The sequence below is a fragment of the Cherax quadricarinatus genome, chromosome 32, assembly GCF_038502225.1.
Source record: "Cherax quadricarinatus isolate ZL_2023a chromosome 32, ASM3850222v1, whole genome shotgun sequence".
NCBI classification, from domain to species: Eukaryota; Metazoa; Arthropoda; class Malacostraca; order Decapoda; family Parastacidae; genus Cherax; species Cherax quadricarinatus.
Genome location: NC_091323.1, coordinates 22,960,401 through 23,032,489, shown reverse-complemented (window position 1 = coordinate 23,032,489; position 72,089 = coordinate 22,960,401).

Genomic DNA, 72,089 nt, shown 5'->3' with positions numbered 1-72,089 from the left:
CTAGTCGAGAAGCTTGATGAAAAGACGAGTAAGAAGACGAGGAAAAGGAGGGAGGAGGAGAAATTAAGTGGGAGACATGATGGAAAATGTAATGAGAAATAGAATAAAACACAGGTGAGAAGAAAAATATAGATGAGCCCATTAGGAGCAAAAGAAAATTAGAGAGAATAGGAAATCAAAGAGGAAGAGAGAGTGGGAAAACTGAAATAAAGGAGGAAGAAACCGGAAAGGGAAGCTGGAAAGTATTATGTTCCCGGTGGTCGAGGAAGGAGGGGGAAGGTGGAAGTAAGGAGGAGGAAGAGGAAGGAGGTGGGAGAAAATAAGCTGAGAGAAGAAGAGAAAAATAGAGATGATACAAACTTTTATTATCCTTGTAATGTGTACTCTCACTGTAACACTGTAATGTGTACTCACTATAACTAATGTGTACTCTCATTATAATGTGTACTCTATAACTGTAATGTGTACTCCACTATAACTAATGTATACTCTCACTATAACTGTAATGTGTACTCCACTATAACTAATGTATACTCTCACTATAACTGTAATGTGTACTCCACTATAATGTGTACTCTAACTGTAATGTGTACTCCACTATAACTAATGTATACTCTCACTATAACTGTAATGTGTACTCCACTATAATGTGTACTCTCACTACAACTGTAATGTGTACTCTACAACTGTAAAGTGTACTCTCACTATAACTGTAATGTGTACTCTACAACTGTAATGTGTACTCTCACTATAACTGTAATGTGTACTCTCACTACAACTGTAATGTGTACTCTACAACTGTAATGTGTACTCTAACTGTAATGTGTACTCCACTATAACTAATGTATACTCTCACTATAACTGTAATGTGTACTCCACTATAACTAATGTAAGCTCTCACTATAACTGTAATGTGTACTCCACTATAATGTGTACTCTCACTATAACTGTAATGTGTACTCTCACTATAACTGTAATGTATACTCTCACTATAACTGTAATGTGTACTCTCACTATAACTGTAATGTGTACTCTCACTATAACTGTAATGTGTACTCTCACTATAACTGTAATGTGTACTCTCACTATAACTGTAATGTGTACTCTACAACTGTAATGTGTACTCTCACTATAACTGTAATGTGTACTCTCACTACAACTGTAATGTGTACTCTCACTACAACTGTAATGTGTACTCTACAACTGTAATGTGTACTCTCACTATAACTAATGTGTACTCTCACTATAACTAATGTGTACTCTCACTATAACTGTAATGTGTACTCTCACTATAACTGTAATGTGTACTCTCACTATAATGTGTACTCTCACTACAACTGTAATGTGTACTCTACAACTGTAATGTGTACTCTCACTATAACTGTAATGTGTACTCTACAACTGTAATGTGTACTCTCACTATAACTGTAATGTGTACTCTCACTACAACTGTAATGTGTACTCTCACTACAACTGTAATGTGTACTCTACAACTGTAATGTGTACTCTCACTATAACTAATGTGTACTCTCACTATAACTGTAATGTGTACTCTCACTACAACTGTAATGTGTACTCTCACTATAATGTGTACTCTCACTACAACTGTAATGTGTACTCTACAACTGTAATGTGTACTCTCACTATAACTGTAATGTGTACTCTACAACTGTAATGTGTACTCTCACTATAACTGTAATGTGTACTCTCACTATAACTGTAATGTGTACTCTCACTATAACTGTAATGTGTACTCTCACTATAACTGTAATGTATACTCCACTATAACTAATGTGTACTCTCACTGTAACTGTAATGTGTACTCTCACTATAACTGTAATGTGTACTCTCACTATTATCGTAAGAGTTCTTAAATGGAGATATCGTAGGTTGAAGGTAGACACATCTGTTGGATGGTAACTATATTGTCAGACTGAGATGATGAGGGATGGAGCCCAGCCTTGCCGTGTTCTAGTCTGGATGGTCTGCCGCCGAGTGAGAGCAGGGCAGAGGTATGAGCCTACACATGTGCATCCCGTGACATCACACAAGCCACAGGCCTACAAGGGATCTCCTATCTAAAGCACATGGATGATACTAATATGCTATGCTATAACACAGGGATCAGCAACTATGCTGACAGCTCGGTCATGTTACGTATGTCGTCTCGACATACACTACTATCTACAGGTTGAACAGGCAGGCGGTTCTGGGCTGATTCTATACAATAACAAATTCATATATAACTTAGAACTAATGGATGGTATCATAATGGATGTTACAACATGAGTTTTACGTAATGGGTGTTAACGTAATGAGTTTTAACGTAATGCATTACAAACTATAAGAACAAATCATTATACAATATGGGTGGAATTGATCGATTGATCTGTATTCATGCACTCTACGGATTCTGAGGAAATAAATATATATATATATACAAGGTGAAATTAACAGCAAAGGCATCTGGTGTGCAGTCAGATCATTACTGTCAAATTCTCAGAATACGGAGGGAACGTGAACACGAAAATTTCTGACAACTGATCAACTAATGACAAAACACACAGTTGATAATTTCATTCATCTCGGACATCTAATTATACAGGCTGTTTACACTTAAACCCAATTCTGCGAGGGTAAGGCTTACGTATGCAGAATGGTTATCATCTCTGGGAGGATCGAATTCCTCTGCAATGGCTAACACATGCCTTGACTGAGGACAGTCTGAACGAGTATCTACAAAAGATACAGCTACAATCACTAGTGACTGTGGAATTACTAACTCGTCTGCTAGGAGTACTCAACTCGACTATTCGATACAGTAATTCTTGGCTCACTACAAAGTCACTAATGGATGCTGGTGGCTTCACAGTAAGAATAAGATCTTCCTGGAGCAGGAATCAAATCACCAGAACACAAGGGATCGGTTCTTTGGGCATTTTTGACATCCTCGACAGTAAATGGAGGATCTGCAGTAACTACACTAATGTGTCGCGATAAAGCATCTGCGACTACATTCGACTTGCCAGGTAAATGTTCAAAAGTGGGACTGAACTCTTGGATAGTCAAGGTCCATCTGGCTAACCTTCCAGTAGGCTGTTTGTTCTCGAATAAAGGTATTAGTTCTTTCTTACTGGAGGAATGAACAAACTCGGTGGAGTGGATGACTCCCCCCGCACCTCAGAAATTCCTATATCCAAGAGGGTATGTATCCCCTAGTGTAACTATGCAGACTCAGACACTAGCTTCAGACGGCTCTGAGACACTGGTACTTACTGGGCATGCTCTCTCTGTTGCACACCGGGCCCACAGTTAAAACTCACTCACGATCTCCCAAGACACTGGCCTATGACATGACTTAAGAAATCGTAATGACACGATTGCAAATAAACCATACCCCCGGCCGGGATTGAACCCGCGGTCATAGAGTCTCAAAACTCCAGCCCGTCGCGGCCACGCTAGCTGGAGATTCGTCTGTAAAAACTTGCATTTGTGGTCACAGAGGTGCCTGTGCTAACTTTCCTATGGTGTAGAAATATACCTAGTTGGATGAATCTTATTGTGGCTAGCTGGTCTAGTGGCTAGCGCGACGGGCTGGAGTTTTGAGACTCTATGACCGCGGGTTCAATCCCGGCCGGGGGTATGGTTTACACTGGCCTATCTAAAGCACATGAATGATACTAATATGCTATGCTATAACACAGGGATCAGCAACTATGCTGACACTATAACTGTAATGTGTACTCTCACTATAACTGTAATGTGTACTCTCACTATAATGTGTACTCTCACTACAACTGTAATGTGTACTCTACAACTGTAATGTGTACTCTCACTATAACTGTAATGTGTACTCTACAACTGTAATGTGTACTCACTATGACTGTAATGTGTACTCTCACTGTAATCTGTACTCTCACTGTAACTGTAATGTGTACTTTCACTGTAATTTGTACTCTCACTGTAACACTAATGTGTACTCTCACCATAACACTAATCTGTACTCTCAGTGTAATGTGTGCTCTCACTGTAACACTAATTTGAACTCTCACTGTAATGTGTACTCTCACTGTAATGTGTACTCTCACTGTAACACTAATGTGTACTCTCACTGTAACACTGTAATCTGTACTCTCAGTGTAATGTGTACTCTCACTGTAATACTGCAATATGTTCTCTCACTGTAATGTGTACTCTCACTGTAACACTGTAATCTGTACTCTCAGTGTAACGTGTACTCTCACTCTCCTACCTCAGTTCTCTCATTCCTACAATTGTAAGTGAGATTTTTTAAGCTTTTGCCGCCGGTGCTGCAAAAGACGCAGGAACTAGACCATAAAAGGTTTAACAGATATACAAAAGACCTGGTATATTTACACGCACACAATATATATATATATATATATATATATATATATATATATATATATATATATATATATATATATATATATATATATATATATATTTATTTATTATTTTTTTTTATTCACACTGGCCGATTCCCACCAAGGCAGGGTGGCCCGAAAAAGAAAAACTTTCACCATCATTCACTCCATCACTGTCTTGCCAGAAGGGTGTTTTACACTACAGTTTTTAAACTGCAACATTAACACCCCTCCTTCAGAGTGCAGGCACTGTACTTCCCATCTCCAGGACTCAAGTCCGGCCTGCCGGTTTCCCTGAACCCCTTCATAAATGTTACTTTGCTCACACTCCAACAGCACGTCAAGTATTAAAAACCATTTGTCTCCATTCACTCCTATCAAACACGCTCATGCATACCTGCTGGAAGTCCAAGCCCCTCGCACACAAAACCTCCTTTACCCCCTCTCTCCAACCTTTCCTAGGCCGACCCCTACCCTGCCTTCCTTCCACTACAGACTGATACACTCTTGAAGTCATTCTGTTTCGCTCCATTCTCTCTACATGTCCGAACCACCTCAACAACCCTTCCTCAGCCCTCTGGACAACAGTTTTGGTAATCCCGCACCTCCTCCTAACTTCCAAACTACGAATTCTCTGCATTATATTCACACCACACATTGCCCTCAGACATGACATCTCCACTGCCTCCAGCCTTCTCCTCGCTGCAACATTCATCACCCATGCTTCACACCCATATAAGAGCGTTGGTAAAACTATACTCTCATACATTCTCCTCTTTGCCTCCAAGGACAAAGTTCTTTGTCTCCACAGACTCCTAAGTGCACCACTCACTCTTTTTCCCTCATCAATTCTATGATTCACCTCATCTTTCATAGACCCATCCGCTGACACGTCCACTCCCAAATATCTGAATACATTCACCTCCTCCATACTCTCTCCCTCCAATCTGATATTCAATCTTTCATCACCTAATCTTTTTGTTATCCTCATAACCTTACTCTTTCCTGTATTCACCTTTAATTTTCTTCTTCTGCACACCCTACCAAATTCATCCACCAATCTCTGCAGCTTCTCTTCAGAATCTCCCAAGAGCACAGTGTCATCAGCAAAGAGCAGCTGTGACAACTCCCACTTTGTGTGTGATTCTTTATCTTTTAACTCCACGCCTCTTGCCAAGACCCTCGCATTTAGATATAGATATATATATAGATGGTCAGTTTTTAGGAAAATATTCAGAATTTACTTTTTTTTACAAGAATGAGGGCAATTTTGGGTGACCCTATCACAGTGGAAGACGACTCGCGGGAGACGACCCACGGGAGACGACCCACGGGAGACGACCCACTGGTGAAAAAACCGTAAAGGCAGCGATTGATGGATTTAATATCCTCGGTAACGTGTCATCTATTAGAGCGGGTATTAATCCGACCCAGGAGCTGGATTACGAAAATCAAGAGTAGACTCTATTCCCCCAAGTCAGTTCCTGACCAACCCAGCTGTGGTTCGTACGCTGGACAACCTGCGGTCAGCAATAACAACTTGGATGACCAGACTGATGCACCAGGAGACCTGGTCTAGGACCTGTCAGTATCCCTCAGGTATCCTTCAGGTACACCCGTAAAGGGATAATCAAGTCTTATCCGAGGAAGAGAAGGATTACCTCCTATTCCAAGGATCAAAAACCCACCAGCACCATCAAGAGACGGGGATTACACAAAGTAATCCAGCTTTGCGGGATCAAAATTACTTTTTGGGGGGGTTTACCGGATTTATCTGTACTAACATGCAAATTACTTTCACGTGTAATCAGACAACGAATTATCTTATATAATCATTTCACATTTGAATTACTTTTCAGTATATTAAAAATATATATTACATTAAAATTAGACTAAAATATTTGACTAAATGCTTTATGTAGTTTAATTTTATGTTAACCAAAGATAGCAATTAAGGCGGTCCACTGGTCCACCAGTGTGGTCCACTGGTCCACCAGTGTGGTCCACTGGTCCACCAGTGTGGTCCACTGGTCCACCAGGGTGGTCCACTGGTCCACCAGTGTGGTTCACTGGTCCCATCAGTGTGGTCCACTGGTCCACCAGTGTGGTCCACTGGTCCCATCAGTGTGGTCCACTGGTCCCACCAGTGTGGTCCACTGGTCCCATCAGTGTGGTCCACTGGTCCCATCAGTGTGGTCCACTGGTCCCATCAGTGTGGTCCACTGGTCCACCAGGGTGGTCTTAATTACTCTCTAGTTCTCTTGTGAATTAAAAAAAAAAACTCTTGCAGATACGACATTTCTCCTCCTGTATAAATATATTTTACCCTCCTGTAAACGCAACGTTTCTTCCTCCTGTTTACAACACGTTATAGCACCTCTCTTCCCCTATCCCTTCCTTATCCTATGTTTTCTCCCTTCTTTTGCTTCGTTTTTTACATCTTTATTCTGTTTACACGTCCTTCCACCTCTTCTCCCACTCCTGTAATACATGCTATTATCTTAACAGTATTGAATTAGCACTTTAACAGCTATTATCCTCACTCGTTGTACATGTATGGTCAACAATACCGACAAGATGAAATTAAGACACATGTGCAACATCTGGGTATCTTTATTGTAGACGTTTCGCCATCCAGTGGCTTTATCAATATAAATTTAAGGACATACAAGAGAAAGCACTCACCTGTGTGCCTATTTACTGGTTTAGAAAGACACGTAAGCAAACACTATAACATATTTATTAGAAAACGTTATTAGAAAACGTTTCGGTCCTGGGACCTTGATCAAGGTCCCAGGACCGAAACGGTTTCTAATAAATATGTTATAGTGTTTGCTTAAGTGTCTTTCTAAACCAACTTGTCGGTATTTATTACCAAGGTTTATACCACCTATTTACTGCTAGGTGAACAGAGGCGGCATGCGTAAGGAAATCATGCAAGCTAGGCGAGTGTAACTAATGATAATAATCTTTATTTCTGCAAGTTGCATTTGTGTCCTTTTACTTAGCATATTGTCGTTAATATTAATACAAACGTTTTCTAGTCACCTGCTTGCAGGTATTGTGCATCATCAGTGACACTCGAGTGACCTTCGATCTGGCCGTGTGTGTGTGTGTGTGTGTGTGTGTGTGTGTGTGTGTGTGTGTGTGTGTGTGTGTGTGTGTGTGTGTGTGTGTGTGTATGTGTTACTAGTTGTCAAAGGCACTTGTCGATAGATACTTGCCCTGTTTGGTGTGTGTGTGTGTGAGAGAGAGAGAGAGGGAGATCTTATGCCACCCTCTAGAGCAGCAGCAACAGCTGTTGCTATGTCCACCTCAGGCAGAGCAAACTCGGGGGCCAAAAAATGGTATGAGAATATCTCGGAAAGCCCACAGGCCGGCCCCTATATAAACACCAAAATAAAACTTAGGAGGCCCACATCAAGAGTAGTGTGTGGGGCCCCTAAATTGACACCAAGAAAAATTTCAGGAGGCACCGAGGCAGAGCAAACTCGGGGATAAATAAAAAATCAGGATGAGAAAATTTCGCAAAGGTAAAAGGACAGCCCCTACATAAATTCCAAGAAAAAACTGGGGATGCCCACACCAAGAGGAGATTGTGGGGCCCCTAAAATGACACAAAGAAAACTTTTGGGAGGCCCTCAGGCAGAGCAAACTCGGTGGCAAAAAAACACCAAGAACTAGAAAAACTCAGAAAGCCCATAGAGCGGTCCCTATATAAACAAGAGTAAACTTAGGAGGCCTACAGCAAGAGCAGATTGTTAGGTCCTTAAATAGACACAAAAAAAAAAATTTAGGATGCTCTCACGCAGAGCAAACTCGGGGGCAAATAAATGGCCAGGATGAGAAAAACTTAGAAAGCCCATAAAGTAGAGCCTATGTAAATACCAAGAGAAAAATGGGGAGACCCACAGCTAGAGAAAATTGTGGGGTCTCCTAAATAGACACCAAGAAAAATTTCGAGTGGCCCCCAGGCAAAGCAAACTCGGGGGCAAATAACTAGCTAGGATGAGAAAAATTCGAATGGTAAGAGGGCGACCCCTGTACAAACTCCAAGAGAAAATTGAATAGGCCCATACTAAAAGCAGATTGTGAGGCTTCTAAATAAGCACAAAGAAAAATTTTGGGAGGCCCCCAGGCAGAACAAATTTGAGGAGGAAAAAATAGCAAGGACGAAAAAAACTCGTAAAGCCCACAGTGTGGCACTTATATAATTACCAAGAGAAACCTTAGGAGGCCTATAGCAACAGCAGATTGTGAGGTCCCTAAATATACACCAAGAAAAATTTTGGGAGGCACTCAGGCAGAGCAAACTCAGGGGCCAAAAAAAAAAAAATGACAAGGATGAGAAAAATTCAGAAAGCCCACAGAGCAACCCCTATATAAATAACAAAAAAAAAAAAACATTGGAGGCCCACAGGAATAGATAATTGTGGGGCCCCTAAATAGACAAGAAAAATTTCGGGAGGCAAACTCGGAGGCAAATAGCCAGGATTAGAAAAATTTGGGAAGGTCAAAGGGCAGCCCATATATAAGCAAAAAAAAAAAAGAAAACTAGGGAGGTCCACATCAAGAGGTGATTGTGTGGCCCTTAAATAGACACCAAGAGAAATTTGGGGAGGCTATAGGGCAGAGGAAACTTGGGGGCCAAAAAGTGGCAAGGATGTGAAAAACTTGGAAAGCCCATAGGGCAGCCCCTATATAAACCCCAGGAAGAACTTAGTAGGCCCACAGGAATAGTAGATTGTGGAGCCCCTAAACAGAGAAAAAAAAAATTGGAAGGCAAACAGGCAGACCAAAGTCGGGGTAAATAAATTACCAGGATGAGAGAAACTCGGAAAGTTCACAGCTCAGTCCCTATATAAACACCAAGAGAAAATTAGGGAGGCCCACACCAAGAAGAGATTGTGGGTCCTCTAAATAGAAACTAAGAAAAAATTTTGGGGGCCATCAGGCAGAGCAAACTCATAATAAAAAAAAATGGCAAGCACGAAAAAAACACAGAAAGCCCATGGGACACCCCTGTATAAACACCATGAGAAAACTGGGGAGGCCCACACCAAAAGGAGATTGTGAGGCCCCTAAATCGATACCAACAAAAATTTTGGGAGGCCTTCAGGCAAACTTGAGCAAATAAATAACCAGGATGAGAAAAATTCGGAAAACCCACAGGGCAGCCCCTATATAAATAACAAGAGAAAACTGGGTAGGACCACATCAAGAGAAAGTTGTAGGGCCCATAAACAGATGCGAAGAAAGTTTTCAGGAGGCCCCCAAGCAGATCAGACTGGGTAAAGTAAATAGATTAAGAAAAATTTGGAAATGCCAAGGGCCACCCCTATATAAAATCCAAGAGAAAAGTGGGGAGGTCCACAGCAAGAGCAGGTTATGAGGCCCCTCAATAGACACCAAGAAAAATTTTTGGAGGCCCTTAGGCAGAGCAAACACGGGGAAAAAAAATTGCAGGAACAAGAAAAACATGGAAAACCCGCAGAGCAGCCCTATACAAATGCCCAGGGAAAAGTTAGGAGGCCCATAGCAAGAGCACATTGTGGGGACCCTAAATAGGTACCAAGAAAAATTTTGGGAGGCCCTCAGGCAGAGGAAACTTGGAGTCAAAAAAATGGCAAGTAAGACAAGAACACAGAAAGCCCGCGAGGCAGCCCCTATATAAACACCAAGAGAAAACTGGGGAGGCCCATAGCAAGAGAAAACTGTGGGGGTCCCTAAATTGGCACCAACAAAAATTTCAGGTGGCCTCCAAGCAGAATAAGCATAGGGGCAAATGAATAGCCAGGATAAGAAAAATTTGGAAAGGTCAAATTGTGTCTCCTATATAAACACCAAGAGAAAACTGGGGAGACCCACACCAAAAGCACATTGTGGGGCCTTTAAATAGACACTAAGAAAATTTTTTGGAGGCCCTATGACAGCAAACTCGGAGTCAAAAAAATGGTAAGGACGAGAAAAACACAGAAAGCCCACGGGGCGGCCCCCATATAAACACCATGAGAAAACTGGGGAGGCCCACACCAAGAAGAGATTATGAGGTCCATAAAAATTTTGGGAGGCCCCCAATCAGCACTAACTCGGGGGCAAAAAAATTTCAAGGAGAGAAACTTGGAAAACCCACAGGTCGGCCTTTATATAAATATCTAGAGGAAAGTTATAAGGCTAACAGCAAGAGCAGATTGTTAGGCCCCTAAGTAGACAACAAGAAAAATTTCAGGAGTCCCTCAGGCAGAGCAAACTCAGGAGCAAAACAATGGAGAGGATGAGAAAAACTCGGAGAGCCCACAGGGCAGCCCCTATGTAAATACTAAGAGAAAACTGGGGAGGCCCACAGCACAAAAAAAAAAAAAAAAAAAAAAAATTGGGGGGGCCTCTGAATTGACACCAAGAAAAATTTTGGGAGGCCTCCAGGCAGAGGAAACTCGGGGGCCAATAAATAGCCATGATGAGAAAAATTTGGAAAGGTCAAATCAGGGCCCCTATATAAACACCAAGAGAAAACTAGGGAGACCCACAACAAAAGGAGATTGTGGGACCCCTAAATAGACACTATGAAAAATTTTGATAGGCCATCAGGCAGAGCAAACTCGGGGACAAAAGAAATAGCTAGGATAAGAAAAACTCCGAAAGCCTGCAGGGCAGACCCTATATAATTACCAAAAGAAAACTTAGGGGGCCCACCACAAGAGCAGATTGTGTGGTCCCTAAATAGACACCAAGAAAAATTTGGGGAGGCCCTCAGGCAGAGCAAACTCGGGGGCAAAAAATATGGCATGGACAAGAAAAACTCGGAAAGCCCACTGGGCAGCCCCTATATAAACACCAAGAGAAAACTTAGGGGGCCCACCACAAGAGAAAATTGTGGGGCCCTTAAACAGACACCAAGAAAAAGTTTGGGTGGCCCTCAGGCAGAGCAAACTCAGGGGCAACAAATGGCACAAACGAGTAAAACTCAGAAAGCCCATATGGCAGTCCCTTTATAAATATCCAGAGAAAACTGGGGAGACCCAGAGGAAGTGAAAATTCTGAGGCCCCTAAACAGACATGATAAAAATAGCCAGGATGGGAAAAATTCGGGAAGGTCAAATGGTGGCCCCTATATGAACACAAAGAGAAAACTGGGGAAGCCCACACCAAGAGGAGATTGTGGGACCCATAAATAAACACCAAGAAAAATTTTTGGAGGCTCTCATGCAGAGCAAACTTGGGGGCAAAAAGATGGCAAGGACAATAAAAACTTGGAAAGCCCACAGGGCGACTCCTATATAAACACCAAAAGAAAATTTAGGAGGCCCACAGCAAGAGCAGATTGTGGGGCCCCTAAATAGACACCAAGGAAAATATCAAGAGGTCCTCAGGAAGAGCAGACTAGAGCAAAAAAATGGCAAGGGTGAGAAAAACCTGGAAAGCTTAAAGAGCAGCCCCTATAGATAAAGCTTAGGAAGCCCACAGAGACAGCAGATTGTGGAGCTCCTAAATAGACACCCAGAAAAATTTTGGGAGGACCTCAGGCACTTCGGCGAAAAAATGGCAAGGATGAGAAGAACTCGGAAAGCCCACATGGCAGTCCCTATGCAAATACCGAGAGAAAACTGCTGAGGCCCACAGCAAGAAAAAATTGAGGCGGCCCCTAAATAGACAAAGAAAAATTTCGCAAGGCCTCCTGGCAGAGCAAACTCTGGGGCAAATGAATAACGACGATGAGAAAAAATTTGGAAAAGTCAAACGGTGACCCTATATAAACACCAAGAGAAAATTGGATTGGATTGTGGGACCCCTAAATAAATGCCAACAAAAAATTTTTGGAGGCCCTGAGGCAGAGCAAACTCGGAAGCAAAAAAATTGCAAGGACGAGAAAATCGCGGAAAGCCCACAGGGCAGCCCCTATATAAACACCCAGAGAAAACCAATTAGGCCCATAGCAAGAGTGAATTGTAGGTTCCCTCAATAGAGAAAAAGAAAAATTTTGGGAGGCCCCCAGGTAGACCAAACTTGGAGACAAATAAATGGCCAGGTTGAGAAAAACTTGGAAAGCCCACAGGGCAGCTCCTATATAAACACCAAGAGAAAATTAGGGTGGCCGACACCAAGAGAAGACTGTGGGGCCCCTAAATAAACACCAACAAAAATTTTGGGAGGCCCTCAAGCAGAGGGAACTTGGGGTCAAATAATGGCACGGACGAGAAAAACTCGAAAAAGCTCAGAGGGTGGCCCCTTTATAAATACCAATTGAAAACTTAGGAGGCCCACAGCAAGAGGAGATTGTGGGACCCCTAAACAGATACCAAGAAAAATTAGGGAGGTTCTCAGGCAAGGCACACTTGGGGGCAAATAAATACCTAGGATGAGAAATATTCAGAAAGGTGAAAGGGCAGCCCCTATATCAAAACCAAAAGAAAACTGGGGAGGCCCACAACAAAAGGAGATTGTGGGACCCCTAAATAAACATGAAGAAAAGTTTTTGGAAGCCCTTTGGCAGATCAAACTCTGAGGCAAAAAATTGCAAGGACGAGAAAAACTCGGAAGCCCACAGGGCACCCCCTATATAAATAACAAGAGAAAACTAGGGAGGCCCACAGGAAGGGAAAATTGTGGGGCCCCTAAACTGACACCAAAAAAATTTTGTGAGGCCCCCAGGCAGAGCATACTCGGGGGCAAATATATGGTCAGGATGAGAAAATCTCGGAACGCCCACAGGGTGGCCACTATATAAATAGGAAGAGAAAACTGAAAATTCCCAAAAGGGGATATTGTGGAGCTTTTAAACTCGCACCAAGAAGAATTTCAGGAGGCACCCAGGCTAAGCAAACTCGGGCAAAAACATTGCAAGGACGAGAAAAACGGAAAGCCCACAGGGCGGCCACTATGTAAACACTTAAAAGAAAACTAGGAAGGTCCACACCAAGAGCAGATTGTGGGACCCCTTATTAGACACCAAAAAATTTTTGGGAGGCCCTCATGCAGAGCAAATTCAGGGGCAAAAAAACTGGCAAAGATGAGAAAAACTCGCAAAGCCCACTGGGCTGTCCCCATGTAAATACCAAGAGAAAACTTGGAAGGCCCAGAGCAAGAGAAAGTTGTGAGGCTCTTCAACTGGCAAAATAAAAAATTTCATGAGGCCTACAGATAGAGCAAACTTGGGGACAATTAAAGAGTCAGGATGAGAGAAATTCGTTAAGGTCAAAATGCTGCCCCTATATAGATACCAAAAGAAAACTTAGGAGGCCCACAGTAAGAATAGATTGTGGAGCTCCTAAATAGACAAAAAGAAAAATTTCGGAAGGCCCCCAGGCAGAGCAAACTCAAATGGCAAATAAATGACCATGACAAGAAAATTTCGTAAAGGTCAAAAGGCGGCCCCTCTATAAATACCAAGAGAAAACAGATGAGGACCACAGCAAGAGCAGATTGTGGGGCCCCTAAACAGGTACTTAGAAAAATTTCAGGTGGCCCTCAGGCATGGCAAACACATTTTAATGAAAATGATGCATATGCAAAACAAGTTTTTATGGTGGCAACGTTTTGCTCTGTGGGGAGATTTGTTGGATCATTAGCAATGATGGTTGAATTACCAACAAAATGTTAGGTAAAAGGACAAGTGCAACAAATGTGACATGTTATTGTGGCAACATTTCGCTTTCCAGGAGCCTTGGTAACGGCTTGACAAAACTCCGGGAGAGCGAAACGTTGCCACTATAAAACGCCACATTAGTTGCATCTGAGTCCGTTTACCTTATATTGTAAGATCATGACTCGATAACGCTTTACAAACTAAAGTTAAATACGAACCATACCACGGGCGGGGATAGAACCCGCGATCAGAGAGTCTCAAAACACCAGACCAGCGGGTTTTGAGACTCTCTGAGCGCGGTTTATATCCCCGCCCGTGATATAGTTTGTTTACAATCGTGTCATTACGATTTCGTGAGTCAGTTCAAGTTAAATACATTCAGATTTAAAATTCGAAGAGGAAAGTATAGGCTTGACCATAGAGTTGTAGACAAGTGGAACAAATTGTCAAGAAGTATCCTTAGAACAAATGCTTCAGGGTTTTCGTAATGTGCAAATTAGATGTGTAGTAAGGACCTTCCTAGCATGTTCCTATGTTATCACGTTGTAATGTTTATCTTTTACTCTCCACCACCACCACCTCCTCTTCATTTTCTCTTCCCTGTCTTCTTCTCTCTTGTCTCGACCTTGACCCGCGGGTAGCTACTCCTACAGAGTATTCAAGACAGCCTCTTGACTACATGAGAGGAGGTCTTGTTACTAACTTGACTCACACAGGGTGTTAGAGCTTAGACCAACATGGCTATGCGATGAACTAGCATAATAACACATACAAGCCGATGCTGTGGTAACTAAGCCTCCGATATTGTGACTTATTTTACGACTAGATGCAACTAATGTGACAGTTTAGTTTCGGTAATTCTATCACTATTACTAGGCTGGTTTTCGATCCACACACTACTTTTCCTCTCTTAGTGTAACTCTTAACGCTATACAATCCTACAGGTTTAAGGACAACCCCACATACACATCACACACACACACACACACACACACACACACACACACACACACACACACACACACACACACACACACACACACAAAACATGTAAATGTTGACTGTGATGCAAGGAACGAGGTGGATGAAACACCAGTGATGGGCCACACACTGCCACAATGACCAGCCGCTCACAATAACGACCAGCCGCTCACAATAACGACCACCCGCTTATAACAGCCAAGCTGCGGCAGCTGTTGTAAGATTATATTATCTCACCTAAGTTCACTTCAGTTTATGATTATGTTCACGGGGAAGCGTCAAGATCGCAGGGTTCTAGAAAGGGAAGGGAGGCTCCACTTCCTAGAACAAGTAGTCATTCACCAGGCACTTTCTTGGAAAGTAGTTCACGTCAAACTCTGACCATACCTCAGATTCAAAGTTATATTATGGGTGTTATTTTTTTTTAATATTTAGCAACGTTTAGTGCTTAAAGTGAAGCTCAGACAGCCCTCGAGTCTCAGTACTTGTAGCTGCTCATGTGACTTGATTTCTATTTTTTTTTTATAATCTATAAATGCGAGGGATGAGTGATCACTGCTGGGATATAATCCTTGAGAAAGATACAGCGGAAACGAATTCACTGATGACTGCCCGTCTTATACTGTAATATCTGTCCTCTTTTACTTAGAGAATAACCCATCATAAAAGGAACTTTCTGATTTCTGAAATTTAAAATCGTGAGTAAGGTGACGCTGACACTATGCCAAAACGTTGATTTTTTTTTGTTGTTAATATGATCTTTAACTGTCTTTTCCCCGTGGTTCCGTTTTCTGTTGCATCAACAGAATGCACTCCATAAATCCATTTATTAAAAAAACCTTTCCCTTTGGACAGGCGCGAGTCAAGCCGCTAAAGACCATCATGGAAATACAGTAGCAGAGTGTATGTAAATAAGACACTCAATGCTGTTGTAACATTTTATTGTCAAGATGGTTCCTTCACCAAGACTTTATCAGTTCACACAGAGAACATAAGTATTTACAGAGGTTGGAGATAGATAATGACTGACGTGAAAGAATGAGGACATGAAGTCACATCGTTTTAATTTTAAGCAAGGATGAGGTGTGCTCTAATGCTTGGGGTCTCTGGTCTGTCCTGCTTGCAACACTCAGCCTCTCACTGTTCGTGAGGATCAAATTAACCCTATATGATAAACATTTGGTAATTATCATGCTAACTCTAGCAGCTGCATCATGCTGTCTGGTAATGCATCATTCACATTGCAAACTCCAGTAGCTGCATCGTGTGTTTTAGGAGACCTTGTCATCGTCAGTATCAACCCAAGTATTACAGACACAGTAACCTACCATCATCTACCACAGACACAGTAACCTACCATCATCTACCACAGACGCAGTAACCTACCATCATCTACCACAGACGCAGTAACCTACCATCATCTACCACAGACGCAGTAACCTACCATCATCTACCACAGACACAGTAACCTACCATCATCTACCACAGACGCAGTAACCTATCATCACCTACCACAGACACAGTAACCTACCATCACTTACCACAGACACAGTAACCTACCATCATCTACCACAGACGCAGTAACCTATGATCACCTACCACAGACACAGTAACCTACCATCACCTACCACAGACACAGTAACCTACCTTCACCTACCACAGACGCAGTAACGTACCATCACCTACCACAGACACAGTAACCTACCATCACCTACCACATCACCTACCACAGACACAGTAACAGTAACCTACCATCACCTACCACAGACACAGTAACCTGCCATCACCTACCACAGACACAGTAACACCTACCACAGACACAGTAACCTATCACCTACCACAGACACAGTAACCTGCCATCACTACCACAGACACAGTAACCTACCATCACCTACCACAGACACAGTAACTTACCTTCACCTACCACAGCCATCACCTACCACAGACACAGTAACCTACCATCACCTACCACAGACACAGTAACCTTCCATCACCTACCACAGACACAGTAACCTACCATCACCTACCTCAGACACAGTAACCTACCATCACCTACCACAGACACAGTAACCTTCCATCACCTACCACAGACACAGTAACCTACCATCACCTACCACAGACACAGTAACCTACCATCACCTACCACAGACACAGTAACACCATCACCTACCACAGACACAGTAACCTACCATCACCTACCACAGACACAGTAACCTACCATCACCTACCACAGACACAGTAACCTACCATCACCTACCACAGACACAGTAACCTACCATCACCTACCACAGACACAGTAACCTACCATCACCTACCACAGACACAGTAACCTACCATCACCTACCACAGACACAGTAACCTACCATCACCTACCACAGACACAGTAACCTACCATCACCTACCACAGACACAGTAACCTGCCATCACCTACCACAGACACAGTAACCTGCCATCACCTACCACAGACACAGTAACCTACCATCACCTACCACAGACACAGTAACCTACCATCACCTACCACAGACACAGTAACCTGCCATCACCTACCACAGACACAGTAACCTGCCATCACCTACCACAGACACAGTAACCTGCCATCACCTACCACAGACACAGTAACCTGCCATCACCTACCACAGACACAGTAACCTGCCATCACCTACCACAGACACAGTAACCTGCCATCACCTACCACAGACACAGTAACCTGCCATCACCTACCACAGACACAGTAACCTGCCATCACCTACCACAGACACAGTAACCTGCCATCACCTACCACAGACACAGTAACCTGCCATCACCTACCACAGACACAGTAACCTGCCATCACCTACCACAGACACAGTAACCTGCCATCACCTACCACAGACACAGTAACCTGCCATCACCTACCACAGACACAGTAACCTGCCATCACCTACCACAGACACAGTAACCTGCCATCACCTACCACAGACACAGTAACCTGCCATCACCTACCACAGACACAGTAACCTGCCATCACCTACCACAGACACAGTAACCTGCCATCACCTACCACAGACACAGTAACCTGCCATCACCTACCACACAGACACAGTAACCTGCCATCACCTACCAGAGACACAGTAACCTGCCATCACCTACCACAGACACAGTAACCTACCATCACCTACCACAGACACAGTAACCTACCATCACCTACCACAGACACAGTAACCTACCATCACCTACCACAGACACAGTAACCTGCCATCACCTACCACAGACACAGTAACCTACCATCACCTACCACAGACACAGTAACCTGCCATCACCTACCACAGACACAGTAACCTACCATCACCTACCACAGACACAGTAACCTGCCATCACCTACCACAGACACAGTAACCTACCATCACCTACCACAGACACAGTAACCTGCCATCACCTACCACAGACACAGTAACCTGCCATCACCTACCACAGACACAGTAACTTGCCATCACCTACCACAGACACAGTAACCTACCATCACCTACCACAGAGACAGTAACCTACCATCACCTACCACAGACACAGTAACCTACCATCACCTACCACAGAGACAGTAACCTACCATCACCTACCACAGACACAGTAACCTGTCATCACCTACCACAGACACAGTAACCTGTCATCACCTACCACAGACACAGTAACCTGTCATCACCTACCACAGACACAGTAACCTACCATCACCTACCACAGACACAGTAGCCTACCATCACCTACCACAGACACAGTAACCTACCATCACCTACCACAGACACAGTAACCTGCCATCACCTACCACAGACACAGTAACCTGTCATCACCTACCACAGACACAGTAACCTACCATCACCTACCACAGACACAGTAACCTACCATCACCTACCACAGACACAGTAACCTGTCATCACCTACCACAGACACAGTAACCTACCATCACCTACCACAGACACAGTAACCTACCATCACCTACCACAGACACAGTAACCTACCATCACCTACCACAGACACAGTAACCTGTCATCACCTACCACAGACACAGTAACCTGTCATCACCTACCACAGACACAGTAACCTGTCATCACCTACCACAGACACAGTAACCTACCATCACCTACCACAGACACAGTAACCTACCATCACCTACCACAGACACAGTAACCTACCATCACCTACCACAGACACAGTAACCTACCATCACCTACCACAGACACAGTAACCTGCCATCACCTACCACAGACACAGTAACCTACCATCACCTACCACAGACACAGTAACCTACCATCACCTACCACAGACACAGTAACCTACCATCACCTACCACAGACACAGTAACCTACCATCACCTACCACAGACACAGTAACCTACCATCACCTACCACAGACACAGTAACCTACCATCACCTACCACAGACACAGTAACCTACCATCACCTACCACAGACACAGTAACCTACCATCACCTACCACAGACACAGTAACCTACCATCACCTACCACAGACACAGTAACCTACCATCACCTACCACAGACACAGTAACCTACCATCACCTACCACAGACACAGTAACCTACCATCACCTACCACAGACACAGTAACCTACCATCACCTACCACAGACACAGTAACCTACCATCACCTACCACAGACACAGTAACCTACCATCACCTACCACAGACACAGTAACCTACCATCACCTACCACAGACACAGTAACCTACCATCACCTACCACAGACACAGTAACCTACCATCACCTACCACAGACACAGTAACCTACCATCACCTACCACAGACACAGTAACCTACCATCACCTACCACAGACACAGTAACCTACCATCACCTACCACAGACACAGTAACCTACCATCACCTACCACAGACACAGTAACCTACCATCACCTACCACAGACACAGTAACCTACCATCACCTACCACAGACACAGTAACCTACCATCACCTACCACAGACACAGTAACCTACCATCACCTACCACAGACACAGTAACCTACCATCACCTACCACAGACACAGTAACCTACCATCACCTACCACAGACACAGTAACCTACCATCACCTACCACAGACACAGTAACCTACCATCACCTACCACAGACACAGTAACCTACCATCACCTACCACAGACACAGTAACCTGCCATCACCTACCACAGACACAGTAACCTACCATCACCTACCACAGACACAGTAACCTGCCATCACCTACAACAGACACAGTAACCTACCCATCATCACCATCTACCACAGACACAGTAACCTACCATCACCTACCACAGACACAGTAACCTACCATCACCTACCACAGACACAGTAACCTGCCATCACCTACCACAGACACAGTAACCTACCATCACCTACCACAGACACAGTAATCTATCTATTCTGTACTTTCTTCAAGCTCGGTTGCTAGTTCCTTTCTGACAATGTTTCGTAAACTTCTGTTTGAAAAAAAATTAAACACGACATTTTATTTAATGCTTGTTTAGCTAATTCATCAATTTTGTCATGCTCTTGGAGGCCTATGTGAGAGGCAATCCATTTCTTAATAGTTTGTGTATATCTGTGCCTTGTTTCATACAAAAGCACGTTACATTCAGGTCTCAGCTTACCTGTGAATAACTGACTGACTGACTGGCTCCATGTATGGAGTGAAGGTCCCAAGTCCCGGGCCTTTAACCACAGCTTGTGTGTACTGATATTACATGCCAGAGTCTCACAGTGTTCGTGGAGTCTTGTGTGTTTAAGAGAGTAGGTGTAGCTAAATGGTTCAGAGAACCGACAAGTTGATAAGTTAGACGCATGTGCAACACCTGGTTATCGTCACTGGAGAAACGTTTCGCCACCCAATTGCTTCATCAGTCCAATACAAAGAAGAATGGGGAAGATCAGAAGGTTAGGTTAGGTTTAGGTTTCCAGGCTACCTGGAGGACATTCCGGGGATCAACGCCCCCGCGGCCCGGTCCACGACCAGGCCTCCCGGTGGATCAGGGCCTGATCAACGAGGCTGAGAGACTGATTACCTCAAATTCCTTCTGATCTTCGCCATTCTTTTTTGTAATGGACTGATGAAGTCACTGTGTGTTGAAACGTTTCCTTAGTAGATACCCAAGTGATGCACTTGTGTTTATCAAGAGGGTAGGTACCGGTTGTGTGAGCAAGCTTGATGGGTGGAAATGTAAATCCAGCTCGAAGGATACTTAAGAAGGTGACGTATTAGCAGTGAGCAAAGGAATCTGCAGTAATATGCGGGACCCAGAGGCGTGTTTGTGCAGTTGGCAGCTCGGCATGTGCCCCTGAGTTATGGCACCCGACACCACCCACACCATCCGCCAGCCAACCCAACCCCCACCACCCGTATGCCAACCCCCACCACCGCTTCCACCATCACCAGTCTACCATCCTTCACAACAACCCCACCACCTCTACAAGCCGTTCCAACCCCCTATCACGTCTATCACATACCTCTGGCCGGTTTCCCCCAGTTCTCTCAAGTAAGAACAGGCTTCCCTGATGACCGCCTAATCAAGAAAGCTGTTGCTATCAGCAGGATTACATAGCTATCATAATCTTACTGATTTGGTACTTGTCTGTTGTCACTGTTGGTTACTTGGTGGAATCACTTAATTCTCTCTTGCTTCTACTGAGAGTTGGGATATATTATTATGCTGTTCGTGTGTTCAGATATTGCCCCTGTTTTCGGCAAGCACCGGGTTAGTGCTTTAACTATATTGTGCTTTGTATGCAGAAGGGAAGTCATAAATCCCACAATGTTATCAGTCGTGTAGAGGGGATTTTCATTTATATCTGTTCTGTACCTGTAGCTGTGGGCTGCTAGCTTCAGGAGTCCTGACCTGGACTGCTCATTACAGAGTCTTGTTATTCTAGTATTACGCTTTGTGTATTTCTACAGCTCCCAGCTCTCTTTTTTTTTGTAGCTCAGCGTTTTGATGAGCATGACATTTTCCATTTATCAATGCCAGTGTTTGTGGTGATAGTTTTCAAAGATCTCTATATGCAAGTTGTGTAGTTAGTGGTGTATTATGCACACTCTTGACTACTTCCTCAACTTCTTCACTATGTATAATTCTCCAGTGTACGAGTACCTAGTGAATGACTGTATCATGCTTTGGAATTTTCTTAATGAAGTAGTATGAGACATGGACATACAAATTTCTTGCAAGTGTTGTAGCAGTATTTGATAACCTGGATTGCTCTTCAGGGTCACTACAACTTGTATACTCTACTTGCCAATTGGCAGTGTATTATTTAATATAGGAGCCTGATAAATCCCTAACAGCTGAGCTATGAAGACAAAATTCTTTAAGTAGTTTACATCCCACTTTGAAATGAAAATGAAGAATCCACAATACAGATGTTACAAAGGATGTATTGATGCAGAGGACTGGTGATCCAACTGTATAGATTTCTGCAGAATCGGGGTGAACACTGCGCATTGTGGGTGTAAATATTAATCTTTTGCTTCATCTGCTGCTGTTTTAGGAATATCATTGTCGAGGTATACATCATTACGTTCAAGATAACTGCCCCAATAGGGAACTAGCGGAACTGATGATTGGTTTCCGCAGTTCTGAAAGATAAACAGGTGAAATATAAGATTCATTGAGACCCTTTATATAGTGTGGTGATTGAGAGGAAGATCTGGTATAGTAATGGCATTGGTTACTGAAGCCGAATATATGTGTTGGGTTTGCAGAAATCCCGATAGGTAGTTAGCATTTATCATGTTTCTCCGTGCGGCTAGGCTTGCAGACACTGTCTTCTTGGAGGCCTTTTCTAATGAACACGAGACCTCGCAAATAATGCGCATGACGGTGTTTTTGTAATGTGTTCAGTTTCTGGATGTTCGTGTGGCGCCGCTGATGCGTGTGCCTGGCAGCATTAGTTAGTTTGACTACGAATATACGTAGTGTAGAATTGCAGACGGATTTTGTGAAGCGCTCCCTATACCATGTAGGCTTGAGTGTGACAGGCCTCGATTGGGTGGCGAATTGGTGCTGAGTCAAGAGACATTTCTAGGTAGTTGTGCACCCTCTTGTGTTTGATGGAATAGTTTCCGATGGTTAAGGTAGGCAGCTTTTATACTCATTTTTTTTTGTGTGTGTGTGCAAATTTCAAGAGGATTTAATCTACACTGATTACAGGCCCTATTTTTGTATCTAGTTAGACAGTTTACTGCTTGTGTTGCCATTAAAGTGAACAGTAAAGCATTGTTGTAATAATGTGTTTCGTATGTCGGCAAGAAAAGTTGTGAAATGAGTTGGACTAAGATTTGAGATTTGTGGTACACCACAGAGAGAGAGAGAGAGAGAGAGAGAGAGAGAGAGAGAGAGAGAGAGAGAGAGAGAGATCCTTGAGACAATCTCAAGACAAATGACAGTTTTTTGACTACCACTCACTACTTTGTGACCGTCAATATGGTTTCAGGAAAGGTTACTCTGCTGCTGATCTGTTGTTAAACCTCTCCACTAAGTGGCACCAGTCACTGAATGACTCCAAAGTTAGCTGTGTGGTAGCACAGGACATTGCTGGTGCTTTCGACCGGGTGTGGCACCAGGGTCTCAGAGCAAAATTGCAAGCGCTGGGAATTGCAGGTTCTACGCTATGTCTCCTCAGTGATTACCTTCATGGCAGATCTCTAAGGGTAGTTCTCAATGGAACGGAATCAGCAAGACATCCTATTCTGGCAAGTGTTCCACAAGGAAAAGTGCTGGGACCATTGTTATGGAATGTCTACTTCAACGACCCTCTACATCTCATCCCAGAATCCCATGCATATGCAGACGACTGTACACTGACATTCACTTATCCAAGAGAAGAAATGCCAGCTGCTCTAAGCTACATCAATCACCAGCTAAGAGCTATATCAGCTTGGGGAAATAGATGGCAAGTAACATTTGCACCTGAGAAAACACAAATGATGATGGCCTCTAGGCACCATGATGGTAATGCCGGTGCAGTAGTAAGGATGAATGGGAGTGTTGGCACCTGGGGAAGAAGTTGATATCCTTGGGGTGAAATTTGACTCCAAACTAACCATGAAGAACCACGTTGTAAATTTTGCAAACAAGGCAGCCAGGAAGCTTACAGCACTTCGCCGTATCTCGCATCTGCTTGACAGTAGGGCTTGCAAGATTCTGTACGAGGCACAAGTACGCTCACACCTTGAGTATGCTCCACTTTCTTGGTTTGCCTGCCCCCCCCCTCTCATCTGCGACTGCTTGACAGAGTAGAGAACAGAGCAAGACGTCTCATCTCTCGCCTGGACCAATCCTGGATAGATCTGTCATTTCTATAGAGCCTTCAACACAGGAGGGATGTGGGTGGCCTTACTGTTATGTACAAGGCCAACGTTGTCAAAGTACCACACTTGAATCCACTTCGAGGACATCGAGAAGCAAGCTTCTATACCACAAAACGATCAGAAAGCAGCAACTTCACTCTGGCTGTAACCTTCTCCAGAACATCACTTCATCTGAGATCATTTATCCCCATGATGACTCGAGTCTGGAACACATTCGTACAGCATTATGATGTCACCGAGATAAAGTCAGTTGATCAAATGAAAATGCTGGCCCACAGATGGTTCCCACTTCATCCTGTTCCCTACTTGTATGTCTCATAACAATAAAAATGCTTTCAAATGAGCTGATGTAGGTAACAGCTCCTAGCTTGTCGATTAAGTTAGGAATCCTTAACTTGTAAATAGCTTGTCAATAAAGCTAGGGATCTTAACCTAACTTTGTCAGACCCTGTTTAGAGAGAGCGGAAACAACTCAGGGCAGCAGTCGTCCAGAGAGGGACGAGTATTAAGAGAGGCTACACACACACACACACACATACACACACACACACACAGACACACAGACACACAGACACACACTGCTAATTGGTGGGCCACACGGGATAGTCTCCAGCGCCTGCCTCACTTTATACAACACAGCAACTTAAGTGATATTTATCCCTCCCCGAGTCATCTTAGCACTACTTGATTTTCAAGGTGTTAAATCCACGCCATTGTGAATAAACAAAATACTCGTGCGCGCTGAAACATTTGAAGACGAACATGCAATTTACAAATATTGCAGCTGAAATTGTAAGTGATCTACCAGGAGACGATTTCACGTGAACTGTTATCACTGTGCAGAGCTGGAGCCAATACCTGCAGAATTTTCCCGTTGTAGATTATGATGCCTCTTTATCGCCTACCTTCCAAGGAGTACCGTTCAAGGGTTCCTTCCCTGTAGTTCAGATGCTGAAAACCATACATTATCCCAGGAGGGTCGAAATCATAAGCAGTATTCCTGTCGTGACTACGTCTCACATCACAGTAGTACTGTCGTGACTACGTCTCACATCACAGTAGTACTGTCGTGACTACGTCTCACATCACAGTAGTACTGTCGTGACTAAGTCTCACATCACAGTAGTACTGTCGTGACTACGTCTTACATCACAGTAGTACTGTCGTGACTAAGTCTCACATCACAGTAGTACTGTCGTGACTACGTCTTACATCACAGTAGTACTGTCGTGACTACGTCTTACATCACAGTAGTACTGTCGTGACTACGTCTTACATCACAGTAGTACTGTCGTGACTACGTCTTACATCACAGTAGTACTGCCGTGACTACGTCTTACATCACAGTAGTACTGTCGTGACTACGTCTTACATCACAGTAGTACTGCCGTGACTACGTCTTACATCACAGTAGTACTGTCGTGACTACGTCTTACATCACAGTAGTACTGCCGTGACTACGTCTTACATCACAGTAGTACTGTCGTGACTACGTCTTACATCACAGTAGTACTGCCGTGACTACGTCTTACATCACAGTAGTACTGTCGTGACTACGTCTTACATCACAGTAGTACTGTCGTGACTACGTCTTACATCACAGTAGTACTGCCGTGACTACGTCTTACATCACAGTAGTACTGTCGTGACTACGTCTCACATCACAGTAGTACTGTCGTGACTACGTCTTACATCACAGTAGTACTGTCGTGACTACGTCTTACATCACAGTAGTACTGTCGTGACTACGTCTTACATCACAGTAGTACTGTCGTGACTACGTCTTACATCACAGTAGTACTGCCGTGACTACGTCTTACATCACAGTAGTACTGTCGTGACTACGTCTTACATCACAGTAGTACTGTCGTGACTATGGCTCACATGACAGTCCAGGAAGAAGGTCATTTTATCAGTTTAATCATTCAAGGTGGTGGCGATATAAGACCCAAAAGTGTTGACGGTAGCAGCCACTGCGTAACGCGGTTTTAATGAAGAAAGATAATGAGTGGCGGTGTTTACCCTGGGCTGATCTTGTGGTGTTTAATTACGGGTCAGGCACGGGTGGTCGAGGGAAAGGAGAGACGGGACTGACGGGGGAAGAGGGAGGAAAGAATAATGGAAAAGGGACAGTGGAACGAATGGAAGAGGTTGTGGAAAATAGTGTAATATACAGGAAAGGAATGGTAATGCAGATGTCCTTCAATTTAGGAAATGATGCGTTTCTGGCCAGCAGCGCATAAAGCGAACTTGCATAAATTGAATTCGAATAAATCGGATTCCCATTAATTTGAATTCGCATAAATTGAATTAGAAAAAAAATAAATATGAATTCGCTTTAATCGAATTTCCAAAAATAAAAAAAAATATGAATTCGCTTCAATCGAATTTCCAAAAATTTATGAATTTCCATAAATCCAATTTAAAAAAAAAATTAATTTGCAAAATCCAGTTAGCATGAATCTGAATTAGCATAGATCGAATTCGCAAAGGTTGAATTTACGTAAATCAAACATAAATTGAATTCCTATGAATCGAATTTACCTGGAGTCGAGCTGGAGTCTACCTGAAGAGTATTCTAGGGGGTCAACGCCCCCTCGGCCCAGTCCTGCTCCCTGTGGATGAGGGACTGATCAACCAGGCTGTTACTTCTGGCCTCTCGTACTCCAACGTATGAACCACAGCGTGCAAAAACAGAGATAAAGTGAGAAAGATGAGTTGAGAGGATGATGTGATGAAGATGAAAGATGAGTTGAGAGGATGATGTGACGAAGATGAAAGATGAGTTGAGGGGATGATGTGATGAAGATGAAAGATGAGTTGAGAGGATGATGTGATGAAGATGAAAGATGAGTTGAGGGGATGATGTGAAGATGAAAGATGAGTTGAGAGGATGATGTGACGAAGATGAAAGATGAGTTGAGGGGATGATGTGATGAAGATGAAAGATGGGATTATGTTATGAAGATGAAAGATGAGTTGAGGGGATGATGTGACGAAGATGAAAGATGAGTTGAGGGGATGATGTGATGAAGATGAAAGATGAGTTGAGAGGATGATGTGACGAAGATGAAAGATGAGTTGAATGATGAAGATGAAATATGAGTTGAGAGGATGATGTGACGAAGATGAAAGATGAGTTGAGGGGATGATGTGATGAAGATGAAAGATGAGTTGAGAGGATGATGTGATGAAGATGAAAGATGAGTTGAGGGGATGATGTGATGAAGATGAAAGATGAGTTGAGAGGATGATGTGACGAAGATGAAAGATGAGTTGAGGGGATGATGTGACGAAGATGAAATGATGAGTTGAGATGAGTTGAGGGGATGATGTGACGAAGATGAAAGATGAGTTGAGGGGATGATGTGAAGAAGATGAAAGATGAGTTGAGGGGATGATGTGACGAAGATGAAAGATGAGTTGAGGGGATGATGTGAGGGGATGATGTGACGAAGATGAAAGATGAGTTGAGGGGATGATGTGATGAAGATGAAAGATGAGTTGAGGGGATGATGTGACGAAGATGAAGATGAAAGATGAGTTGAGGGGATGATGTGATGAAGATGAAAGATGAGTTGAGGGGATGATGTGATGAAGATGAAAGATGAGTTGAGGGGATGATGTGAAGAAGATGAAAGATGAGTTGAGGGGATGATGTGATGAAGATGAAAGATGAGTTGAGGGGATGATGTGATGAAGATGAAAGATGAGTTGAGGGGATGATGTGATGAAGATGAAAGATGAGTTGAGGGGATGATGTGACGAAGATGAAAGATGAGTTGAGGGGATGATGTGATGTGACGAAGATGAAAGATGAGTTGAGGGGATGATGTGATGAAGATGAAAGATGAGTTGAGGGGATGATGTGATGAAGATGAAAGATGAGTTGAGGGGATGATGTGATGAAGATGAAAGATGAGTTGAGGGGATGATGTGATGAAGATGAAAGATGAGTTGAGGGGATGATGTGATGAAGATGAAAGATGAGTGAAAGATGAGTCGAGGGGATGATGTGATGAAGATGAAAGATGAGTTGAGGGGATGATGTGATGAAGATGAAAGATGAGTTGAGGGGATGATGTGATGAAGATGAAAGATGAGTTGAGGGGATGATGTGATGAAGATGAAAGATGAGTTGAGGGGATGATGTGAAGATGAAAGATGATTTTAGATGATGATGTGACGAAGATGAAAGATGAGTTGAGGGGATGATGTGATGAAGATGAAAGATGAGTCGAGGGGATGATGTGACGAAGATGAAAGATGAGTTGAGGGGATGATGTGACGAAGATGAAAGATGAGTTGAGGGGATGATGTGATGAAGATGAAAGATGAGTTGAGAGGATGATGTGACGAAGATGAAAGATGAGTTGAGGGGATGATGTGATGAAGATGAAAGATGAGTTGAGGGGATGATGTGATGAAGATGAAAGATGAGTTGAGAGGATGATGTGACGAAGATGAAAGATGAGTTGAGGGGATGATGTGACGAAGATGAAAGATGAGTTGAGGGGATGATGTGATGAAGATGAAAGATGAGTTGAGGGGATGATGTGATGAAGATGAAAGATGAGTTGAGGGGATGATGTGATGAAGATGAAAGATGAGTTGAGGGGATGATGTGATGAAGATGAAAGATGAGTTGAGGGGATGATGTGACGAAGATGAAAGATGAGTTGAGGGGATGATGTGATGAAGATGAAAGATGAGTTGAGGGGATGATGTGATGAAGATGAAAGATGAGTTGAGAGGATGATGTGACGAAGATGAAAGATGAGTTGAGGGGATGATGTGACGAAGATGAAAGATGAGTTGAGGGGATGATGTGACGAAGATGAAAGATGAGTTGAGGGGATGATGTGACGAAGATGAAAGATGAGTTGAGGGGATGATGTGACGAAGATGAAAGGGACGTCTTGTGAATAAACGAAAAAAAAAAATTTTAAGAGCATTTTCAGAAGACTTGGAACCTTATAAGACAACAGTGTTATTGTTAGGTGCTGCAGTGAGTCAGTGCTGTTGTTGTTAGGTGCTGCAGTGAGTCAGTGCTGTTGTTGTTAGGTGCTGCAGTGAGTCAGTGCTGTTGTTAGGTGCTGCAGTGAGTCAGTGCTGTTGTTGTTAGGTGCTGCAGTGAGTCAGTGCTGTTGTTAGGTGCTGTAGTGAGTCAGTGCTGTTGTTAGGTGCTGCAGTGAGTCAGTGCTGTAGTGAGTCAGTGCTGTTAGGTGCTGTAGTGAGTCAGTGCTGTTGTTAGGTGCTGCAGTGAGCAGTGCTGTTGTTAGGTGCTGCAGTGAGTCAGTGCTGTTGTTAGGTGCTGCAGTGAGTCAGTGCTGTAGTGAGTCAGTGCTGTTGTTAGGTGCTGCAGTGAGTCAGTGCTGTTAGGTGCTGCAGTGAGCAGTGCTGTTGTTAGGTGCTGCAGTGAGTCAGTGCTGTAGTGAGTCAGTGCTGTTGTTAGGTGCTGCAGTGAGTCAGTGCTGTTGTTAGGTGCTGTAGTGAGTCAGTGCTGTTGTTAGGTGCTGCAGTGAGTCAGTGCTGTAGTGAGTCAGTGCTGTTAGGTGCTGTAGTGAGTCAGTGCTGTTGTTAGGTGCTGCAGTGAGCAGTGCTGTTGTTAGGTGCTGCAGTGAGCAGTGCTGTTGTTAGGTGCTGCAGTGAGTCAGTGCTGTTGTTAGGTGCTGCAGTGAGTCAGTGCTGTAGTGAGTCAGTGCTGTTGTTAGGTGCTGCAGTGAGTCAGTGCTGTTGTTAGGTGCTGTAGTGAGTCAGTGCTGTTGTTAGGTGCTGCAGTGAGTCAGTGCTGTAGTGAGTCAGTGCTGTTAGGTGCTGTAGTGAGTCAGTGCTGTTGTTAGGTGCTGCAGTGAGTCAGTGCTGTAGTGAGTCAGTGCTGTTGTTAGGTGCTGTAGTGAGTCAGTGCTGTTGTTAGGTGCTGCAGTGAGTCAGTGCTGTAGTGAGTCAGTGCTGTTGTTAGGTGCTGCAGTGAATCAGTGCTGTTGTTAGGTGCTGCAGTGAGTCTGTGCTGTAGTGAGTCAGTGCTGTTGTTAGGCGCTGCAGTGAGTCAGTGCTGTAGTGAGTCAGTGCTGTTGTTAGGTGCTGTAGTGAGTCAGTGCTGTTGTTAGGTGCTGTAGTGAGTCAGTGCTGTTGTTAGGTGCTGTAGTGAGCAGTGCTGCTGTTGTTAGGTGCTGTAGTGAGCAGTGCTGCTGTTGTTAGGTGCTGTAGTGAGTCAGGGCTGTTGTTAGGTGCTGTAGTGAGTCAGTGCTGTTGTTAGGTGCTGTAGTGAGCAGTGCTGTTGTTAGGTGCTGTAGTGAGCAGTGCTGCTGTTAGGTGCTGTAGTGAGTCAGTGCTGTTGTTAGGTGCTGTAGTCAGTGCTGTTGTTAGGTGCTGTAGTGAGTCAGTGCTGTTGTTAGGTGCTGAAGTGAGTCAGTGCTGTTGTTAGGAGCTGAAGTGAGTCAGTGCTGTTGCTAGGTGCTGTAGTGAGTCAGTGCTGTTGTTAGGTGCTGTAATGAGTCAGTGCTGTTGTTAGGTGCTGTAGTGAGCAGTGTTGTTAAGTGCTGTAGTGAGTCAGTGCTGCTGTTAGGTGCTGTAATGAGTCAGTGCTGTTGTTAGGTACTGTAGTGAGTCAGTGCTGCTGTTAGGTGCTCTAGTGAGTCAGTGCTGCTGTTAGGTGCTCTAGTGAGTCAGTGCTATTGTTAGGTGCTGTAGTGAGTCAGTGCTGTTGTTAGGTGCTGTAGTGAGCAGTGTTGTTAAGTGCTGTAGTGAGTCAGGGCTGCTGTTAGGTGCTGTAATGAGTCAGTGCTGTTGTTAGGTACTGTAGTGAGTCAGTGCTGCTGTTAGGTGCTCTAGTGAGTCAGTGCTATTGTTAGGTGCTGTAGTGAGTCAGTGCTGTTGTTAGGTGCTGTAGTGAGTCAGTGCTGTTGTTAGGTGCTGTAGTGAGTCAGTGCTGTTAGGTGCTGCAGTGAGTCGGTGCTGTTGTTAGGTGCTGCAGTGAGTCAGTGCTGTTGTTAGGTGCTGTAGTGAGTCAGTGCTGTTGTTAGGTGCTGCAGTGAGTCAGTGCTGTTGTTAGGTGCTGCAGTGAGTCAGTGCTGCTGTTGTCAGGCGCTGTAGTGAGTCAGTGCTGTTGTTAGGTGCTGTAGTGAGTCAGTGCTGTTGTTAGGTGCTGCAGTGAGTCAGTGCTGTTAGGTGCTGCAGTGAGCAGTGCTGTTGTTAGGTGCTGTAGTGAGTCAGTGCTGTTGTTAGGTGCTGTAGTGAGTCAGTGCTGTTGTTAGGTGCTGTATTGAGTCAGTGCTGTTGTTAGGTGCTGCAGTGAGTCAGTGCTGTTAGGTGCTGCAGTGAGCAGTGCTGTTGTTAGGTGCTGTAGTGAGTCAGTGCTGTTGTTAGGTGCTGTAGTGAGTCAGTGCTGTTGTTAGGTGCTGCAGTCAGTGCTGTTGTTAGGTGCTGCAGTGAGTCAGTGCTGTTGTTAGGTGCTGCAGTGAGTCAGTGCTGTTGTTAGGTGCTGCAGTGAGTCAGTGCTGTTGTTAGGTGCTGCAGTGAGTCAGTGCTGTTGTTAGGTGCTGCAGTGAGTCAGTGCTGTTGTTAGGTGCTGCAGTGAGCAGTGCTGTTAGGTGCTGTAGTCAGTGCTGTTGTTAGGTGCTGTAGTGAGGAGTGCTGTAGTGAGTCAGTGCTGTTGTTAGGTGCTGTAGTGAGAAGTGCTGTTGTTAGGTGCTGTAGTGAGTCAGTGCTGTTGTTAGGTGCTGTAGTGGGCAGTGCTGTTGTTAGGTGCTGTAGTGAGCAGTGTTGTTGTTAGGTGCTGTAGTGAGTCAGTGCTGTTAGGTGCTGTAGTGAGTCAGTGCTGTTGTTAGGTGCTGTAGTGAGTCAGTGCTGTTGTTAGGTGCTGTTGAAGCAGTGCTGTTGTTAGGTGCTGTAGTGAGTCACTGCTGTTGTTAGGTGCTGTAGTGAGTCAGTGCTGTTAGGTGCTGTAGTGAGCAGTGCTGCTGTTGTTAGGTGCTGCAGTGAGTCAGTGCTGCTGTTGTTAGGTGCTGCAGTGAGTCAGTGCTGCTGTTGTTAGGTGCTGCAGTGAGTCAGTGCTGCTGTTGTTAGGTGCTGCAGTGAGTCAGTGCTGCTGTTGTTAGGTGCTGCAGTGAGTCAGTGCTGCTGTTGTTAGGTGCTGCAGTGAGTCAGTGCTGCTGTTAGGTGCTGCAGTGAGTCAGTGCTGCTGTTGTTAGGTGCTGCAGTGAGTCAGTGCTGCTGTAGGTAGGTGCTGTAGTGAGCAGTGTTGTTAGGTGCTGCAGTGAGTCAGTGCTGCTGTTGTTAGGTGCTGCAGTGAATCAGTGCTGCTGTTGTTAGGCGCTGCAGTGAGTCAGTGCTGTTGTTAGGTGCTGTAGTGAGTCAGTGTTATTGTTAGGTGCTGTAGTCAGTGCTGTTGTTAGGTGCTGCAGTGAGTCAGTGCTGCTGTTAGGTGCTGCAGTGAGCAGTGCTGTTGTTAGGTGCTGCAGTGAGTCAGTGCTGCTGCTGTTAGGTGCTGCAGTGAGTCAGTGCTGCTGTTGTTAGGTGCTGCAGTGAGCAGTGCTGTTGTTCGGTGCTGCAGTGAGTCAGTGCTGCTGCTGTTAGGTGCTGTAGTGAGTCAGTGCTGCTGTTAGGTGCTGTAGTGAGCAGTGCTGTTAGATGCTGCAGTGAGTCAGTGCTGCTGCTGTTAGGTGCTGTAGTGAGCAGTGCTCTTGTTAGGTGCTGCAGTGAGTCAGTGCTGCTGTTAGGTGCTGCAGTGAGCAGTGCTGTTGTTAGGTGCTGCAGTGAGTCAGTGCTGCTGTTAGGTGCTGTAGTGAGCAGTGCTGTTAGGTGCTGCAGTGAGTCAGTGCTGCAGTTGTTAGGTGCTGTAGTGAGCAGTGCTGTTGTTAGGTGCTGCAGTGAGTCAGTGCTGCTGTAGTGAGCAGTGCTGTTAGGTGCTGCAGTGAGTCAGTGCTGCTGTTAGGTGCTCTAGTGAGCAGTGCTGTTAGGTGCTGCAGTGAGTCAGTGCTGCTGTTAGGTGCTCTAGTGAGCAGTGCTGTTAGGTGCTGCAGTGAGTCAGTGCTGCAGTTGTTAGGTGCTGTAGTGAGCAGTGATGTTGTTAGGTGCTGCAGTGAGTCAGTGCTGCTGTAGTGAGCAGTGCTGTTAGGTGCTGCAGTGAGTCAGTGCTGTTGTTAGGTTCCGCAGTGAACAGTGCTGTTAGGTGCTGCAGTGAGTCAGTGCTTCTGTAGTGAGCAGTGCTGTTGTTAGGTGCTGCAGTGAGTCAGTGCTGCTGTTGTTAGGTGCTGTAGTGAGTCAGTGCTGCTGTTAGGTGCTGTAGTGAGCAGTGCTGTTGTTAGGTGCTGCAGTGAGTCAGTGCTGCTGTTGTTAGGTGCTGCAGTGAGCAGTGCTGTTGTTAGGTGCTGCAGTGAGTCAGTGCTGCTGTTGTTAGGTGCTGTAGTGAGCAGTGCTGTTGTTAGGTGCTGCAGTGAGTCAGTGCTGTTGTTAGGTGCTGTAGTGAGTCAGTGCTGTTGTTAGGTGCTGCAGTGAGTCAGTGCTGTTGTTAGGTGCTGTAGTGGGTCAGTGCTGCTGTTAGGTGCTGTAGTGGGTCAGTGCTGCTGTTGTTAGGTGCTGTAGTGAGTCAGTGCTGTTAGGTGCTGCAGTGAGTCAGTGCTGTGTTAGTTAGGGGTGCTGTAGTGCTGTAGTGGGTCAGTGCTGCTGTTGTTAGGTGCTGTAGTGAGTCAGTGCTGTTGTTAGGTGCTGCAGTGAGTCAGTGCTGTTAAGTGCTGTATTGAGCAGTGCTGTTGTTAGGTGCTGCAGTGAGTCAGTGCTGCTGTTGTTAGGTGCTGTAGTGAGCAGTGCTGTTAGGTGCTGCAGTGAGTCAGTGCTGCTGTTGTTAGGTGCTGTAGTGAGCAGTGCTGTTGTTAGGTGCTGCAGTGAGTCAGTGCTGCTGTTGTTAGGTGCTGTAGTGAGCAGTGCTGTTGTTAGGTGCTGCAGTGAGTCAGTGCTGCTGTTGTTAGGTGCTGCAGTGAGCAGTGCTGTTGTTAGGTGCTGTAGTGAGTCAGTGCTGTTGTTAGGTGCTGCAGTGAGTCAGTGCTGTTGTTAGGTGCTGTAGTGGGTCAGTGCTGCTGTTAGGTGCTGTAGTGGGTCAGTGCTGCTGTTAGGTGCTGTAGTGAGCAGTGCTGTTATTAGGTGCTGCAGTGAGTGCTGCTGTTGTTAGGTGCTGTAGTGAGCAGTGCTGTTGTTAGGTGCTGCAGTGAGTCAGTGCTGCTGTTGTTAGGTGCTGCAGTGAGTCAGTGCTGCTGTAGTGAGCAGTGCTGTTGTTAGGTGCTGCAGTGAGTCAGTGCTGCTGTTGTTAGGTGCTGTAGTGAGTCAGTGCTGCTGTTAGGTGCTGTAGTGAGCAGTGCTGTTGTTAGGTGCTGCAGTGAGTCAGTGCTGCTGTTGTTAGGTGCTGTAGTGAGCAGTGCTGTTGTTAGGTGCTGCAGTGAGTCAGTGCTGCTGCTGTTAGGTGCTGTAGTGAGCAGTGCTGTTGTTAGGTGCTGTAGTGAGTCAGTGCTGTTGTTAGGTGCTGCAGTGAGTCAGTGCTGCTGTTAGGTGCTGTAGTGGGTCAGTGCTGGTGTTAGGTGCTGTAGTGGGTCAGTGCTGCTGTTGTTAGGTGCTGTAGTGAGTCAGTGCTGCTGTTACGTGCTGTAGTGAGTCAGTGCTGCTGTTGTTAGGTGCTGCAGTGAGTCAGTGCTGTTGTTAGGTGCTGCAGTGAGTCAGTGGTGCTGTTAGGTGCTGCAGTGAGTCAGTGCTGCTGTTAGGTGCGCTAGTGAGCAGTGCTGTTGTTAGGTGCTGCAGTGAGTCAGTGCTGCTGTTATTAGGTGCTGCAGTGAGTCAGTGCTGTTGTTAGGTGCTGCAGTGAGTCAGTGCTGCTGTTAGGTGCTGCAGTGAGTCAGTGCTGTTGTTGTTAGGTGCAGCAGTGAGTCAGTGCTGCTCTTAGGTGCTATAGTGAGTCAGTGCTGCTGTTAGGTGCAGCAGTGAGTCAGTGGTGCTGTTGTTAGGTGCTGCAGTGAGTCAGTGCTGCTTTTGTTAGGTGCTGTAGTGAGTCAGTGCTGCTGTTGTTAGGTGCTGCAGTGAGTCAGTGCTGCTGTTAGGTGCTGCAGTGAGTCAGTGCTGTTGTTGTTAGGTGCTGCAGTGAGTCAGTGCTGTTGTTGTTAGGTGCAGCAGTGAGTCAGTGCTGCTCTTAGGTGCTATAGTGAGTCAGTGCTGCAGTTAGGTGCTGCAGTGAGTCAGTGCTGTTGTTGTTAGGTGCAGCAGTCAGTGCTGCTGTTAGGTGCTGTAGTGAGTCAGTGCTGCTGTTGTTAGGTGCAGCAGTGAGTCAGTGCTGTTAGGTGCTGTAGTGAGCAGTGCTGTTGTTAGGTGCTGCAGTGAGTCAGTGCTGTTGTTAGGTGCTGCAGTCAGTGCTGCTGTTGTTAGGTGCTGTAGTGACCAGTGCTGTTGTTGGGTGCTGCAGTGAGGGAGTGCTGTTGTTGTTAGGTGCTGTAATGAGCCAGTGCTGCTGTTAGGTGCTGCAGTGAGTCAGTGCTGCTGGTAGGTGCTGCAGTGAGTCAGTGCTGTTGTTAGGTGCTGCAGTGAGTCAGTGCTGCTGTTGTTAGTTGCTGCAATGAGTCAGTGCTGCTGTTGTTAGGTGCTGCAATGAGTCAGTGCTGTTGTTAGGTGCAGCAGTGAGTCAGTGCTATGTGCTGCAGTGAGCCAGTGCTCTTGTTAGGTGCTGCAGTGAGTCAGTGCTGCTGCTGTTAGGTGCTGCAGTGAGTCAGTGCTGTTGTTAGGTGCTGCATTGAGTCAGTGCTGCTGTAGTGAGTCAGTGCTGTTGTTAGGTGCTGCAGTCAGTGCTGCTGCTGTTAGGTGCTGCAGTGAGTCAGTGCTGTTATGTGCTGCAGTGAGTCTGTGCTGTTGTTAGGTGTTGCAGTGAGTCAGCGCTGTTGTTAGGTGCTGTAGTGATTCAGTTCTGCTGTTAGATGCTGCAGTGAGTCAGTGCTATGTGCTGCAGTGAGTGTGCTGTTAGGTGCTGCAGTGAGTCAGCGTTGTTGTTGTTATCTGCTGCAGTCAGTGCTTCTGTTAGGTGCTGCAGTGAGTCAGTGTTGCTGTTAGGTGCTGCAGTGAGTCAGTGCTTCTGTTAGGTGCTGCAGTGAGTCAGTGTTGCTGTTAGGTGCTGCAGTATGTCAGTGCTTCTGTTAGGTGCTGCAGTGAGTCAGTGCTGCTGTTAGGTGCTGCAGTGAGTCATTGCTGCTATGTACTGCATTGAGCCAATGCTGCTGTTAGGTGCTGCAGTGAGTCAGTGCTGTTGTTAGGTGCTGCAGTGAGTCAGTGCTGCTGTTGTTAGGTGCTGCAGTCAGTGCTGTTAGGTGCTGCAGTGAGTCAGCGCTGTTAAGTGCTGCAGTGAGTCATTGCTGTTGTTAGGTGCTGCAGTGAGTCAGTGCTGTTGTTAGGTGTTGAAGTGAGCCAGTGCTGTTAGGTGCTGCAGTGAGTCAGTGCTGTTCTTGTTAGGTGCTGCAGTGAGTCGGTGCTGCTGCTGTTAGGTGCTGCATTGAGTCAGTGCTGTTAGGTGCTGCAGTGAGTCAGTGCTGTGGATGTGAGGAGAGACATTGTGGATACCTGGAGGAGGTTACCTGGAGGTTATTCCGGGGATCAACGCCCCCGCGGCCCGGTCCATGACCAGGCCTCCCGATGGATCAGGGCCTGATCAACTAGGCTGTTACTGCTGGCCGCACGCAGTCCGACGTACGAGCCACAGCCCGGCTGATCCGGCACTGACTTTAGGTATCTGTCCAGCTCTCTCTTGAAGGCAGCCAGGGGTTTATTGGCAATTCCCCTAATGCTTGATGGGAGGCTGTTGAACAGTTTTGGGCCCCGGAGACTTATGGTGTTTTCCCTTAGTGTACCAATGGCGCCCCTACTTTTTATTGGGGGCATTTTGCATCGCCTGCCCAGTCTTTTACTTTCGTAGGGAGTGATTTCTGTGTGGAGATTTGGGACCATTCCTTCCAAGATTTTCCAAGTGTAGATTATGATATATCTCTCCCTCCTGCGTTCCAACGAGTACAAGTCAAGTGCTTCCAAGCGTTCCCAGTAGTTAAGGTGCTTGACAGAACTTATACGTGCAGTAAAGGATCTCTGTACACTCTCTAGATCTGCGATTTCACCTGCTTTGTATGGAGATGTTAATGTACAGCAGTATTCCAGCCTAGAGAAAACAAGTGACTTGAAAAGGATCATCATGGGCTTGGCATCTCTCGTTTTGAAAGTTCTCATTATCCATCCTATCATTTTCTTTGCACGTGCGATCGTGGCACTGTTGTGATCCTTGAAAGTGAGATCCTCAGACATTACTACTCCCAGGTCCCTTACATTATTTTTCCGCTCTATTGTATGGCCGGAGTCAGTAGTATACTCTGTTCTAGTTATTATCTCCTCCAGTTTTCCATAACGGAGTAGTTGGAATTTGTCCTCATTGAACATCATATTGTTTACCGTTGCCCACTGGAAAACTTTGTTTATATCTTCTTGGAGGTTAACCCCGTCCTCAGCAGATGACAGCCTCATGCAGATCCTAGTATCATCCGCAAAGGATGATACGGTGCTGTGGTGTATATCTCTGTTTATGTCTGATATGAGGATAAGGAATAAGATGGGGGCGAGTACTGTGCCTTGTGGAACAGAGCTCTTCACTATGGCAGCCTCCGATTTAACTCTGTTGACCACTACTCTTTGTGTTCGATTTGTTAGGAAGTTGAAGATCCATCTCCCCACTTTCCCAGTTATTCCTTTAGCACGTATTTTATGGGCTATTACGCCATGATCGCATTTGTCAAATGCTTTTGCAAAGTCTGTGTATATTACATCTGCATTCTGATTTTCTTCCAGTGCATCCAAGGCCATGTCATAGTGATCCAGTAGTTGTGAGAGGCAGGAGCGACCTGCCCTGAACCCATGTTGCCCTGGATTGTGCAGATTTTGGGAATCCAGGTGATTTGCAATCCTGCTTCTTAGCACTCTTTCAAAGATTTTTATGATGTGGGATGTCAGAGCTATTGGTCTATAGTTCTTAGCTAATGCTTTGCTGCCACCTTTATGGAGTGGGGCTATATCCGTTGTTTTAAGTGACTGTGGAATTTCACCCATGTCCAAGCTCCTCCTCCATAGTGTACTTAGGGCACGCGAGAGGGGTTTCTTGCAGTTCTTAATGAAAACAGAGTTCCACGAGTCTGGGCCCGGGGCTGAGTGCATAGGCATGTTGTCAATGGCTTTTTCGAAATCTATCGGAGTTAGGGTAATGTCGGAAATCTGGCATACATTTATGGAGTTTTGAGGCTCATTCATGAAGAAATCATTTGGGTCGTCGATCCTCAGACCGTTAGTGGTTCACTAAACACAGAGTCGTACTTTTCAATATTTCACTCATTTCCTTGTTGTCATCTGTGTAAGTCCCATCCTGTCTGAGTAAGGGCCCGATACTACATGTGGTATTTGCCTTGTTTTTGGCATATGAAAAGATATATTTTGAATTTCTTTCAATTTCACTAATAGCTTTAAGCTCCTCCTGCCTCTCCTGGTTCCTGTAAGAGTCATTTAGCTTATGTTCGATAGTTTCCACTTCCCTGGTCAGCGCCTCCCTTCGTGTATCAGATATTCTAGCACTCCTGAGGAGCTCAGTGACTCTTCGTCGTCTTCTGTAGAGGGAGCGTCTTTTTCTCTCCAATTTACTCCTGCTCTTCTTCTTTCTTAGGGGAATATGCCTAGAACATGCTTCGGCTACCAGGAAGTTGATCCTTTCAAGGCACTGGTTTGGATCCTTGTCATTTAAGACATCTTCCCAACATGTTTCGTTTAGGACATGGTTTACCTGGTCCCAGTTGATGTTCTTGTTGTTGAAATTGTATTTTGTGAAGACACCTTCACAGGTACATGCATTCTGCTGATCAGGACCCCTATGCATGTACGTCTGGACTTCGATTAGATTGTGATCAGAATTAGTTGTTTTTGATATTCTTATGTCTCTTATCAGGTCCTCATTATTTGTGAAGATAAGGTCAAGTGTGTTTTCTAGTCTTGTTGGCTCCACTATCTGCTGGCTTAAGGTGTGTTTTTCGCAGAGACTTAGTAGCTCATGTATGTGTGACCTTTCATCTGCGCTACCTCCGGGGATTGTTTCAGCTATAACATTATTTGCTACATTCTTCCATTTTGTATGCCTTAGGTTGAAATCACCAAGCAGTAAGATGTTTGGGGATGGAGCTGGAAGGTTTTCCAAACAGTAATCGATTTTCAGTAGCTGTTCCTTGAACTGTTGGGAGGTTGCATCTGGTGGCTTGTATACAACCACAATGACTAGGTTTTGGTTCTCGATCTTTATTGATAGAACTTCAACTACCTCATTTGTGGTGTTCAGCAACTCCGTGCAGATAAGGGACTCTTTGACATGTGAGGAGAAACATTATGGATGTGAGGAGAGACACTGTGGATGTGAGGAGAGACATTGTGGATGTGAGGAGAGACATTGTGGATGTGAGGAGAGACATTGTGGATGTGAGGAGAAACAGAAGAGTTAGGGGAGAAATTAAATACGAGTGGGGAAAATTAGGAGTTAGAGGCAGGGAAAGTTAAACACCTGTCAGGGGAAATTAGGGGTTTGACGGGAGAGCTAACAGTGTGCCATGAAGGTTGAGGCGGGTGGGGAATAGTGATGGAGGCGGGTGGGGAATAGTGGTGGAAGCGGGTGGGGAATAGTGGTGGAGGCGGGTGGGGAATAGTGATGGAGGCGGGTGGGGAATAGTGGTGGAGGCGGGTGGGGAATAGTTGTGGAGGCGGGTGGGGAATAGTGATGGAGGCGGGTGGGGAATTGGGGTGGAGGCGGGTGGGGAATAGTGGGGGAGGCGGGTGGGGAATAGTGGTGGAGGCGGGTGGGGAATGGGGAGGGTGGATAATAGATTAGAGTGGAGAAGTGAAAAAATGTGGGGCAAGTGGGGAATGGGAGAGATGTGGGGAAGGGGAGAGGTATGGGGAGGGTGGGGACGGAGAGAGGTGTGGGGAGGGTAGGGAAGGGGAGAGGTGTGGGGAGGGTGGGGAAGATGGGGAAGGGGAGAGGTGCGGGGAAGAGGAGGGGTGGGGAAGGGGCAGATGACCTTTGCTAGTGATCCAGACTGATGGCTGTGAAATTAAAGATACACAAGACTTCAGGTTAGTTAATTTTAATGACTGGTGCGGCAGTAACTAGATCTCTCTCTCTCTCTCTCTCTCTCTCTCTCTCTCTCTCTCTCTCTCTAGGAAGACAGAAAACCAAGATAAATATGAGCTGTGGAGACGGCTGCAAGGCGTCTCCATTAACATGAATGGACGGCTCGTACTTACTCTACGATGGCAACTGCAGTGTTAATAACAGCTGGGAATATTCTCACAGGTGGGTTGTTTACAACTGTGTCGTTACGATTTCACCAGTCAACTAAATCGCTGTAATAACTCACGAAACCGTAACAACAGGATTGCAAACAATCCACGGAAAAAAACCATACCCCCGGCCGGGATTGAACCCGCGGTCATAGAGTCTCAAAACTCCAGCCCGTCGCGCTAGCCACTAGACCAGCTAGCCACAATAAGATTCATCCAACTAGGTATATTTCTACACCATAGGAAAGTTAGCACAGGCACCTCTGTGACCACAAATGCAAGTTTTTACAGACGAATCTCCACGCTAGCTGGAGATTCGTCTGTAAAAACTTGCATTTGTGGTCACAGAGGTGCCTGTGCTAACTTTCCTATGGTGTAGAAATATACCTAGTTGGATGAATCTTATTGTGGCTAGCTGGTCTAGTGGCTAGCGCGACGGGCTGGAGTTTTGAGACTCTATGACCGCGGGTTCAATCCCGGCCGGGGGTATGGTTTATTTGCAATCGTGTCATTACGATTTCTTAAGTCAATCCACGGAACTTGACACGGTACGGGTGGGGGCTGAACTCGCGGAAATCGAGTCGTAAAACACTTTGCCAGCGCGTAAGCCACTTGCCGCGAGTTCAGTCCCCACTCGTGCCGTGGTTTGTTTGCAATCGTGTCATTACGATTTCGTGAGTCACGGAACTTGCCATGGGTTCATCCCCGCCCATTCAGTGGTTTGTTTTATCTCTGTAATAATAACAAAGGGCGACACACAAACACAAATATATACTAGGTGAAATTGCAGATCTACAGTGTACAGAGAACTTTTACAGCACGTATAAATTCTATCAAGCACCTTAACTATTGGGAACGCTTGGAAACACTTGACTTGTGCTCGCTGGAGCGCAGGAGAGATATATCATAATCTACACTTGGAAAATCCTGGAAGGAATGATCCCGAATCTTCACACAAAAATCACTCCCTACGAAAGTAAAAGACTGGGCAGGCGATGCAAAATACCCCCAATTAAAAGTAGGGGCGCCACTGGTACATTAAGAGAAAACATAAGTGTCCGGGGCAAAAAGACTGTTCAACAGCCTCCCACCAAGCATAAGGGGAATTACCAGTAGGCCCCTGGCTGCCTTCAAGAGGGAGTTGGACAGATACGTAAAGTCGGTGCCGGATCAGCCGGGCTGTGATTCGTACGTTGGACTACGTGCGGCTAGCAGTAACAGCCTGGTTGATCAGGCCCTGATCCACCGGGAGGCCTGGCCGTGGACCGGGCCGCGGGGGCGTTGATCCCCGGAATAACCTCCAGGTAGACCATAAAACAGCTAAAATAATCTACACCTGTTAAAAACTCTCACTTAATTGTCCCAGAGACCATGAGAGTCACGTAGTGTGGCTGGTAGCAAGTATTTTTTTCTCTCAGGATGTCTAGAAAGTTTAATGGGTGAGATAAGGTGGAAAAAACTCCCCGCACAGTTTCAAGAGCAGGTATGATGAGGAACAAGAAGCTATAAAAAGAGATTAGGCAAATATCTGAGGTATTTAGCGGTATTATTGTGTGGCTTTGGGAAAAGTATGGACAAGTTGGTAGGTGGGAATGGTTGGTTTACAGAAGGACCTGCCTTGTATGGGCCAATAGGCCTGTTGCAGTGTTCCTCCGTTCTAATATTCTTATATAAATTATTAAGAGCGACTACAGGAGGCAGGATCAAGAGCTGAGCATTGATCTCCAAAAAGAAAAAAGAAATCGCGAGTTACCTTGATTCTGCTTAAGAGTCGATTTCTGGGGCCACCGCCCCCGCGGCTCGGTCCCAGACCTGGCCTCCTGGCTACTAGCATCATCAGCCAAGTTGTTGGTGCCAGGTGCTAGCAGTCCAACGCATGCACCACAGCCTGGGTGATCAGGAGCTGACATAAGGAACTTATCAAATTCTCTCATTATATTAGCGAGAAAAAACGCGTCAATGAAATGTTAATGAAGCAGACACCAAGAGCTGGAGCTCAACCCCCGGAAACTCAAACATGTACAGTACGTAGAGGAAGCGTGTTCACCACCCCTGCAGTATGTTTCCTGAAAGACTAGACACACTTGCAACACCTGGTAATATTTTTTTAAAACTTTCATTAACGAGGCCTGGTCGTGGACCGGTCCATGGGGGCGTTGTTCCCCGGATTACCCTCCAAGCAGACTACAGAAAAATTGGAGGAAATGATAACTAGGACTGAGTGTACTATAAACTTTAATCACACAATAGAGCGGAAAAGTAATGTGAAAAACCTGGGTGTGGTAATGTCCGAAGATCTCACCTTCAAGGACCACAACAATGCCACCATTACATCTGCTAGGAAACTGATAGGATGGATAATGAGAACATTCAAGACAAGAGATGCTAAGCCAATGATGATCCTTTTTAAATCACTTATTCTCTTTAGGCTGGAATACTGCTGTACATTAACATCCCCATTCAAGGCAGGTGAAATTGCAGATCTAGAGAATGTACAGAGATCCTTTACTGCACGCATAAGTTCTATCAAACACCTTAACTACTGGGAGCGCCTGGAAGCACTTGACTTGTACTCACTAGAGCGCAGGCGAGAGAGATACATCATAATCTACACTTGGAAGATTCTGGAGGGACTGGTCCCTAATATGCACACAGAAATCACTCCATACGAAAGCAAAAGACTTGGCAGGCGATGCAACATACCCCCAGTGAAAAGTAGGGGCGTCACTGGTACACTAAGAGAAAACACAATAAGTGTCCGGGGCCCAAGACTGTTGAACAGCCTCCTACCAGCAATAAGGGGCATTATCAGTAGGCCCCTGGTTGTCTTCAAGAGGGAGCTGGACAGATACCTAAAGACGGTGCCGGATCAGCAGGGCTGTGGTTCGTACGTTGGATTGCGTGCGGCCAGCAGTAACAGCCTCGTTGATCAGGCCCTGATTCACCGGGAGGCCTGGTCATGGACCGGGCCGCGGGGGCGTTGATCCCCGGAATACCCTCCAGGTAGACTACAGGAATACCCTCCAGGTAGAACCAATGGCAATGCATCATCCCTATATTGACCTGAAAATTGCACTGGTGTTGTACACGTGTGTAAGTCCTCATCTTGTTGGTATTGTATATCAATATTGTGATACGTTACCTGACAGTGTTTCCCTTCATCCCCAGTTCTCTTCCTCCCCGTCATCACTCTGCCTTTCATCCCCGGTTCTCTCCCTGTCATCACTCTGCCCTTCATCCCCGGTTCTCTCCCTGTCATCACTCTGCCCTTCATCCCCGGTTCTCTCCCTCCCCGCTCATCACTTCTCTGCCCCTCCATCCCCGTCAGTGAACTGAAGTCGGTTTACATTTTAGCAGATCTCCTGGCAGTAGTCGTCCCCAAATCTCGCCAAGGCTGGGTAATTAGGCCACAGAGGCCTGCCTGGTGCCAAACCATCCCATCAATCCCGTTAGTGTCAGCAGGTAAGCCAGCTACACACGGGAAAGAAGCCGCTGCGACCACCTTCTAAAGAGACGCAGAAAAAAATACTGCTTTTTACCCCAGTGATGAAACTGATACTGGCTTTTTTTTTTATAAGCGAGGTTACTATATATATATATATATATATATATATATATATATATATATATATATATATATATATATATATATATATATATATATATATATATATATATATATATATATATATATATATATATATTCACGTTACTTGATTTGTAAAATTAATCTTCTTCTAACTTGTTTTTTCACGTAATAATATCATTTACAGCTGAACTAGAGAGCTCTAGTGGACATTCCTCTCACAACTTAGTTAATAATCTTATACTAGGAAAAATCGCCCGAATGCAAACACAAATCACAAGTTTCAGCCAATAATAAACGAAAGAAAAACAGGCAGAAAAATGCTTAGTTGGACCTTCTCGCTGGGTATCTAATCCTGGGTATGTGAGAGTCACCTCAAGCCGAGAGTGTCGCGGTGATGCTCACTTGTTGCTGGGATTAAGATTGGGATTCATGAGCTGATTGTTGTGAGTGTGGAGGGACTTGGTGCGTAAGCTGTGGCGGCGATGTTGATTGTGTGTGGCAGAGGATGCAGTGTTTATACCAGGCTCAGAGAGGGCACATGGAGAGCCTGCCTTCACTGGGACTATTGGCCAGAACATTTTTACGTCATATCAAACCATCAATATTTGATTGAGGGGGAAAAAACAAGACATACTATCTATTCTTCTAGAATAACTAGAAAACAAAAGTATCAGAGAAAACATCTTCATTCCACGGAATATGTGTACAACGAAGAAGCAGAAAAACATCGTAGTCTTTCTTGTTTAAAATTAACACTAACAACGCATTAGCGGAGAGAGACTGCGTTTCCAGTATTGTGTTAGTTTATGTAGAGTTCAATAGCATATTGTATCTCCTCGGGGTAAGACATTAGGTCATTTGAGAGTCATTAGAGTTCCTCACATTAGGTATCTGACCATTTGGGCTCTGGTGGCCTGGTGGTTAACGCTCTCGCTTCACACGGTGAGGGCCTGGGTTCGATTCCCAGCCAGAGTAGAAACATTGGACGTGTTTCTTTCCACCTGTTGTCTATGTTCCCCATCAGTAAAATGGGTACCTGGGTGTTAGTCGACTGGTGTGGGTCGCATCCTGGGACACTGACCTAAGGAGGCCTGGTCACAGACCGGGCCGCGGGGGCGTTGACCCCCGGAACTCTCTCCAGATAAACTCCAGATCCCCTAGGATGCGACCCACATCAATCGACTAACACCCAGGTACCTTTTTACTGTAGATGAACAGAGGCAACAGGTGTAAGGAGACTTGCCCACGTGTCTCGACCTGGTATTTATTAAAACCAGTGTAAATCATTGTCCATCTGGAGACTCAGTTTCTGACTGAGTAGGAGTGGTTTATGTATACCTTTCGGCAGGGATACCCATTTCCAGACATATATTTTAATTTTATTTTTTTAATATTCGTGATAACATCCTCATAAATTCATCCTTCTCCACGTATGGGTAGAGCCACCCTGAGAGATGGAATTTCTCAAGAAACCAACTCCAGCTGGACTGGAAGAAAACCCATAACGCTTCCGTAGCTGTTGAACCCATAGTATAATGCTTGACGATATCCTCTTCGCCTTACTGGAGACTCCCACTCCAGGTAGTATAATGCTTGACGATATCCTCTTCGCCTTACTGGAGACTCTCACTCCAGGCTGATAGATCTCAGTATTTCTTGCATGAAACCCATCCTGTGTGACGGAATACGAAAGGACAACATATCTACCTTTTGTTCCCACCATGTGATTAATACAGAGTAGAGTAGCGCAGCACACTGCTGTATTCAGCGTTGTTAAATATAATAGTCTCTCGCTTTGCCGTCTTCCCCTCATCTAGTGTGTGATTCACACTGTGATAAACCACTTCCCTCTCGCACTTGCTCTCAGCTGCACAACATTAAGCTTCGTCTCTACAAAAACACTTACTGTTCTTGTCATGAGAGAGGGATACACCTCCCCAATAACTGCCCATTAAAGAAGGGGCGGGTGGGGGTGGGTCAGATTTGGGTGGGGAAGGTCAACGCCGGGAAGGAAAGGATGAACGGGGGATGGAAAGTGGGTAAGAAAGGATGGTTGGTAGAGGAGTGGTGTGTAGTGGGACAGGAGGAGGGGGTCAGCGGTGGGGGTGTGGGTGGTACGGTGGGGAATGTGGTGATATGTGGAGGAGGAGGGAGTGGGGAAGGGGTCGTGAAGTAGGGGGAGGGAGGGGGTGAGGGAGGATTGGTTATCACGAGGAAAACGAACCATTGACGACCTAACAAGGGAGGGTTGTTTACTCAGCGATTTTATAGGCGTCTTATCCACACACTCCTGAACACATAATTAATGTACTTGTTTCCTCAACTACCAAAAACTAATATAGACGAGATTTGTGCAGCAACTACTACTATTACTACTACTACCACCACTATTACTACTACTACTACTACTACTACTACTACTACTACTAATAATAATAATAATAATAATAATGTATAAAGGAAATATTATTATTATTATTATAATCAAGGGGGAAGCGCTAAACCCGGAGGATTATACAGCGCCTGGGGGGGGGATGTGGAAGGCAGTCAGGCTTAATTCGGGGAACTGGAGCACAGATCCAATTCCCTAAATCAAGAGCCCCTCACCAACATCAAGGAACCTTCCTTGAGGGGTATAAAGGAAATAAATTAATTAGAATAACTCAAATAACAAATGCTATTAATATGCTTTATTATAAAAAAAAAAAAATTGCGACTGGTAAATCTGCATCAAGAAGCAATTATGCCCCAACAAGATCACAGAACCGGATATCATCATCGTCAGAATTTTAGCTGAAAGCAATTTATACGAGTAATCAGGTGTGTGCAGCAGGCAGGTGCTGCATACTCCAGGATTGTGCTAGTATATGTCATGTAAAAAGTCCAGAATTGAATGTCATCAATAACACAGTAGGCTATCAGTCTGTCTTGCCATCTCTTCAGTACTACGCAAGAGGAGCTCAAGTCAGTCCGTCAAAAGCAGCGTCTGAAAGAAAGCAGTTCAGATGACAACAGTCACAAGAAGCGTCTAAGAGAGAGTAGTTCAGTTGACGACAGTCACAAGCAGCGTCTAAGAGAGAGTAGTTCAGTTGACGACAGTCACAAGCAGCGTCTAAGAGAGAGTAGTTCAGTTGACGACAGTCACAAGCAGCGTCTAAGAGAGAGTAGTTCAGATGACAGGAGTCACAAGCAGCATCTAAGAGAAAGTTCAGATGACAGGAGTCACAAGCAGCATCTAAGAGAAATTTCAGATGAGAGCAATTGTTGGTCATTACATAAGTCGTCACTGCTTAAGTACCAGGTACTTTAGGGGATTGAAATACAGCTGTAAAATAATGCTACACACAGTACCGGATTTAGATGAAGAGAGGCCGTAGGCCTGGGTGGGCAACCCTTAGCACGCGTGCCAAACCTGGCACGCCAGCGTCTTCTTTCCGACACGCTTACCTCTGATCTCATCTCAAAAAAAAAAAAAAATAATTGCGACATTTATCACATATCCGTTCCAAGAAAATCGAGGAAATAGTCCCCATATGTTTCCAGATATTTTGTATCAAAGATATGGCCGACTTTGGCACGCACACTTTAAAAGGTTGCCCACCCCTGCCCTAGGGTATTCCACTTGTAAGGCCCCTACCAACCCCCCAGCCTCACCACTAGAGGAGTCTACCTGGAGGGTATTCCGGGGATCAACGTCCCCGCGGCCCGGTCCACGACCAGGCCTCCCGGTGGATCAGGGCCTGTTCAACGAGGCTGTTACTGCTGGCCGCACGCAATCCAACGTACGAACCACAGCCCGGCTGATCCGGCACCGTCTTTAGGTATCTCAAATAACCCGCACATAAAAGAGAGACGCTTACGACGACGTTTCGGTCCGACTTGGACCATTTACAAAGTCACACTAGCCAGAAGTGGAGCAGGACGGCTATACATAGGCAGGAAGAGGTGGTGGTGGTAGTACAAGAATGGTATATAATACCGACAAGATGAAATTAAGACATGCGCAACACCCGGGCATCTCTATCGTAGACGTTTCGCCATCCAGCCAGCCACTGGATGGCGAAACGTCTACGATAGAGATGCCCGGTTGTTGCACATGTGTCTTAATTTCATCTTGTCGGTATTATATACCATTCTTGTACTACTACTACTACTACCACCACCTCTTCCTACCTATATATAGCCGTCCTGCTCCACTTCTGGTTAGTGTGACTTTGTAAATGGTCCAAGTCGGACCGAAACGTCGTCGTAAGCTTCTCTCTTTTATGTGCGGGTTATTTGTGTATCGTTCCAGTCACAGTATTGTGTCTTTTTTTGTTATTTAGGTATCTGTCCAGCTCCCTCTTGAAGACAACCAGGGGTCTTCCCGTAATGCCCCTTATTGCTGGTAGGAGGCTGTTGAACAGTCTTGGGCCCCAGACACTTATTGTGTTTTCTCTTAGTGTACCAGTGACGCCCCTACTTTTCATTGGGGGTATGTTGCATCGCCTGCCAAGTCTTTTGCTTTCGTATGGAGCGAGTGCTGTGTGCATATTAGAGACCAGTCCCTCCAGAATCTTCCAGGTGTAGATTATGATATATCTCTCTCGCCTGCGCTCTAGTGAGTACAAGTCAAGTGCTTCCAGGCGCTCCCAGTAGTTAAGGTGTTTGAAGGAACTTATACGTGCAGTAAAGGTTCTCTGTACATTCTCTAGTTCTGCAATTTCACCTGCTTTGAATGGGGATGTTAATGTACAGCAGTATTCCAGCCTAGAAAGAATAAGTGATTTAAAAAGGATCATCATTGGCTTAGCATCTCTTTGTCTTGAATGTTCTCATTATCCATTGAAGAATGTTTTAAACAAAATTCAATGAAGCCGAGGATGATGACGGGTGTTTAAAATTCCGCAATTCACAAATCCTCGTCTAAAAGATATAAAATGTTATTGTTAAATTCTGTGGTGACTGAAAAAACAGCATAAATGTTAAAATTAGCACTGAAAAACTTTTGCAATAACAGAACTTTGTAAATATTTTGTGGAATAAACAGGAAATTTTAAGAAAATGAGATTGTAAGTTTACTGTTATATTCTTTTAAAGTACACATTAAGAAATAAAAAACTGCAATCATGAAATACACTAAGACTGGAAAAGGTTTTTTCTAGGCTTCCTCGTAGCAAAATCATCCAAAAGTTTATAAAATTTGTGTAAGTTTGTCACTTTCAGTGCACAGAATGTTCAGTGCAGACGACCTCTCATGAGACATTGTGGCCCTTAATTCATTTTTAATTCTTTTGGGGCTTAAAAAAGACCTCTCTCCCGAGCAGTTAGTGAACATTACGCGAAGAAATAACCACGAGAATACTTCCATGTTAGGGAAGGCCATCTGAATTTTTCCTTGGCAATAATTTAATGAAGGTCTGTAAGAGACAGTGACTGCACTTCTGTAGGCTTATGGCTTTGTCTCAAGTGAAAGTGCAAAAGTTCATCAGTAAGTTTCAGGTCAACATCATCTAAGTATTATGCTGCCATCAACAGTTGAACACCTTCCTGAATTTCTTGCTTAGATGTTGTCAGATTGGCAAGAAAGGAAAACATTTGTGTAGCATCACTTTACACAGTAGCTCTTCTTAGATTAGCTTAAAATGCATCTAGTATAGTAGTATAGGATTTTATCCTTAACTTATCTCTTGAAGAGAGGTCATCTAAGGCATCAGGACCAGGTGCACTTCCATTATTTCCTTGCCGTTTCCTTACTCTGTCTCCTGGTGACAATTCTATAGTTAACATTTGCCAAGGTGGCTTTGCTTGTTGTTCAGGCTAATCAAAATCTCTAATTTTGCTTAAAAAATCCTGAAGTAAACTGTACAAACATGCACAAGTACTCAACAGTTCTGATTTCTGAATGGCTTTGCTGACCTTATGAAAATGACCTAGAACACGAGTCTAAAAATGACCTAGCACACGAGTCTAAAAATGACCTAGCACACGAGTCTAAAAATGACCTAGCACACGAGTCTAAAAATGACCTAGCACACGAGTCTAAAAATGACCTAGAACACGAGTCTAAAAATGACCTAGAACACGAGTCTAAAAATGACCTAGAACACGAGTCTAAAAATGACCTAGAACACGAGTCTAAAAATGACCTAGAACACGAGTCTAAAAATGACCTAGAACACGAGTCTAAAAATGACCTAGCACACGAGTCTAAAAATGACCTAGAACACGAGTCTAAAAATGACCTAGAACACGAGTCTAAAAATGACCTAGAACACGAGTCTAAAAATGACCTAGAACACGAGTCTAAAAATGACCTAGCACACGAGTCTAAAAATGACCTAGCACACGAGTCTAAAAATGACCTAGCACACGAGTCTAAAAATGACCTAGCACACGAGTCTAAAAATGACCTAGCACACGAGTCTAAAAATGACCTAGCACACGAGTCTAAAAATGACCTAGCACACGAGTCTAAAAATGACCTAGAACACGAGTCTAAAAATGACCTAGCACACGAGTCTAAAAATGACCTAGAACACGAGTCTAAAAATGACCTAGCACACGAGTCTAAAAATGACCTAGAACACGAGTCTAAAAATGCACCATAAACACAAATTCCAATTCTTACATTTTTTTGCAAACTGTTGTTTGCTTAAAGCCTGGTATCACCCTTCTCATTAACATCAGAGTACAAATGATTGAGGACTTCAGTCAACTTATCTGTCTCACTGCTTTCCTGGAAGGACAAAATCAATAGAAAAATCAATGTTAGTGTTGAGTTATTAGCTTAAGACAGTATTATTCTGAAAGGGTGTGCAAGGAACATTACTGAAGGGTTGCTTGGAGACTACAATGGGTTATGACAGCATGTGTAAGAAAGGTCTATGACAGTGTCAAAAATATTATACACCTTGGCCGGAGGCCTCCTAGATTTTGAGGCCCTAGTCTTCAGCCTGCCAAGCCTTAAGGTGATTCTTAATACACCTTACTTACTACATCATGGCCCACATATATCTATGAAATTTCACATGATTGGTAACCTTAGAATTAGAGAAACAAAAACCCTTGACGCAGATAACCATAAAATACTTTTAAACAACTTTACGATACTGTCATAGTAGGATGTCTGGAGCAATTGTGAGGCAGATATAGGGTCTCGTGGAGTGAGGTCTAGGTGGGTCTAACTCCACGAGATAGCAGCACAGCCTAGTGGCATGACGCGAAACATAAAACCCAAGAACAGTGCATATTTTTCATCATGATAACTATCATAATAGTATTCGTAAATTAGGAACCTCGTATTGATTATTCCGCTCTGCAACCTTCTCATCAGCGATGCAGCACAGTGTAGTGTAGTGATGTTGGTAAAGAACAATGAGGCACAATACCGTGACTGGAACGAAACACAAACAACCCGCAACTGGAGAGAGGAGCTCCTCTCTATGTACGGGTTATTTGTATAGTGATGTTGGTGCTAGTGTAGTGATGTTGCTGCTAGTGTAGTAGATGTTGCTGCTAGTGTAGTAGATGTTGCTGCTAGTGTAGTAGATGTTGCTGCTAGTGTAGTAGATGTTGGTGCTACTGTAGTAGATGTTGGTGCTACTGTAGTAGATGTTGGTGCTACTGTAGTAAATGTTGGTGCTAGTGTAGTAAATGTTGGTGCTAGTGTAGTAGATGTTTCTGCTAGTGTAGTAGATGTTGGCGCTAGTGTAGTAGATGTTGGCGCTAGTGTAGTAGATGTTGGTGCTAGTGCAGTACATGTTGTTGCTAGTGCAGTGGTCTTATTGCTGTTGGCACCACCACCTGCAAAATGCAGTACGTAGAAACAGAATCCATATGATGACTGGTTCACATGCATAAGAAATAGTGTGGGTGCCAGGGGTTCACCCTTGAGGGCTACTTATTGCTTGCTGCTCTATATATATATATATATATATATATATATATATATATATATATATATATATATATATATATATATATACACACACCATTCAAAGGAGGGAGAGGAGGCCTACCTGGAGAGGGTTTCGGGGGTCAACGCCCCCGGAGAGTGATTTTGCAGGGCTCTTGATCCAAGTAATCAAAAACGCAATCATATAACAAAATCATATAAACAAAGCGTCAGTTTGCTTTTCACATTCTTCAAATAAATCACGAAGATATAAAAAACTAGAAAGAACGATCGGAACAAACGTTCAAAATGAGCATAGTTTAAACATGGGTCCTGCAGTGAGAGCACCAGTGAGATCAGTGAGAGCACCAGTGAGAGAGCACCAGTGAGAGCACCAGTGAGAGAGCACCAGTGAGAGCACCAGTGAGAGAGCACTAGTGAGAGAGCACCAGTGAGAGAGCACTACTGAGAGCACCAGTGAGAGAGCACCAGTGAGAGCACCAGTGAGAGAGCACCAGTGAGAGAGCACCAGTGAGAGCACCAGTGAGAGAGCACCAGTGAGAGCACCAGTGAGAGAGCACCAGTGAGAGCACCAGTGAGAGAGCACTAGTGAGAGAGCACTAGTGAGAGAGCACTAGTGAGAGAGCACTACTGAGAGCACCAGTGAGAGAGCACCAGTGAGAGCACCAGTGAGAGAGCACCAGTGAGAGCACCAGTGAGAGAGCACCAGTGAGAGCACCAGTGAGAGAGCACCAGTGAGAGCACCAGTGAGAGAGCACCAGTGAGAGCACCAGTGAGAGAGCACTAGTGAGAGAGCACTAGTGAGAGAGCACTAGTGAGAGAGCACTACTGAGAGCACCAGTGAGAGAGCACCAGTGAGAGCACCAGTGAGAGAGCACCAGTGAGAGCACCAGTGAGAGAGCACCAGTGAGAGCACCAGTGAGAGAGCACCAGTGAGAGCACCAGTGAGAGCACAAGTGAGAGAGCACTAGTGAGAGAGCACTAGTGAGAGCACCAGTGAGAGAGCAGTGAGAGAGCACCAGCGAGAGAGCACCAGTGAGAGAGCACCAGTGAGAGAGCACCAGTGAGAGAGCACCAGTGAGAGAGCACCAGTGAGAGAACACCAGTGAGAGAGCACCAGTGAGAGAGCACCAGTGAGAGAGCACCAGTGAGAGAGCACCAGTGAGAGAGCACCAGTGAGAGAGCACCAGTGAGATCACCAGTGAGAACACCAGTGAAAGAGCACCAGTGAGAGCACCAGTGGGAGAGCACCAGTGAGAGAGCACCAGTGAGAGAGCACCAGTGAGAGAGCACCAGTGAGAGAGCAGTGAGAGAGCACCAGTGAGAGAGCACCAGTGAGAGAGCACCAGTGAGAGAGCACCAGTGAGAGAGCACCAGTGAGAGAGCACCAGTGAGAGAGCACCAGTGAGAGAGCACCAGTGAGAGAGCACCAGTGAGAGAGCACCAGTGAGAGAGCACCAGTGAGAGAGCACTACTAGAGTACATTAGTCCACACTCCACAATATGGGTAAAGCGCCAGCTTAACGGATTAAACATGTGCTGTGTTAAGTTGGGTTAAGCTATGAAGTGTTAAGGGGAAAAAAAATGTTGGCCATCGGCCGTCAGAGCTGCCACACAGTTTTTGATAGCAACATTTTCATGGTACACTGGCGCCGGTGGGGAGGTGGGGTGCGAAATCATTTGATAGTTATTGAATGGTGTACGTTGTTATTTTTAGGGGAGGTATGAATATTAAAATAATTATATAGATCTGTTGTGTGTGTGTGTGTGTGTGTGTGTGTGTGTGTGTGTGTGTGTGTGTGTGTGTGTGTGTGTGTGTGTGTGTGTGTATGTGTGTGTTACGCACTTACCAAGTTGTGCTCACAGAGTTGTGCTTGAAAGAGTTAAATTACAGCTCCTGGCCTCGCCTCTTATATTGCAATCGAAGGATTTATTGGTTTCTTGTTTTCTGGACCCTGTCATACCTACTTTTCCATACAGTGCTTCGAGTCTTCCTCTCGCACTTCCTGTAGTGGCTAATTCTACTGATGTACCCTCCTGAGACCTTAAGTATTTCTTAGCGTCTCTGCGGCTCATCTGAGTAGTTTCATTGAATGCCACCTCGCCACTTTCCCTGGAATTTCAGAAAATCTGTTCGTAGATATTCTCTCTTGTCAAATCCTCAAGAGTATCTCGTACGTCGTAATCATGTCTCCTCTCTGACCTCTTTTTAAATTCATCGGGTTCACTTCCTTCAGTCTCACATTATGGCTAAATCCCCTCATCTCTTGATGCAGACGTCGTCACAATATTAAGCTTTTTAAAGGCTTCACGAGGTGGGTGCTGCTGCGGTGTGCTTCACAAGGTGGGTGCTGCTGCGGTGTGCTTCACAAGGTGGGTGCTGCTGCGGTGTGCTTCACAAGGTGGGTGCTGCTGCGGTGTGCTTCACAAGGTGGGTGCTGCTGCGGTGTGCTTCACAAAGTGGGTGCTGCTGCGGTGTGCTTCACAAGGTGGGTGCTGCTGCGGTGTGCTTCACAAAGTGGGTGCTGCTGCGGTGTGCTTCACGAGGTGGGTGCCGCTGCGGTGTGCTTCACAAAGTGGGTGCTGCTGCGGTGTGCTTCACAAAGTGGGTGCTGCTGCGGTGTGCTTCACGAGGTGGGTGCTGCTGCGGTGTGCTTCACGAGGTGGGTGCTGCTGCGGTGTGCTTCACGAGGTGGGTGCTGCTGCGGTGTGCTTCACGAGGTGGGTGCTGCTGCGGTGTGCTTCACAAGGTGGGTGCTGCTGCGGTGTGCTTCACAAGGTGGGTGCTGCTGCGGTGTGCTTCACAAGGTGGGTGCTGCTGCGGTGTGCTTCACAAGGTGGGTGCTGCTGCGGTGTGCTTCACGAGGTGGGTGCTGCTGCGGTGTGGTTCACGAGATGGGTGCTGCTGCGGTGTGCTTCACTAGGTGGGTGCTGCTGCGGTGTGCTTCACTAGGTGGGTGCTGCTGCGGTGTGCTTCACTAGGTGGGTGCTGCTGCGGTGTGCTTCACTAGGTGGGTGCTGCTGCGGTGTGCTTCACTAGGTGGGTGCTGCTGTGGTGTGCTTCACTAGGTGGGTGCTGCTGCGGTGTGCTTCACTAGTTGGGTGCTGCTGCGGTGTGCTTCACTAGGTGGGTGCTGCTGCAGTATGCTTCACTAGGTGGGTGCTGCTGCAGTGTGCTTCACTAGGTGGGTGCTGCTGCGGTGTGCTTCACAAGGTGGGTGCTGCTGCGGTGTGCTTCAAGAGGTGGGTGCTGCTGTGGTGTGCTTCAAGAGGTGGGTGCTGCTGTGGTGTGCTTCACAAGGTGGGTGCTGCTGCGGTGTGCTTCACGAGGTGGGTGCTGCTGCGGTGTGCTTCACGAGGTGGGTGCTGCTGCGGTGTGCTTCACGAGGTGGGTGCTGCTGCGGTGTACTTCAAGAGGTGGGTGCTGCTGCGGTGTACTTCAAGAGGTGGGTGCTGCTGCGGTGTACTTCAAGAGGTGGGTGCTGCTGCGGTGTACTTCAAGAGGTGGGTGCTGCTGCGGTGTGCTTCACAAGGTGGGTGCTGCTGCGGTGTACTTCAAGAGGTGGGTGCTGCTGCGGTGTACTTCAAGAGGTGGGTGCTGCTGTGGTGTACTTCAAGAGGTGGGTGCTGCTGCGGTGTGCTTCAAGAGGTGGGTGCTGCTGCGGTGTGCTTCAAGAGGTGGGTGCTGCTGCAGTGTACTTCAAGAGGTGGGTGCTGCTGCAGTGTACTTCAAGAGGTGGGTGCTGCTGCGGTGTACTTCAAGAGGTGGGTGCTGCTGCGGTGTACTTCAAGAGGTGGGTGCTGCTGCGGTGTGCTTCACAAGGTGGGTGCTGCTGCGGTGTACTTCAAGAGGTGGGTGCTGCTGCGGTGTACTTCAAGAGGTGGGTGCTGCTGCGGTGTGCTTCAAGAGGTGGGTGCTGCTGCGGTGTGCTTCAAGAGGTGGGTGCTGCTGCAGTGTACTTCAAGAGGTGGGTGCTGCTGCGGTGTGCTTCAAGAGGTGGGTGCTGCTGCGGTGTACTTCAAGAGGTGGGTGCTGCTGTGGTGTACTTCAAGAGGTGGGTGCTGCTACGGTGTGCTTCAAGAGGTGGGTGCTGCTGCGGTGTACTTCAAGAGGTGGGTGCTGCTGCGGTGTGCTTCAAGAGGTGGGTGCTGCTGCGGTGTGCTTCAAGAGGTGGGTGCTGCTGCAGTGTACTTCAAGAGGTGGGTGTTGCTGCGGTGTGCTTCAAGAGGTGGGTGCTGCTGCGGTGTACTTCAAGAGGTCGGTGCTGCTGTGGTGTACTTCAAGAGGTGGGTGCTGCTGCGGTGTACTTCAAGAGGTGGGTGCTACTGCGGTGTACTTCAAGAGGTGGATGCTGCTGCGGTGTACTTCAAGAGGTGGGTGCTGCTGTGGTGTGCTTCAAGAGGTGGGTGCTGCTGCGGTGTGCTTCAAGAGGTGGGTGCTGCTGCGGTGTACTTCAAGAGGTGGGTGCTGCTGCGGTGTACTTCAAGAGGTGGATGCTGCTGCGGTGTACTTCAAGAGGTGGGTGCTGCTGTGGTGTGCTTCAAGAGGTGGGTGCTGCTGCGGTGTGCTTCAAGAGGTGGGTGCTGCTGCGGTGTGCTTCAAGAGGTGGATGCTGCTGCGGTGTACTTCAAGAGGTGGGTGCTGCTGTGGTGTGCTTCAAGAGGTGGGTGCTGCTGCGGTGTACTTCAAGAGGTGGGTGCTGCTGTGGTGTGCTTCAAGAGGTGGGTGCTGCTGTGGTGTGCTTCAAGAGGTGGGTGCTGCTGCGGTGTGCTTCAAGAGGTGGGTGCTGCTGTGGTGTGCTTCAAGAGGTTGGTGCTGCTGCGGTGTACTTCAAGAGGTGGGCGCTGTTGCGGTGTGCTTCACAAGGTGGGTGCTGCTGCGGTGTACTTCAAGAGGTTGGTGCTGCTGCGGTGTGCTTCAAGAGGTGGGTGCTGCTGTGGTGTGCTTCAAGAGGTGGGTGCTGCTGCGGTGTGCTTGCAACGGCTCTTAGACGTCGCAAGAATGTCTGTATGGAATTTGCTACAAAGAATGACGGTAGTAGGAACTGAACAGTAAATTCCTTCTAACCTTAAAAATGCTGTTTTTTTTTTTTTTTTTTTTTTTTTTTTGCCTATAAGACGGAACGTATAAAAAAGGGGAATTAGAATGCAAATAACCGAGCAATGGCAGAGTGCACAGCAAAGTAGGTGCTGCAATACTGACACACACACACACACACACACACACACACACACACACACACACACACACACACACACACACACACACACACACACACACACGCTGTGTGGGTGTTTACGTGCGCCTCACCCAGGCAGTTATTAACCCGCGAGAATAATAAACAGTGTGTTGACAAGACTCCGGGCCAGTGAACGGCGCGTTACATCACGAGAAATAAATGTTCTCAATATATTGGTTGTGGCACGCAACGCTCACGCGCACGCACACACACACACACACACACACACACACACACACACACACATACACACACACACACACACGCTCGGACTCTCATACATATACACACGTTCATAATGTAACGTACACCCCACATTCATGTCTCTTAATTAAATACAGTGATAGATGAAAAGAACAAATAAATACAACCAATAATAATATTAATGAAATGATAATCATAAGATTAATAATAATAATAATAATAATAATAATAATAATAATAATAATAATAATAATAATAATACTGACTCTCTTTACTACGCTGACATAAAACATCACATCCTAACATTAAGATGATAAACAACTCTCTGTCTCACTTTATTAAAATAACGACAGTCAAAGTCGACCTTAACGTGAGGGCTTTTGCGACTATGTTTCACTTTGTTTTAATAATTTTTAGACTTTTTTTTGCTATGTGTAGGAGCGGAAAGTTCTTTATTTTTCTTGAAAAGCATTAACTGATAAATCTGAATTACACGGGTGGCGCTGTGGCGGGGGATACTGCTGTACATTAACATCTCCGTTCAAAGCAGGTGAAATTGTAGATCTAGAGAGTGTACAGAGAACCTTTACTGCACGTGTAAGTTCTGTCAATCACCTGAACTACTGGGAACGCTTGGAAGCACTTAACCTGTACTCGTTGGAACGCAGGAGAGAGAGATATATCATAATCTACACTTCAAAAATCCTAAAAGGAATGGTCCCGAATCTGCACACAGAAATCACTCCCAACGAAAGTAAAAGACTGGGCAGGCGATGCAAAACACCCCCAATTAAAAGTAGGGGCGCCATTGGCACACTAAGAGAAAACACCATAAGTGTCCGGGGCCCAAGACTGTTCAACAGCCTCCCACCAAGCATAAGGGGAATTACCAATAAACCCCTGGCTGCCTTCAAGAGAGAGCTGAACAGATACCTAAAGTCAGTGCCGGATCAGCTGGGCTGTGGTTCATATGTTGGACTGCGAACGGCCAGCAGTAACAGCCTGGTTGATCAGGCCCTGATCCACCGGGAGGCCTGGTCGTGGACCGGGCCGCGGGGGCGTTGATCCCAAGAATAACCTCCAGGTAGGTAGACCCGCTCGGCGCTGTGACGAGGGTGTCAAGACCCGCTCGCCGCTGTGACGTGGGTATCAAGACCCGCCCGACGCTGTGACGGGGGTATCAAGACCCGCCCGGCGCTGTGACGGGGGTGTCGAGACCCTCCCAGCGCTGTGACGGGGTGTCGAGACCCGCCCGGCGCTGTGACGGGGGTGTCGAGACCCACCCAGGTTCTGTTTAATGTTTACCTAGTCACAGACGAGGCCGGTGGGGCGTTGTCCGACGAAACCCTCTCCAGGTATAGTCCAGGTAGGCAGCACTATTGTCTCACGCTGAGTGTCCGTAGTTCGATCCCCGACATGGGTGGAAACACTGGGCGTGTTTCCTGAGACCCGCTGTTCCCGTTCACCTAGCAAGTAGGTACCTGGGTGTTAGTCGACTGGTGTTGGTTGCATCCTGGGGGACAAAATTTAAGGACCACAATGGTAATAAGAGGCAGTCCTCGATGACACTGATTTTCTTGGGTTATCTTGGGCCACTAAACCAAGATAACCAAACAAAATCTTATCTTAAGAACAGACAATGGGAGTTGCCTGCTTGAATTCCCCTGCGAGGTGGGTACTTCCTTGACCCTGGTGAGGGGCTCTTGATCTAGGGAATTGGATCTGTGCTCCACTTCCCTGAATTAAGCCTAAATACCTTCCACCCCCGCGGGGGAGTTGACCCCCGGAACCCTCTCCAAGTAAACCCCACCCCATCTCCACACACAGGTGTTGTATAATCTCTCCGGGTTTAGCGCTCCTCAATAATAACAATGCAAGGTGGGTGGATAGATTGGTGTGTGTGTACTCACCTAGTTATACTCACCTAGTTGAGGTTGCAGGGGTCGATTCCCAGCTCCTGGCCCCGCCTCTTCACTCTTCACTGTGTGTGTGTGTCAACCCCAGTGTAGTATATTACTTAGCCTAATCATAACCATAATCTTTAAAGGGGTGGAGGGGTAAGCCACCGGAAGGCCTCGGTCAGATGACCAAAAGCTCCAGCTGTTGGTCATCATATGACTAAAACCCACATCAGGAAACACTTGTCCTGTTTCCTGACAAACCTTATCTAACCTGCCACTTGACATCCTCGTCCTCTTAACCACCTCGTTAACGTTACTAAACCATCACTCGCTTGTTTAGTTAACTACCGTAAGTCTGCAACCTTGATCCTTTAATTATCATAGGCAGATCACAAAAAAAATGCTTATCATAAAAAATTCAAACACACACATAAAGAACATATGAACACAACCCGAAAACCTCTCATAAAAACGTACAAAAATATATATAAAAAACACTAACAAAACATTAACACAAAATACACAAAAAAATACTAGAAAAACGCAAGCAAAAAAAAAATCTCAAACATAAAAATACAAATTCACAAAAAAAAAAAAAAAAAAAAAAAAAAACAGAACTCTGGTTGAAAAATATCGAACTACAACGATTAGGAATGAAATATTTAGAGGTTAATAAAACGTTAAATACGGTAGCCAGCCTGTGTACTCATTTTAACTCTGGCTGGGAGGACAACGAGATGAGTGGTGGTATCTAGAAGACTCAGATATCTAAGGAAAATGGTAGTCTGAGATTAAGTAATGTCCACACAACCGGCCTTTTTTACATATAAAAGAAGAAGCATTTTGTCACATTAACTGTGCTTGCAGACGTATAGGTGTAATGATACTACTACAATAATAATAATAATAATAATCATCGTCATGATCAGAAAACTGTAAACCCATGCTCGTCTTCAAGAGCCTGGAGAACGGAAGGTTTGTTTCAAGAGCCCCTCTGGTGATACGAAACATCAAGGAACAATCACAAAACGTCAAGGAACACTTATAAAACATCAAGGAATACTTATGAAACATCAAAAAACACTCACGAAACACCAAGAAACACTCACGGAACACCATGGACCACTCTCCTTTCTTCCCTGAGCCACCATTTCGCGTCTCCCTCCATCAGCAGTGTTCCATTATTCACAAAACCGCAACTTTCTGTATCAGCAACACACTCGAAGGTTCAAGTGTTTACACTGCACACCTGGCTCACTATGTGTGCAACTATATGTATATTAAGGTCAAAAATAACACAACGTCACGAAATAGACTCGCAGTTTAACAAAATAGGAAACAGGCTTGTGAGTGGTGGAACCCCACAACAGATCTAACCTGTGATTGGCCCGTAGCTGTTGTGTCTCCAGACACACACACACACACACACACACACACACACACACACACACACACACACACACACACACACACAACCTGGTTAACAATCGTTCCTGAGGTATCGTTTATTTTCTGAGTTTTTTCGATACCAAACACAGCAACCAGGTGTTGATGGATGTGTCTCCCCCATTTCTTCTCCCTCCATCACAGCATCCCTTGCCCTCCCCACCGCTGAACCCTTCCTTCATTGCAACTCTCTTCCCTCTCCATCTGCTCTCCCTTCCTGCATTCCTTCCCCTCCGCACATGCTCCCCCCTCTCACTCCCACTCTCCCTCTCCACTGCACTCACTGCAGTCCTCTCCCTCCCCACCTGGAGTCTACCTGGAGGGTATTCCGGGGATCAACGCCCCCGCGGCCCGGTCCACGACCAGGCCTGGCGGTGGATTAGGCTGTTACTGCTGGCCGCATGTAGTCCAACGTACGAACCACAGCCCAGCTGATCCAGCACCGGGTTAAAGTATCTATCCAGCTCCCTCTTGAAGGCAGCCAGGGGTCTATACGTAATTCCCTTATGCATGGTGGGAGGCTGTTGAACAGTCTTAGGCCCCAGATATTTAGTGTTTTCTCTTAGTGTACCAGTGGCACCCCTACTTTTCATTGGGGGCATTTTGCACCACCTATCCAGTCTCTTACTTTCGTAGGGAGTGATTTGTGTGTACAGATTCGGGCCCATTCCTTCTAGAAGTTTCCAAGTGTAGCTTATGATATATCTCTCTTGTCTGCGTTCCAGCGAGTACAAGGCTAAACTTATAGAGTTTCACCTTCCTTATAGACTCCCTCAGTGTTATTATTTTGAGGTCGATAAGACAAGGCATACTTTACTTAGTGGATGGATATCGCTATCAGTCTCGCAGAAGCTGGTACTGCGAAAGTGAAAGTTCCAGTCACAGACAAACATAGCTGGCTGCAAGAATGGTGTCCATGTTGCAGGAAGTGATAATAGAAGAGGCATAGATAATGAAATTCCTGGAACAGAGAAGGCTGTGGGAGTTACAGCTTTCCATGTGTCTTTGTTTAGGATGTTTTATTTTCATCATATTTTAGTCCTGGACTTCATTCTCGCCACACACTTGGTCTCCTGACCAAAATGTTTCAAAAATAAAACGTTCTGTTTTTTTTTTTTTTGGCTGATGTGTTTTCAGCCACAACTTGTAAGTATTAAATACCAGATTTTCACCCACAAAGAGGATCACAGTTGGTAAACACGAGCTGAACAGCTACTAGCATCGCCTCTCGTGTTTACTATGACCCTCTTCGTGAAAAAAAATGTAATTCTGGTCCCCTTTTAATGACGATGATCAGCAACTACGGACAAATATCACTTTTAGATGGCCAGTCACTGATAAAATCTATAATCTTATTGCAAAAGTTAACAATGCTTGGCTATCAATGTGCTGAGGTCTGTGATTTCAGAAAGGTCGCTGTTCAACTGACCTGTTAAATCTCGCCTGTGTGTGGCACCAGACTGAATGTGTAGCACAGAACATTTCTTGTGCCCTCGACATGTTATGTATGGAAAAGAAAACACATACAGTTCAGTACATTTATTAAAATGAAGCGTTTCGCCCACGAATGGCTTAATCAGTCCTGGTATGGAAGAGGGGACTCGTTAAAATAATAAGCGAATACATGAGCGAATACATTCATACATCGTTAAAATTATCATTAAGTGAAGGAGGATGAGGAAGGTTCAAGTTCAGAACAGGTGGAACGACCCGAGCAGTCAGGCATACTGAGATGGATAAGCTTCGGTAAGTACGATTTCTTGACTGGTGAGGAAGAAGGGAGGGGAAAGTGTTGATGGGAGGGGAGGCGTAGTAGACGTTGAAGAGGGGTAGTGGCACGGGAAAGGGCTAAGGGGGGAGAAGGAGGAGGAAAAACCAGGATAATGACTGCATTTACCAGCGCCTCTTCCACCTTGCTACCACAACCACACCAGCACCACCAACACCTGCACTACCTCGGCTACCATCCACAGTTATCACCCACCCCCTACAACCACCACCACTAACCCCACCATCACCAGCACTACCATTAAAGAACCCCAATAGAAAAAAGTCACTTTGTCTGACTTTTTTGGGGTTAACCTAGGTTCTTTACACACATGCTGCTATGTATGATAATCTATGTATGTAATTGTATTTGTGTATACCTGAATAAACTAACTAACTTGCTATCCTCACCACCACCAACCATCACCATCACCACCACCATTAGTACTACCACTACAACCACCCACACCACCACCAAAACCACCATCCATTCTCCCAGCTTGTCACACTTGGCTTTACCACATCAATTGTTTTCACAGGTGAAGCATTTTTTCCCCTCAAAGAAAAAACTTGAGGGATTTTCTTGCAAGTGTCTCTTACTTTGACACTTTCTCAAGGGTCCGTGTAAACACCACTTGCAGTATTCACGAATATACACAAACATACCCTGTGCAAATTTACTCTCCTGATTAATTTGACTGAGACTCTCAGCAGTCATTGACTGAAGTTATAATGAACACATAGAAAAGGATTTCTAGCGTTTTGTTGTAAAATATGTAAAGCAATGGGAAGAAATAACACACACACACACACGCAAACACACACAGACACCTACACACACACACACACAACTACACACACACCTACACACACACCTACACACACACCTACACACACACCTACACACACACCCACCCACCCACCCACACACACACACACACACACACACACACACACACACACAAGGGATGAAAGCACGGCTGAGAGACAAACTGAAATTCCAGAGTGTGTACCTCGATCGAGACAGAACATAAGGGGTAAGGAGGATACTGAAAGAGAGTTTGCAAAAACGAGGTGAGGAATGGAAGTGACACAGAAAAGCAGAATAACCCAAACACAGGTGGAAGGGCGAACCCCCTCCCCCCCAGAAACACCCGCAGAAGGACTCCAACCACAACAACCCCAAGGCAACTGAAGAATCTAAGCCAGCAATCACACACCAATCCCTCTGACCCCACCCCCCAACACCAAGAACCCCAACCCTACAGCAATCCGCTATGGGAACTCTGCCCCCACCACAACACCCCATAGGCCCCTGCCTGGGCTCCTGCTCTCCCAACCCCAATATCCTCCCAGGACCACAGTTTTGGAACAGAAGTTGAAGGTTTGGTACATGAATGCAGATGGAATAACGAACAAATATGAGGAGTGGCATGAAAGAATCAATGAGAAGTCCCCAGAAATCATAGCAGTCACAGAAACGAAACTCACTGACACAATAACAGAAGCAATCTTCCCACCAGGATATCAGATCCTGAGGAAAGATAGAAGGAGCAGAGGGGGAGGAGGGGTTGCACTGCTCGTAAAAGACCCATGGAAATTTGAGGAAATGGGAGGCATGGACGAGATTGGAGAAAGAGAATGCATAGTAGGTACACTTCAGTATGGGGAGCACAAGGTAGTCATTACAGCGATGAAAAACTCCACCACACAACTGCAGAAGGCTAAGAGAGGAATATGAAGAGAGTAAAAGAGCAATGGTGGACACACTGGCTGAGGTGGCAAGAAGAGCTCACTCGAGCAGAGCAAAGTTACTAGTTATGGGCGATTTCAGTCACAGGGAGATCGATTGGGAAGGAGCCACACTGGGGGTCCTGAAACATGGAGAACCAAGATGATGGATGTGGTACTGGAAAACTTCATGCATCAAAAGTTAAGGACACTACCAGAGAGGGGAGGATGAACCAGCAAGACTGGACCTTGTGTTCACTCTGAGCAGTTCAGACATTGAGGACATCACACATGAGAGGTCTCTGGGAGCTAGTGACCACGTGGTTCTGTGCTTTGAATACATAGTAGAGTTACAAGTGGAGAGAGTAACAGAAGTTAATGGGAAAAGCCAGACTATAAACTGGGGGACTACATAAGTTTGGGGAACTTCCTGCAAGAAGTTCAGTGGGACAGAGAACTGGTAGGAAAGTCGGTAAACGAAATGATGGAATACGTAACAACAAAATGCAAGGAGGCAGAGGAAAGGTTTGCTCATAGGGCAACAGAAATAATGGGAAGACCAGAACGAGCCCCTGGTTTACCTGACGGTGTAAGGAGGCAAAAAACTAAGTGCAATAGAGAATGGAAAAAGTACAGAAGGCGAAGAACACAAGAAAATAAGGAGATTAGTCGAAGAGCCAGGAGCGATTATGCACAGGTAAGGAGGGAGGCCCAGTGACAGTATGAAAATAACCTAACATCGAAAGTCAAGTCTGACCCGAAACTGCTGTACAGCCACATTAGGAGGAAGACAGCAGTCAAAGACCAGGTGATCAGGCTGAGGAAAGAAGGTGGGGAACTCACAAGAAATGATCATGAGGTATGTGAGGAGCTCAACGTGAGATTTAAGGAAGTATTTACAGTAGAGTCAGGAAGGGCTCTGAGAAGACAGCGCAGAGGGGAACACCAACAGGGAATATACCAACAGGTACTGGATGACATACAAACAACGGAGGAGGAGGTACAGAAGCTGCTAAGTGACCTCGATACCTCAAAGGCGAGGGGTCCGGACATCTCCCCGTGGGTCCTCAGAGAAGGAGCAGAGACGCTGTGTGTGCCACTAACCACAATCTTCAATACATCCCTTGAAACTGGGCAACTACCTGAGGTATGGAAGACAGAAAATGTAGTCCCCATTTTTAAGAAAGGAGACAGAAGTGAGGCACTAAACTACAGACCAGTGTCTCTGACGTGCATAGTATGCAAAGTCATGGAGAAGATTATCAGGAGGAGAGTGGTGGAGCACCTGGAATGGAACAAGATTATAAACGACAACCAGCACAGATTAATGGAAGGCAAATCCTGTGTCACAAACCTGGAGTTTTAAGACAAGATAACAGAAGTAAGACATGAGAGGGGTGGGTTGATTGCATTTTCCTGGACTGCAGGAAGGCCTTCGACACAGTTCCTCACAAGAGATTAGTGCAGAAGCTGGAGGATCAAGCGTGTATAACAGGAAGGGCACTGCAATGGATCAGAGAATACCTGACAGGGAGGCAACAACGAGTCATGGTACGTGATGAGGTATCACAGTGGGCGCCAGTGACGAGTGGGGTCCCACAGGGGTCAGTCCTAGGACCAGTGCTATTTTTGATATATGTGAATAACAGGATGGAAGGGATAGACTCTGAAGTGTCCCTGTTCGCAGATGATGTGAAGTTAATAAGGATTAAATCGGATGAGGATCAGGCAGGACTACAAAAAGGCCTGGACAGGCTAGACACGTGGTCCAACAACTGGCTTCTCGAATTCAACCCTGCCAAATGCAAAGTCATGAAGATTGGGGAGGGGCAAAGAAGACCGCAGAGCATAGGCTAGGTGGACAAATGGTGCAAACCTCACTCAAGGAGAAAGATCTTGGGGTGACCATAACACCGAGCACGTCTCCGGAGGCACACATCAACCAGATAACTGCTGCAGCATAGGGACGCCTGGCAAACCTGAGAATAGTATTCCGATACCTTAGTAAGGAATCGTTCAAGACACTATACACTGTGTACGTCAGGCCCGTACTGGGGTATGCAGCACCAGTTTGGAACCCACACCTGGTCAAGCACGTCAAGAAATTACAGAAAGTACAAAGGTTTGCAACAAGGCTGTTTCCGGAGCTCAGGGGAATGTTCTACGAAGAAAGGTTGAGGGAAATCGGACTGACGACACTGGAGAACAGGAGGGCCAGGGGAGACATAATAACAACATACAAAATACTGCGTGGAATAGACAAGGTGGACAGAGACAGGATGTTCAGAGAGGGGACACAGAAACAAGGGGTCACAATTGGAAGTTGAAGACTCAGACGAGTCACAGGGATGTTAGGAAGTACTTCTTCAGTCACAGAGTCGTCAGGAAGTGGAATAGCCTAGCAAGCGGTGTAGTGGAGGCAGGAACCATTCATAGCTTTAAGACGAGGTATGACAAAGCTCAGGAGGCAGAGAGAGGACCTAGTAGCGATCAGTGAAGAGGCAGAGCCAGGAGCCGAGTCTCGACCCCTGCAACCACAGTTAGGTAAGTACAAATAGGTGAGTACACACACACACACATACACACACACACACCTACGCACCTTCACACAAACGCACGTATATACAACAGGCCTAGTGTCTAATCAACATGTGCCTAGAACAAAATAGTAACTAACACACACACACACCAGTTAGGTTAGGCAAGGTTTGTCAGGGAACAGGACAAGTGTTCCTGACGCAGGTCTTAGTCATATGATGATCCGCAGCTGGAGCTTTTGGCCATTTGACCGAGGCCTTCAGCTGGCTTACCCCCCTCCCCCACCACCACCACATACACACTCTGCATCTCGATGAATTTTTATATATTTTGACCACAAGTAAATATAACGGTGATGCTCCCGTTGTTCCAGAACATTTACGACAGTGATGTTGTTCCCGTTGTACCAACTTAATATAGAACTGTTTACAACAGTGTTCTTCATGCTGCAATATTATTATTTATTATTATTACTATTATTATTATTGGAAGGGTTATATTTTTATTTTTATTTTGTTATAGTAGTATCATTGCCATCACTATTTCTATATATTATAAATAGGTGAATTTGTGCAAATATTATGCTTGAGGCATCTGGTTACAACCTTTTTAGATGCGACAGAAAAAACAGGCAACAAGGAGGGGTTGGCCTGTATGTCAAAGAGTCCCTTATCTGCACGGAGTTGCTGAACACCACAAATGAGGTAGTTGAAGTTCTATCAATAAAGATCGAGAACCAAAACCTAGTCATTGTGGTTGTATACAAGCCACCAGATGCAACCTCACAACAGTTCAAGGAACAGCTACTGAAAATCGATTACTGTTTGAAAAACCTTCCAGCTCCATCCCCAAACATCTTACTGCTTGGTGATTTCAACCTAAGGCATACAAAATGGAAGAATGTAGCAAATAATGTTATAGCTGAAACAATCCCCGGAGGTAGCGCAGATGAAAGGTCACACATACATGAGCTACTAAGTCTCTGCGAAAAACACACCTTAAGCCAGCAGATAGTGGAGCCAACAAGACTAGAAAACACACTTGACCTTATCTTCACAAATAATGAGGACCTGATAAGAGACATAAGAATATCAAAAACAACTAATTCCGATCACAATCTAATCGAAGTCCAGACGTACATGCATAGGGGTCCTGATCAGCAGAATGCATGTACCTGTGAAGGTGTCTTCACAAAATACAATTTCAACAACAAGAACATCAACTGGGACCAGGTAAACCATGTCCTAAACGAAACATGTTGGGAAGATGTCTTAAATGACATGGATCCAAACCAGTGCCTTGAAAGGATCAACTTCCTGGTAGCCGAAGCATGTTCTAGGCATATTCCCCTAAGAAAGAAGAAGAGCAGGAGTAAACTGGAGAGAAAAAGATGCTCCCTCTACAGAAGACGACGAAGTGTCACCGAGCTCCTCAGGAGTGCTAGAATATCTGATACACGAAAGGAGGCGCTGACCAGGAAAGTGGAAACTATCGAACTTAAGCTAAATGACTCTTACAGGAACCAGGAGAGGCAGGAGGAGCTTAAAGCTATTAGTGAAATTGAAAGAAATTCAAAATATTTCTTTTCACATGCCAAAAACAAGGCAAATACAACATCTAGTATCGGGCCCTTACTCAGACAGGATGGGACTTACACAGATGACAACAAGGAAATGAGTGAAATATTGAAATCCCAGTACGACTCTGTGTTTAGTGAACCACTAATCGGTCTGAGGATCGACGACCCAAATGATTTCTTCATGAATGAGCCTCAAAACTCCATAAATGTATGCCAGATTTCCGACATTACCCTAACTCCGATAGATTTCGTAAAAGCCATTGACAACATGCCTATGCACTCAGCCCCGGGCCCAGACTCGTGGAACTCTGTTTTCATTAAGAACTGCAAGAAACCCCTCTCGCGTGCCCTAAGTACACTATGGAGGAGGAGCTTGGACATGGGTGAAATTCCACACTCACTTAAAACAACGGATATAGCCCCACTCCATAAAGGTGGCAGCAAAGCATTAGCTAAGAACTATAGACCAATAGCTCTGACGTCCCACATCATAAAAATCTTTGAAAGAGTGCTAAGAAGCAGGATTGCAAATCGCCTGTATTCTCAAAATCTGCACAATCCAGGGCAACATGGGTTCAGGGCAGGTTGCTCCTGCCTCTCACAACTACTGGATCACTATGACATGGCCTTGGATGCACTGGAAGAAAATCAGAATGCAGATGTAATATACACAGACTTTGCAAAAGCATTTGACAAATGCAATCATGGCGTAATAGCCCATAAAATACGTGCTAAAGGAATAACTGGGAAAGTGGGGAGATGGATCTTCAACTTCCTAACAAATCGAACACAAAGAGTAGTGGTCAACAGAGTTGAATCGGAGGCTGCCATAGTGAAGAGCTCTGTTCCACAAGGCACAGTACTCGCCCCCATCTTATTCCTTATCCTCATATCAGACATAAACAGAGATATACACCACAGCACCGTATCATCCTTTGCGGATGATACTAGGATCTGCATGAGGCTGTCATCTGCTGAGGACGCGGTTAACCTCCAAGAAGATATAAACAAAGTTTTCCAGTGGGCAACGGTAAACAATATGATGTTCAATGAGGACAAATTCCAACTACTCCGTTATGGAAAACTGGAGGAGATAATAACTAGAACAGAGTATACTACTGACTCCGGCCATACAATAGAGCGGAAAAATAATGTAAGGGACCTGGGAGTAGTAATGTCTGAGGATCTCACTTTCAAGGATCACAACAGTGCCACGATCGCACGTGCAAAGAAAATGATAGGATGGATAATGAGAACTTTCAAAACGAGAGATGCCAAGCCCATGATGATCCTTTTCAAATCACTTGTTCTCTCTAGGCTAGAATACTGCTGTACATTAACATCTCCATTCAAAGCAGGTGAAATCGCAGATCTAGAGAGTGTACAGAGATCCTTTACTGCACGTATAAGTTCTGTCAAGCACCTTAACTACTGGGAACGCTTGGAAGCACTTGACTTGTACTCGTTGGAACGCAGGAGGGAGAGATATATCATAATCTACACTTGGAAAATCTTGGAAGGAATGGTCCCAAATCTGCACACAGAAATCACTCCCTACGAAAGTAAAATACTGGGCAGGCGATGCAAAATGCCCCCAATAAAAAGTAGGGGCGCCATTGGTACACTAAGGGAAAACACCATAAGTGTCCGGGGCCCAAAACTGTTCAACAGCCTCCCATCAAGCATTAGGGGAATTGCCAATAGACCCCTGGCTGCCTTCAAGAGAGAGCTGGACAGATACCTAAAGTCAGTGCCGGATCAGCCGGGCTGTGGCTCGTACGTTGGACTGCGTGCGGCCAGCAGTAACAGCCTAGTTGATCAGGCCCTGATCCATCGGGAGGCCTGGTCATGGACCGGGCCGCGGGGGCGTTGATCCCCGGAATAATCTCCAGGTAACCTCCAGGTACTATATTATGTTTATGTTATATTATCCTTATTCCCTCTTTTATTATCCATTTCTCGTCATTTATTATCTTTATCCCCTTACTCATTGTCTTTATTCCCACATTATCATCCTCCCTTTACTTATCCCTAAACTTTGTATTTTTATCACAATCCCCTCATTAGTTACCCAGTCCCTTTATTTACGTCGCCCTCTCCACCTTTCACCCAATTTCTCAAGTATAAACACATTTTCTCTCTCTCTCTCTATAAGTCTGAACACTGGTTGTGGGATCATCTGTTATCTGGTGGCGGGCACTAACAGCTTGCTCGATCAGCTGTCTATATGTTCCTTGTTAATGATGTTTAGAGCTGCAGATTAACCTTTGGACTCCTGTTGCTTATACTTCTAGATATAAGCCCAAATAATCTGTTTTATTCCTGTCGCTTTGACAACGTTGTCTTGGCTTCAGATTTCTGCTTTTCGTAATTTCAAAATTCTGTATAACGAAGCTCGGTATTATATAATTTATAAGTGCTTGAGTTAAGTGCATACTCGAGGATTAGGGATTTTTTATTTTTCTACACTGAAGGTCATCAGGCACTTTTCCGACCATTTAGCTTGTCAGAATTATTCTGAAGTTCCATGACAACTTCCTCTGAGGTTATTTATTGTCATGTTCTTCCGTCGTCAGTGAATTTACTCATGTCACTGTTAATGATCTCAAGGTCATCACTGTATGTTATGGACGACAAGGCGCCCAGAACTGATCCTTGCGGAACGCCTCTCGCCGCTGGTCCCCATTCTGATTTTGCCTCATTTATGAAAAATCTCTCCTGTCTATTTGTCATCCATTACCCAGTCCATGAAAGGTGATTTTCCCTCCTATACCATGTGCTGTCACTTTCTTTTATTTCGAGAACCTGCTTCAGACGCCATTCGTTCAAGGAAACAAAAATTACTGAGATAGCGAAGCCTTTAAAATTGATGTAGCCAGAGAGAAAAATGCTGATGGTTGGCCATCGTGTGGTGTAACAGATATCTTCTGGCGGGTCCTGGTCATGGCTTGGGCCACGGGGGCGTTGACCCCCCAGAACACCCTCTAGGAATACTCTCCAGGTATAACTGGAACAGTTGGAGGACTTTGAGAATACTGACTTCGTACAAAAGCCTTACAATTGTGAGACCTACGGCATGTCACTAGCTTTGATAACTTCGCTGAGTTACGTTCAGTAGAGAAAACACTTCATTCATATTTTATTAAATTTTCTCTCTTAAACTCCTTCCCTTCATGCATGAGGGGAATCACCAACAAACTAAGAGTTGTGTTCAAGAGAAACTCGAAAGATTCCTTAAAACAATTCCTTATCAGCCGGGCTATGGTGCATACGTTGGACGGCGGGCAGTAACAACCTGATCAATCAGGCCATCAATCAGAAGACCTGGTCTGAGACCGTGCCGCTGAGACGGTCCTGGAGGTTACCTGGAGGTCACCTCCGAAAGTGAATCCAGGTAAACTCCTCTTGGCTTTCCACTCTCATTTCTCCTTTTCCATGCATCTTTTTCTTCACAAATTTCTTTCCCAATCCAGTCTCTTCTTTTCCTCACTCACATCCCCCTCTTTCATTCCTTCTACCTTTTTTCCTTCTGCTCTCT